The sequence below is a fragment of the Melozone crissalis genome, unplaced genomic scaffold (assembly GCF_028551555.1).
Source record: "Melozone crissalis strain CALT ecotype California unplaced genomic scaffold, PUWL_Pcris_2 ptg000023l_1, whole genome shotgun sequence".
Lineage (NCBI taxonomy): Eukaryota > Metazoa > Chordata > Aves > Passeriformes > Passerellidae > Melozone > Melozone crissalis.
This window is the reverse complement of record NW_026535801.1, coordinates 19242820-19314908: the sequence shown is the minus strand read 5'-3', so window position 1 is coordinate 19314908 and position 72089 is coordinate 19242820. Positions and strand designations below refer to the sequence as shown.

The 72089-nt window shown below is 40.1% G+C and overlaps 2 protein-coding genes across 4 annotated transcripts; one reads left to right on the top strand and one right to left on the bottom strand.

Moving 5' to 3' along the window:
- The first annotated feature begins 14904 nt into the window (after positions 1-14904).
- Positions 14905-26670, top strand: HNRNPA3 (heterogeneous nuclear ribonucleoprotein A3). Of its 2 annotated transcripts, none has more exons than XM_054278517.1 (13): positions 14905-15010; positions 18648-18761; positions 19224-19247; positions 22903-23025; positions 23116-23262; positions 23344-23554; positions 23788-23877; positions 23953-24045; positions 24168-24248; positions 24948-25094; positions 25926-26051; positions 26137-26208; positions 26294-26670. In XM_054278517.1, exons 2-12 carry the CDS (start codon positions 18696-18698, stop codon positions 26187-26189), a joined length of 1161 nt encoding a protein of 386 aa, XP_054134492.1. In that variant the 5' UTR covers positions 14905-15010; positions 18648-18695; the 3' UTR covers positions 26190-26208; positions 26294-26670. The 2 variants fall into 2 exon arrangements, with proteins under 2 accessions (XP_054134492.1, XP_054134491.1); XM_054278516.1 differs by having other exon boundaries at positions 23938-24045.
- A 4588-nt stretch (positions 26671-31258) lies between these two features.
- On the bottom strand, positions 31259-56301 carry NFE2L2 (NFE2 like bZIP transcription factor 2). Of its 2 annotated transcripts, none has more exons than XM_054278514.1 (5): positions 56238-56301; positions 37916-38185; positions 37660-37755; positions 37128-37307; positions 31259-35242 (listed from the first exon to the last, which is right to left on the bottom strand). In XM_054278514.1, exons 1-5 carry the CDS (start codon positions 56265-56267, stop codon positions 34034-34036), a joined length of 1785 nt encoding a protein of 594 aa, XP_054134489.1. In that variant the 5' UTR covers positions 56268-56301; the 3' UTR covers positions 31259-34033. The 2 variants fall into 2 exon arrangements, with proteins under 2 accessions (XP_054134489.1, XP_054134490.1); XM_054278515.1 differs by lacking the exon at positions 56238-56301 and adding an exon at positions 55895-55937.
- Positions 56302-72089: the final 15788 nt, after the last annotated feature.

The window sequence follows — 72089 nt, the reverse complement described above, 5'->3', positions numbered from 1 at the left end:
GCAGCTTTTTTTTTTTAATTACAGTGGAGTTACAATAAAATAAAATAAAAATGATGGTTTCATTATGCACTGATACTATGTTTATAGACACTTGTTTTATTTAAAGCACAAAAAGAGAAAAGTTAGCCTGTAGAATGCCATTTGTTGATCTCAAACCCAAAGTGTGTACCTTATCTGTGACTGTTGCAGCTGGGCAACACACAATATGTTCTTTAAAAAACTAAAACCTTATTTATTGAATCTGAAGTTATGTAAATGTTAAAAGACTATCAATTTGCAGAATAAATTGAACAATTAAAGTAATTAGTTAGGCAACAACATTAAACACATATTATAAAACCCAGAGTTAAGAAATCAATGAAAATTCATATTTGCATTTTAATATTTTAAGGGATATAGGTTTTTTCCCACTGAAATAATCCCTACAGTATTAAATTAAAGCAACTGTGTAGCAACAGCACAGAAGAAAAAGGAGAAAGTACATACGTGTCACAAACACACTGGAAAGGAAAGGGGACTATGTATGATGAAACTATGACAGTATATTTCAAGTTAATATTTTAAGTACCTCTTTTAAATAAATTGCTTCTGTGTCTAACTGAGTTGATTCCATCTCATACAAAAATCATCCAGTTTTCTTCATTCCCTTGGATTAGAAACATCCCTGTATTTTTCCACCAGTGTAGTCTCATGTACTAGAGTGGAAGGAAGACTGTGGCAGCTCTGCTTGCTGCTGGCAGCTGTCACTAACACAGATCTATCTTCACAAATATTATTACAAGTGTGTTCATCTGAGGTGTCCTTATGCACAAGAGCTGACCTTCATGGCTATGTCTGACATTTAAAAAGAAAAGTTCTGCTTTACAACCTTCCGTGTGCCTTCAGGTATAAATTACTTGAAGAGTATTAGTAATAATAATTGATTTTAACAGTAAGTAATAGAGTTATAAACAGCTCCTACTATTTAATGAAAGAAATGCTTCATCTTCTGGTTTTATTTATTAGTATTCAAGAGCCTTCTACAACCTCACCAAGATTGGTTATTGCTTAATTAAACTGGAAAAGATGACCTGTCAATGACTCCTTGTTAGAAAGAAAAATAAGTTATTTTTTACATTTCTCTACAAATGTTCTTAAGGGTAGCTTATTTTTTTTTCTGTTGTGAGCTTAGATGAACAGACAGCTCATAATGAATAATGAATTGTTTGACATTTCCTCTCATGTTAATAAAATAGAGTACTTTTTTTTTTTATCTTAGTAGGGTGTATCAGCTAAATAAATAGAATCAATTAAGAGTTTTGCCCTGCATTGGCCACACTAAAGCTCTCCTTAATTTGCACAAGTGAATCAATTGCAGAAACATTCTAAGCATCTTTCTGCTGCTCACAACTAAAGTCTACGGCATTTTTTAAGAAATTCAGATTTCCAGCAAAGTAAAAGAGCACCTACATGTTCATAATGCAAAAAAAGTGATATTGACACATAAAAAACTAAGGATTAAAACTAAGGCTTCACTGGCAAATGCTCTGATGAATGATATAATTACTGCATCAATAATGGCAGGAAGGTTTCAAATAAACAGTACCCAACTAAATCCAGCTATACAATTATAGCAGTGGCTCATTTTATCTTACATTTTTTTGGTCACAAGGTAACTGACAAATAAAACTTAATGTCACGTTATCATGATGCAAATAAAAATATACCGTACACTTAGATAAATGTTACACTTGAGACACTGTCTATCATCTCTCACCACTAGCTGGCACCATAGCTTTAAAAATGTAGTGATGTATCTGGTTTATATCTTACTAATTAACAAGCCAGCTACCCAATTTTTAACAGAAAACAATTACTCAAAGCAAACAAGAAATATTTGGGGCTATAAACTAAAATGAGTCTGAAAGCAATATTCTCAATGATGACTGGTACGATACATCCTGCAAAGGGAAATGGATAATAGTTAACAGACTCAGGGGGTGTTTTTATTACATGAAAATAAACGGTACTGTGCACAAATGGGAGAGTCTGATATTTTTGCTGCTGGCTGGGAGACCGTAGGGGTCAATATCTTGGGTTATGAAGAGGATGAACCCCAATAAACTGCCTCCCTTACTGGGCTTTTCATCCCAAATTAACTCAGAGGCCACTTCAGGTTCACTCCCAAAGAAGCAGCTTTATTGCACCAGCTAATAAATTTCACAGAGTCTGTCTCCTTCACTGGCTTCCCTTTTCTCATTAGGGTCTGCTGCTTTCATTGTCTGCTGGCTGGATACAGATGCCCTAAGAGGCAGGGCCCTGGTTTCCATTCTCTGACTGCAGTGGTTCTGACATTGCCATCGACTTCACTGCCACGTTCTGCTCCAATTCTTTCACACCAGCTGCTGCGGGCTGACCTGACACATGCACTGCGACATGAACTCACACATCCAGGCCCACACAAAGGTCAGAGCAGGGACTACAAGCCAGTCATCAACCACTCAGCCTCAGAAAAAGCCAAAATAATTTCAGGCAACTGTTCCAAACTGTCTATGAAATTTACATTTATTTACAGGTTGGACTGATAAATGAGAAACTGATAGATGGACACCTAATACAACAGCAATAAGACAGCATTGATAAATTACAAATATATCATTTTTATGGCAAATCTCTCAGCTGTGGTCTGAATAGAAGAAATACTTCCCTAATGTAAGAAAATCTTCCCTAAAAAGACAATTAAGCTTTCTCCACTATGGAACAGGTTCTGTGCAGCTGTTGATCAAATCAAAAGTCACTGTGAAAGTTAGGATATACTGGCAAGTGCATCAGTATCAGTAATGGCAGTCACCTGAAGAGAACCCTGCTATTCAGGCCTTGGCACCATTAAACAGGATAGGTCATAAAGTTACATGTATTCATTTTACAATCCTCCACAGGACCAGAGAGAAAAGAATGTACATTTTGAAGAAAAGCACAATACATGTTACAAATCCTGCAGTCGGTTCAGTAAAATAGCTAGCTGATTGCTCTTTCCCAACAACAACCAGAAAAAAGCTATCACACATTACCTTATACTGTTAGCTAAGTAGGAAAAGCAGCATTCTAATTCTTACTCTAAAAAAGTCTCCTCCTGTGTAATTCTATAATGACATTTTTGTCCTACCTAACAGAGAAATGCAGAACTTAGTCTGCACCTTCATTGCGATCAGATTGTGCCCTGAGCATACTGCAGCAGCACTCTCAGGCCAGTCTGCAGCCCGCTGTAAGCACTGCGCCTCCATGCAGCTGAGAGAGGCAAGAGGCAGCTCCCACCCCAGCGCCTGCACTCGTGTTTCCAGGGTAATCACTGACGTCAGGGCACCGCTGCTGCCTGAAGTGACACAATCAGCTCTAGCAGATTCACTTGGAAGAATATGCAAGGATGGATTTGGGTTAATAAACACAATTATAACATATATTCGAACCGGTATGGCACAAATAATTATCTACCAAATGAAAAACAATCAAACAAAAGACTGAAAAGAAATAGAAGGAATCCACCTATAACAAATTCTTTCTAAATGGCATTTTAAATCTCTTCAAGTAGTTTCATATTTGCTAGTGAATTTCATTCTTCACTGATAGAGATACTTTTTTTTTTGCAAAGACTTACTTCAAAACTAACTTTATCTTGGAAGAAAAAAGAATGTAATCTCATATTTCTGCCTTGGCAAGTTACATTTGCAAAGCTCCTTCTGCAGCCAAACGTTTTGAGTCTTTGTATTGTGTAACAAAAACTGTCAATAAACAACAAATGAGTTCCCCCTATTTTTTTACAAAGTCATTGATGTTGACACCTTTTGACCATATATGCTCCACAGGATAAACACTGCCAACATCAACTAATCATAATGTTAAGAATGTGAGGGGTTTGCCATTTTCCAAAGTTATTTTGAGTTCATTTTGGTAGCCTTGCGAATAGTCCACAGGGCAGCCCCTTGTAAGTGAGTCAATTCCACAGAATTCAGGCCAGGAGGCAATGGGGACAGAGGATCATAAATTGGAGAAAACCTCGTCGTAGTGAATGCAGCAGCAGAGAAGCCTGCAAAGGCCGCAGTATAATAAAGAAGTGTTAGAATTAATCCACTGCTATCTGTCTCTATTTTGCTAACCCAGCCGAGTGGACACCACAGCATTGAGACTGCATTAATCAAAATTTGGAATGACCTGCTTTTCATTGCAAACTGCAGTTATCTTTCTTTACTGATTGGCCTTGACCTGTCAGCTGCATTTGGTACTACTTGGAGAGACCCTGGGGGTTCTCTCCAAGAGCCTGGAGTACTACGAAAGGTTGTCTGACTCTGTTCTTGCTCAGTTTAATTCATATTCTACTCAACATGCCCATTTTATTTCCAGTAGAAATTGTTCATTTAATTGCATTGTAAGTTTTATGGGGTATGCCCTAGGCTGCATTCTTTATGCCAAGCTTCTGAGTATTTATATGTGGAATGGTGGGGGGCGGGGGGAATGACTCACTCACAAAGCTAGACCAGGCTTCATATTAGCAGTAATTTTCACTGCTTTAAATTCTCTACAAAGCTGTTTGGGGAAGAAAACAAAATGTATATGTCATCACCTGAGGTTGCTTCGATAAATGCATTCTTTTTAACTGAATACTTTCAAGACAGGGTCATCCTCCTTTTAGGAATTTAGCAACCTTTCTTAAATGGTAGTTTATATTATTCTGGTAAGAGACCTATCTTACAACTTTGTATCTAACCGACCCCAAAGGTCATTGCATAACAGCCTTAGTACTACAAACCCAAAGAGTTCTTACTCAAGAATTCAGTATTTTTTCAAATAATACTATTTTAGTCATGTCAAATGAATTTAATGCCTTCCCTTGCAAAAGGGGTTCAGGTTTGATATCCCCAATCCTGATTTTTCCTATAGAAATAAAGAAATGGTGTAGTATTGTATATATCTACCTTCCTTGGGGTGTTTGCCAAAACACAAGACTTTAAATCTGATACTGCTTAATCTATTCAATTACTTAATCTATGTATTAAGAAATGGTTTCAAATATTATGCCATACAAAACCCACTGCTGTTATTAGCAAAAGGCAAATTGCACTCTTACAAGTAACATTAAAATTGCCACTCCTCTTGGACGCTGCCAAAATTAAGAGAAATATTATATGACTTAGCAATGTAATATCAAATTAACCACATATGGTAAATTAATTTTTTGTTCATCTTGAATAAAAAGATTACTTCAACAAATAGGATTGAATTTATACTTCAAAATGTTTTAATTTGCTATAGAAAAGATATACTAATCAGTAGCATCATTATTATGAAATTGAACAATTTAGATCCATAATTCAGGAATAATCTGGACACTGGTAATCTAATAACTTTTTAAAAGAATGATTCTTCTCTCCCAAGGACCAACTATAGAGGAATGTTGTGCAAAATTATAATCTTTACTTATTAATATTTAATTTACTTTGTATTATATCAGCCATCTTATTTTAAAACAAAAATAGAGACTGAAGAAAAATACAAATTATAAACATAAAAATAAAATTATCATTAATTTAAATTTTTACAACGTATTTTTTCAGAACATGATTGCAATAAAAATGGAAGATAATCAAAAATAGAAAAACAAAAGGAAGATAAAAAAAGAGCAAGGGTGCAGTTCACCCATGAGTAAAAGCAAGTAAAAGACAATGTCTATCAAGAGATTAGAAAACAAACCTGGAAACAAAACACCTCCAGATGGTGAAAAAATGCAGCTTGGAATTCAAATTTTGTGAACCTGGACATATCACTAGAAAAGTAAATGAAACCCTTGGTGGACATCTTTTAGCCTATAAATATAAATAGATCTGAGCAAATTCTAGATGGACTCTGCTGTTTATTCTGCTCTTCATTGATTTAATTTTTTACTAATTCTAATTTAATTAATATCAATTACTTTATCTGTAAATACAATCACAAAGAAGTCCGTCATCTGAAATTCACCAAGCACTTACAGAGAAAGACAAAGGGGTTTATGTGTTTCCATAACTTGCCCCAATCAAGTTCATCAAGACCCTTCTTTCTGGTATCATTTGCCTCTGCTATATATTGTTTTTAAGAGCAGCAGAAGAATAAAGAAACAAAGTAACATATTCTCCGTGATTAACGAGGAGCCAATGACTTTTTTCCTTGCCACGCCTTACCTTGACTTTCTTTCACTGGACAAATACTGTTGAGCAGTAATTGCCAGGGCAGTATTGCCAAACTAATAAAACAAATTGCATTAATAATATTGAGCTTAACTACAATTGTAGCAGATATATTACAAAAAAGGAAAAAAGTACACACTTTCCACTTTTGATGAATGTCACAAATTACTCATAACAACATGTGGCACCAGAATAGAAATGAGCCAACAGCTGCAGAGATTTAAGTCATTTGCACAATGCCTGTTGTCTGGTACCTCCCCTGCTGGAAGTTACCATCTTCAGAAAACAGTGAGGAGAGGGGAGAGTGGGCCTACACTTCAGCTGCTCCCATTCACAATCCAATATGTTAAATCATGGAGTGTAGGATTCAATTACCATAGAAGGCATAACCAATCTGCCAGTAGTAAAAACAAACAAACAAACCTTCAAAAAACAAAACAAACAAAAACCACCTCCACACCCAAAAAGTATTCAAACTCAGCACTATGAAAGCAGCATTTTGCCAGATTTTATTAGAAACACATAGATTCCAGCCACCAGAAGTAGCAATAAGCCATTATATATTAGTTAAATTTTTCAAAATACTCCTAATTCTGTGTGTATACTGTGTGTATTTATAACCCAATTCCTCCCAGAATGGTTAAAACACAGGTGGTTCTCTTCCTAAGTCATCCCACCTGGACTGTGAACTTACAAGGCTGAAGTCCTACAGCATTATGTAGCAAATTTCCTAGGCAGTCCTCAGTGGGAGCAGGAACATTCACAGAGCTGTCAGAAGAGAAGCTGTGACCAGGAGGCTCTCAGGAAGGTTTGGGACAGTTTTGGCAAGTCTGAGGAGACCTTCAGCTCTGGTGGGTGTCATGCAGTAGTAAATAACTGGGTTCTGGCACACTAATACAATTTCTGTTAGGCAGGCAACAAAGCAGCATGGCCTGCTATGAGGAACCGAGAGTTTCCCAGAGGTTATCAGGCTGAGATAATATTTAGCAGCAAATAGTTGGGACAAGTGGGTCCCAAAAGAGACTCTATTTTATACCAAAATATTTCTTTCTCTTCAATACCTTCCACAGAGAAGTAATTCAACAACAACTGTTTTGGTCCAGTAATCATCTTTCATTAGAGAAAAGAAGCTTGCTACTGCATGTATGTGTAGAAGTCTTTCTAGAACAGACTAAAGTTTATAATTTATTTTTACTGAAATACCACTAAAATAAAACCCTAATAATGGAATGAAACTTGCAAAGATATTTTTCAGCTTACATACTGCCAATTCTCTCAGCATCCTAAGAATAAAATGCATGTAAATCACTTGGAAACGTAGAAACTTGGGACCTCAGATACTGACTTCACAGGGGAAAAGAACAAACAAACAAAAAAACCAAGGAGTTGGGTTAAAAAAACTGGACTGTAGGCAGATTTTAAAATCAATATTGACAAATTTAATCCAAAGGTCAAACAAGGAAAGTCTGCCTCTTGTCATTAAAGAGAACTAAACAGAAAAAGGAAGAGCTTTAGGCTGGTAGTTGATGTTTCAATAGTGCTGCAGTCATGTATAATTTAATACTCTATGACTGGCTAATAATACTCTTCTTTGTGTTCCTATCACAAGTTTTGCAAGAATGGTCAAGATTTGTGGTTTCCAGCAGTCAGCCTGCAATATTGCGTTCCTGCTCGAGGCCTAACAGAGTAGTCCTAATTTTCCACTGGGATGTGCTATATAATTGCATCAGTCTGCTTTCTGAAACTGCTGCAAGGGTGTGAGTGGGAAAAAATAGGCAAGACAGAGGCTTTGTTTGGGACCAGAATGCAGAACAGAAATAAAAATAACTAATTAATTTAATCCCATAGCTAACTTCACAAGATGGAAGAAAAAGCAACAGGTTCTGGAGGGTAAGCACATGTCTGTATGAGGGAATAAAAAAGCAATTAATTCTTGTTCAGATATAATGACAATTTTAGCTTACAGAAATAGCAAGTTGTGTGTTTTCTAGATTTACATGTTATAAGCACCTTTATTTTTAAAGGAAATCCCATATACTGATAGATGTAAAAGTTGGAGAAGTTCTGTGGCACAACTACAGCTGGTGTTCCAAATAGTAGAGCTCTTTAGGTTGACTAGACTTAAAAAGAAACTCTGATGTCACAGAGTCCAGATGATACTTCTTCGAGGTGGCTGCACTGAAGTGAAGCAAACAGACCCACTCACCTGCATGTTTTTACTAATAAACCTTGGAAACGGCACCCAGAAAGAAAACAGAATGAACAATATCTGCAAATTGCTCGTGTCTCCTCAGATTCCAGGCCTCATCCTCAGCAGGAATAAAGTACAGACATCAGACAAGAATCTGATTTCACAATTCTAAAACCTTTTTCCAGAGTTCTTGGTATATATTGCAGACAGTTCTAGATGGTTTATTACATTCCTTGAGAAGCACAGAATCAAACTGCATTTTAACTATATCTGGTAGCAGATATTAATACCAAGTCCTCTGACACCCAGATAATGTAGGCTGATGAAATACACATTAAATGCATATGATAAAACTACAACAATGCTATGGCTGCAAACATTAAAAATGTACTAGTTTTTAGATTACATTTCAGTGAGTGACAGGTCTCTGGGGAAACTGCACAAAAAATATTTTTCTGTCATTTTTCCAAAAGCAAATTACAAACACCTAAAATCTGAATTGTGTTTCCACCTATACAAAGTAACTTGTTTAAAAGTTAAATGTTAATACATTCTTCTGAATTAGATAGTTGTCCTTATGTTAGGATTCTCTTGCATAATCCATCTGCTTACATTATCATCCTCTTATTAACACACAGAAAATGATTAATAATATGGCCAATGAATTCCAACCATGTTTGTCCTGAAGGCAGAAATGTAATCAGGTTATATATTGCCATAAATTATTCCACTATTCAGCACTTTCAAATTGTGCTTATTGCTCGTGACCTGCAATATTTGGTAAACAAGCATGTATAGCCACTTCCCTGGTAAATATGACAGCATTACAGGCATTACAGGGCCTTTTTAAACTAACAACACAATTTTCCATGGAATACATCAGCTCGTACACTTGAGGTCTCTGAATGTACAAATGACTTACTACCAGCTGCAGTTTCCTCACCTTTGGCTATATTCTCTCAGCAGTTTCCATATATTTCTCTTAATTAAGAGATTTAATCAGCCATAATAAGTAGATTGGTTCTTGACATTTTCTGTAGCTTTATTCTACTTGCCCAGCATCTCCATTGGTATTGGTCAGTACAACCATTTTAAAGGTAAGGAGAAAGAAGTGTAAGATACTTGACAGAAACAACTATAATCCTTATGATATGGGTTCAAATGATAACCCCTCATATTTTAGGGCTTAAAATCTTGTATTTTGCAATACCTATTTCTAACTAAATACAAAATTTCCATGTCAGAGGGAAAAAAAGAAAACTTGTAAGGAATTCATTATAAAGACTTGATTTCTTAAAAACAGATATGCCCTAATTCCAAATTCCTAGTTCCTGCTGCAAATGCAAACATTAGCACATGTGGTAGTAGCCTCTGGAATTTTAAATTTATTTTGACAGCTTTTGAAAGGCATAACCTTATTCACATATGTTTCACTCTATATATAAAGAACTGTCCATATGTCTTTATATCACAGTAATCTAAAAATCTCAAGTAATTTTTATAAAAAGTATAATCTGTTTTTCAGCAGCAACAGACCAGAAAATAATCATATAAAAAAATCAATTCAATGCATTTTGAAGCATCTGACTTGCAAGGGAGTGTGATACTTAAAAGTGAAGAACAATTTACAAACAGATAAAGCATACCACGTTATCAAAAAGCATGATCCCAGCAGCTTAGAGCATGGCATGGAGAGTAAGTACAGGAAAAGGATCATCTATGTAGCCGGTTTTGGGGGTTTTTTTGTAATTCGGTTTGTGACAGATGTTGGCAAACTAGCTGTTGGGGTAGCTACAGTGTGTACCAGATAAACAGTTACAACTATGTTTGACATAAATCACCGTCTGTAGAATGTGTGCAAATTCAATTTAGGAGAGGGAAAAGAAGGGGGAAAAAGAAGCGAGAGGTTTTGCTGCTCAGCAGTCAAGAGGCATTGAGAGCCGCACAAACCCAGTGCCAGATGTGGCGCTCGCGATTGGCTGAGCGCTGCCCATGTGCTGGAGCCGTGCGGAAATGGAAACCCCGCCCAGAGCCAGATCTGCATTGCAGTCAGGGGAAGAACAAGATTTATTTCCCATGCTCTGCTCCCTTGCTCACATACGGACACGAGCAGGAAATCCACCTGCAGTTTTCTCGCCTTAATAAAATGTACCAAATAATACTAAATGTTTAGTTAGTTGTACAATTATTTCTAATTACTGTTTTGCAAATCGTAGTAACAAAGAATGAACACTCAAGATCAAACATAATTATATATTATTTTTTACAATTTTGATTTCAAGAATGGGAGATCTAACCTGCTACATCCTCCATTTTTCTTCTTTCGTCTGCATCTCAAGGGGTTTCTTCATTCCTGTGTAGACAAGCGAATCCCAATTAAAATCATTCTAAAAACCTTGCCATTTTTTTCCCACCTTTTCCCCCGCTGTGATGATTTTATTGCACAAATTTTAGAACAGCTGACTCTTCGTGTCCTGGCATCTCAAATATAGCATATTAAACTCCATTTTACCTGGAGTTTTCAACTGTAAATCACATTCTTTTTTCCACTAGCAATACATAAACTCCTTTCTACTTAATCTACATTTAAAGAAAATGTATGTTTGCTAACAAAAAAAAAATCTAGCATAAACAAAGAATATTGCTTTTAAGAAAGCCCTAAATTTACCCTAGAGCCTTTTGTAAATCAAGCAGCCCAGGCTGTTGGGCATATGATTCCTTATTTCAAGTAAGCTCCTTTAATATGATGGCATTTCAACATGTCACCTTACACTTTGTCCACGGCATAATTTTGCCAGTAACAGAATTCCTCCTATCCTAAGACCTAGACAATAAATGTGGAATTCTTGGGAACAAGTTACAGAGCCAGCTCTGTTATAATGGCATCTCAGCAAGCTATTTTCCCCTCACTTCTAGTGGTTTTATTGTTTGGTCATTCCGAGTATCATCGCTAATGCACACTTCTTTCTTTAGTTTTTGTCAGAAGGGTTCAAGAAAATAAAATTTTGAAAATTCAGATAAAACACAGACATAGCAGGTTATGGAATAAAATAGAACGTAATAGGTTGAGATTTAATTAACATACAAAGAAGAGCAGAACAAAAAGAGAAAAGATGTGTGTAGGAAACTATTCCTATTTATAGCAATCCAAAATGCAGCATTATTTTCCATATTACATATCTGGTACAAATATAACACATTGTGAAAAATAAACATTTTAAATAGAGATACAATTTGTAGAAAGAAGCAATTTTGTCACCCTGAATGAACCTGAAATATACAAAGGGAAATATACAAAGTTTTCTAGTATTTCTAATTGAGCTAGCTGCTAAAAATGGTTTGATCTCTCTCATTTCCTGCATTGCAGCTCTCAGACATAGCTCCTGAGGAACAGCAGTCACGGAAAATTGATCTAAGGTTTCTGACAGATGGAGTGGAATGGACACAGTCACAAGAGGTTGGTGCTATTTCCAAAATATTTGCTGGAGATTACTAAACCTGTGCCAGGCTGGTATAAATGTATGTATCTTTTCATTTCAAACTCGCTTATGGACACACTGGTGTATTACTTCAAGCACTCCTTATCAATTATTAAAACACAGGAGAGCACATATTGAAGCAGCTGATGTGTCTGCATGCATTCTGTAACCTCCACGGGAAGGGGCAGACAGAAAGCTTTCTCAAACCCCTGCAACTGAGTCCTGCAGGGACTGCCAGAGTTCTGGGGCACAAGACACTTGGCCGGCACAGCCTGTAGTGGAAAAGGATTTGTTGTTTCTGGTGTGTGTGTATACAAGTATACAGATGTATATGTCTGTGTATATCTATTAAGAGTTATAGCAATTACTGAAATAAAGCAAATGTCATAACATAATCATACTAAAAGTAATCAGTGTATTGGCTCTATGCATTTTTCAATTAATTAAGTAAAGGGTTTTCATGCACCCTGCACTGCATGCAAGAATTGCCAAAATGTTACCAGACCTTAGTGTATTATCCTGTCTCTGTTCAGCAAAGCTCAGCAATTTAAATCAAATTCAGAGATGAAAACAATTGTTTCCAAATGAAGAAGATAGCAGAAGCTGCAGTTGCTTGCACAATTGGCAAGTGTCTCCAGTAACACTTGCCCATGTTTAAATATATCCCATTTCTACGGAATTGAATGTTAAACAGCGTTTTGGCCTGAAGCTCACATGAATTATTTGCTCTGTAGCACTCTGGACTTCTTATCAAAATTGCAGTCTGCATCCTTTTTAAAGTATGAAATGCAAATATGGCCAAGACAACTCCACGTTTAAAACTAGGACAGTACTAACACATAATTAATAACGAGTCCATTTGTTTGTGCAATCTCAGAGTTTTATAGCAAATATATTTAGTTCAGTGAATTGGCTCCATTAACATTACTATTCTGGAGACTAGAGTTCAAGATCAATTTCATATTCACATCTTAAACTTTGTGTAATACTAAAAAATACTTTGGACAGTTTTACCAACAATATTTACCTACTTTAAGATTCACTTCACAAACAAATGCTGTATAAGAGTCAAACAATAAAACCTCCAACAAACCCACAACAACAACAACAAAAAAGACAGTGAAGTGAAACTGACATTCCAACCACATAAATATATAAAAGCTAAAAGCCTTTCCCACTGTTTTTGTTTGTTTGTTTTTTTAAATAGGCACACACTGTTGTTCACTTGGCTTACAAAGAGGAGAGTACATATTTGCAAACATTGCTAGCAAAAAGAAAAGCATGTTAGCCATCTGCAGAGATGACCAATGCTGCATCTGCTACATAATGTGAAAGTTCATCTAATGATGAAACTACATGAGCCAGGACAGATATGAGTGTTTCAAATGCTACGTTTTCACCTAAGGAAATGGGTGACCCAAACCAGGGAGCAATATTTTACTAGACAACCTGAAAGCACTTCACTACCAGAAAACTGTTTGCCTGAAATCAAAATTACAATTTCATCTAAGCCCTCAAACTTGTGTATCATTTTCATCTGCAACAGTGAATCTTTGTAAAATGTGCATCTCCCTCATTTACTGGTTTGTCTTTTATTTCAGTGCAGTAAGCACAGTATTAGAAGATTATTACGTTCTGTACAGTTGATTACACATAGGGGAGGCTGATCATGAACTGAAACTGTTGAATTCAAATGTGATCTGCCTGTGGCTGTGCAACCAAATGAACTGCAAGACAATCAGCCCCCATGAGTAACAGTTAGATGTGAAATGAATGACAATCAAACTAATAAAGGAATTCTTCAAATGTGGTGGGGCAGCTCCTGTGTAAACTACAAAACCTTTGAAACTAAGAGACATATTTAGCTAGTGCCATTGAGAGTCTCTCAGTACTGTCACCTGAGAGTAACAGAAGCAAGAGGACAAATTACAGGAAGAATTTTATTTTAAATATAAATTTTGTGATTTATTTACTTTGCTGAGAAAAGGAAGATGAGGAATTCCTGGCTTTGGCCTCAGTGCAAAGAATAGCTGACGTTTTATGGGATTTTCAGTGAGTTTTTTTTCTGTGTAGACATCTACCTTCTCAAAGATACAGAAATGATGTAAAAACTTGTTTCAATCCTTGTACATGATAGCAGTGAGCATTTCTAGATCTGTTGGGAATTTCTCTATGCAGTAGGGAAATTATGTTTAGTTAATCAAACAGGATGATGATATATTTTTATTTAGAAACATCAGGATAAAATAAAAAAATTAAAGTAACAGCTAATACTAAATTTCCAGTGATTTGGTAAAACCTCATCAACTGTCATACTCCTTTACATAGGATGAAGATATCTTTAAAGGAGTAAGTGCAGACTCCTGTTAAGGTTAGGTCATCATATTAAAATAGGTACTGGTACTTATGAGAGGATAACAAAGACTGAATAAACTTTGATGTGATGGGTTACTTTAATAATAAAATTTTATAACACTGCTTTTTCTGATACCATTGTTCCGGTAAGGAGACATTTTAAATATTTGTGCTTAACTATGCTGCTTCCTGTACGAAATTCTCGCAGAATACCCTTTCTCCTGATGTCTCTTTGCTAGTTTATGATGACAAGCGCCATTCAAAGCTACAGGCAATGCCTCTGAATGGGGAAGTGTGTGAAACTTACTGCTTGGACTTGTTTTGGCATTTATCCGGAAACTGACTAAGCTACGCTCAGTTCTGAGGGTGAGCGCTGAACGAGCTCTGGAGAGCCGATCTTCAGCTGCGTCCTTGCAGCATCTCCGGCGTAAAACAATGTACGGAGACAAATAACTTCTCTTAGAAGGTGCTGTGCACATCGGGCACACCCTGATACTGCTGCAGCTGTGCCCTGTAGGCAGAGCATTTACTCCTTTCCCTCTTTTACTCCTTACAAGCACCCGATGCCGGCCGGGGCAGCCCGGCGCACAGCGCTCCCTCACAGGGCCCCTCGCGCTCGGGGGCGGAGCGGGGGCGGCCCCACTGTGGGGAGGCGGGGCCGCTCCGCGCGCCCTCCGCGGCTGCGCCGGCGCTGCCACCCCCACAGCGGGCGGCGGTTTGTGCGCTGGGCCGGCGGTCTGCGTGGGACCGACGAGGGCGGGAAGGCGCTGTCGCTGAACGCCGGCACGGTGATATTTTCTCTTTCCTCCCCTCCCTACCCTTCCCCGCACATTCCCTCTCCCCACCTTCCCTCGCTCCCGACCCTTTTCTGTCCTTCTGGCGGGGAAGGCGCCGCGCGGGCGGGGGGGGGAGAGGAGAAGGAGGGGGGATGGGCGGTGGGCCCTGAGAAGAAAAGCGGTAACGGCCGCAGCGCGCGCGCCGCCCCGAGCCCGCCTTGCCGCCACGTGACCCCTCCGCGCCCCCCCCCCCCCCCCCTCCTCTCCCGCCCGGCTCCATATTGGCGCTGCGCTGGCCGAGCCCGGGCACAAAATGGAGGTAACTGCGCGCGGGGCGCGGGGCTCGCCGCCATCGGCCGAGGAGGCGGCTCCTACCGCGCGGAGCTGGAACGGCTTTAATTCCGCCTGAGCCCGCGGGCGGGAAAGCGCGGCGGGAAGGGGGTGGTTGGCGGCAATATGTGATGGAGCCCCTTGCAGTTCCCGCGGCCGCCGCCTCGTCGTGGCGTTCCCGCCGCGCTCCAGACCCGCTTTCGCCTGCGACACGCCGCGTTTGTCCGCAATGGCGGCGCGGGCAGGAAGAGACAGAGAGCGGGAGAGGCGGCGCTTCCGCCGCGCGACCCCGCGGGCTGCGGCCGCCATTTCGTAGCGCTCCGGCGCGCGGGTGAGGGCTCGGCCCTCGGTCCGAGGCAGGGCTGGGGGCGGCAGAGCCCTTCGCAGCAATCCGGGGGACACCGAAACACACGGGCCCGTGTCTGGGCTGCAGTAGGGCGAGGGAGCCCTACACGTGCGTGTGTCATTGTTCTGCTCTCCCTGTGTTCCTTTCCCCCTTCCTTCCCCGGCCCACCCCCTTCCAGCGTAAGGTACTCGGAGTAGTGCGGCAGGGGTATTCTTTAACACACTTTCTACACATTCCGTTTTCTCGAAGCAGGTTTTAGAGGCATTAAAATAGTTTGTTGCAGTACGCTGCATTTCGCAGAGGAATGCTGCAACACGTAGCACCTCCCTAGTGTCTCGTACTCTTGCCCAGAGGGAGTTAAAACCTGCCAGGAACCTTTGCTGTCCGGGGAGGTGGGGGAAGGAAAACTACAGAGTTCTCTTCCTTTTCTCCACTCCCTCAACTACACGTGCTGAAGAGCCAGGACATTCGGTGGCATTCTTCCACGATCCTGGTCGGCAGCATGAAGCAGTCTGCACAAACCTAGTGAAATCATCCTCGCCCTACTTTGAGGGAAATCGTAATGATATTCTGCCCTTGCTTTTCTTTCCTCAAAACCTAAGGTTCTTTGTTCAAGTGTTTGAGAGGATGGCAAGCAAAAATAGTGGGGGGGGGGTGTGGTTTAGGTGGTTGTTGTTTTTTTGGGGTTTTTTGCGTGCAATTTTTAATCTTTGCTCCTCTCACTGAGCGCTGAAACCTTAGAAATTAAGATCTGAGAAACCAACAGCTCACACTAGTTTCTGTTCCTGTATTCAAAACAGAAGAAAGTGGATCCCTTAACCAAAGCAGCTAAAAACAACTTTTCATGTAAGCAATTGTTTTAGCTGCTTCGGGGTTTAATAACTGAGAGGGCTGATGCGTTCAAAGCATTGAAGTGGTTCAGTAAAGCTTGGGAACCTATCACATCAGGTATAGAGTGTTCCTATTGGTGTTGGGGGTACACTACGAACACACTTAAAAATGGGAAACAGTTTTTTCCTGCTTTAACTCTTAGGTTTTGTAAAACACCCTTCTGTATGCACTCTAAAACCACCCTCAGCTGCTTGTAGAAAAGACCAGTGCATTTCCTAAGTATTCTCTGATTGGATGGTGAACTTCCATCTTCATAATGTCTGATTTGTCTCTGTTAGCTTCTTTTCTCCTGTAAGAGACAGAGCAGCGTTGTGAGTAATGAGACAAGTCCTGGTGACTTCTTTATCATTATAATTTAAAGCTTTCTTCGGAGACTGCTTTAAATTCTCTAGTTAAATTGCAGTATATGATTGCTCAATCCTAGTTTATTAACTAGCGTTTAATGGTAAAGGTATTCTGAGTAGTCAGAGTTGAATAGAGTATTTTGTTGGTGATAAGAGTTCAGAAATTTGGTGCTGTCAGCCTTAACGTTCAGGACAGCACCCTGAGGACAGGGCTGAGCAGGGCTGTGTTCCACATGAGCTGATGGTGTGCATTTCAAGAAGACAACTCCTTTTTAACCCTTAAGGCCTTCAGAGGCCATTGGGGCAGAGACCATGCCCAGGAGCTTTATGTTGGCCAGTGTGGAGCCTCGCTGGGGATAGCAGCTTCAGAAAGGGATTCATACTTTCCATTACTTTGAAAAAGTACTTGAATAAGCTTATTCCTTTACTCCCTAACAATTCCTAAAGCTTTATTTTGCTGTATAGCTCGTTTGTGGAAATCCCTTGAAGTGTTAAAGTTCTGTTTCATATCTCCCCAACATGACTTTAAAAACTGACGGCTCAGCTGAAGTACTTAATATCCTAATACCTCTTAAATCAAACTGATGTTTGATTTAAAGGATTTCAAGAGGAGCTTTAACATTGTGTAGCAGGAACTGAAGACAATACAAACACTTTGACGTTACTTAATTAAACGATTTAAATTGTTAATGCATTAAATTGTGATACTCCTGATTTCACAGCGGAGTTTAATTTGAAGCTGAATTTTAACATGAAGTTATGTTTAAGAATTTGCACTTAGAATAACAGCGTATATTGCTCATTAGTAGAGACCTGCCTGCCTTTCCACATGCAGGAGCAAAATTTGCAGGAAGAAAACATTAAAAAAAACCCCACAACCCAAACAAACCTATCACAGAAGTGCACCTAATCTTGTAAATATCTATGCTTTTAAATGCAGCACATTTGTAATGTACCTAACATTATTGCATTTTGGCCACTGTAATAAACCTTCAAGAAACATCCAAAGTAGTAATGAATATTGGCCAGAGATAAATGAATACATTAATACTAGAACCAACTGAATGATCCTAGATGTAAACGATTTCTTATTTGTAATGGGACATAGATTACCTAGTACCGGGCAGTAATCAAATATGTAATAGGGAAGCAAAAGTAATGCAGATAGTGAAGAGACTCCTGAGGATAGCAGTTCTTGATGTTGCAGGTTAGCATCAGCAAGGGCTTCTTGCACTACTAGTTGAAGGTAGTTTTTAATACAGGAACTATGTAAGACATCCTATAGTGTTGCACACTGATGGATAGCTGACTACAAGAGGTAGTCATCAGAAAGTTCTAATAAGCAGTGTTTACAAAAGATTACATGTTTTTGGGGATTAAAACTCTAGAGAAGCAGAATTTACGTAGTGGATTTGGATATTGAAGTGGAATTTGCTTGCTGTATCAGTTGTACTCAAAATAGTTTTGTCAGACAGTAATAGACAAAGGTTTGCTACAGATTTTAGCGTTAGTTTGTGTAGTGAGCTTGACTGGGATAGCAGATGTTTCTTTTGCATCTCTTTTCAGTGGTTTGCTGAGTAGCCTGAGGGTTTTTATCCCACCCTTTTAAATACTTTAGAGATTTTTTTTCTACTTCAACCCATTTCTTCCTGCAAAGCTACACCTGTGCACTGCAGCAGAGAGGGCCCTGTGTCACAGGAGCTGGGGTAAGTACTGACTTATCCAACCTGTTTTCTAGGTTTCCTAGATCTAAAAGAAAGGCCGAGTTAGAGAGTACCCTTCCAAAATGGCTGCTATTAAGGAAGAGAGAGAAGTGGAAGACTACAAGAGGAAAGGAAGACGATCCTCACAGGTGAGAGGATGGGTTTTTTTATTCAAAATAAAGTAGTTTTAAGGGGCAAAGGTAAAAAAACCCCCAAGTTAACCGTCCGTTTCTATCTTTTTTTTCTACCTTCTTCATCCCCGTATTAGTGGAGTAACTTTAAATTGCAGTTTATTACATACACTTGTAAGGGGTGGGGTGTTAAGCCTAATGGGGAAATTTTGCTTGTCTAGCTTTCTGTTGTAACAGAATTGATTAAATGTATGTTTCTGATTAAAGCAAGGTGGAATTATTTATGTATCCTCCAAGTATCAGCAGGAACTTGATTACTTCTACCTTCAAAAGTCCTGTTTTTAGTGGGAATGAAGACAGGTTCCTATTTGCTTTTCTTTTTTTTTTCCTTTTTTTTTAAGTAAAAATGGTTGCCTGATAGTCACTGCAAATGAAAGCGAGCTGTACTAAGTAAAAATAACTGTTTTCTTTTGCTTCTAGCAGAAATACCGTAGACTGAATAAGGTGCGTAGTATAGAGAAGATGTTGGGGCTGTTTTTGGGAGGATGGGAGCTAGTTACTTTTGGGGCAGGGTGTGGAAGTGGGAGGGGGGAAGTTCTTAATACCCTTCAGAAAATAATTTTAAGGTCAGCAAAAAGGGTATTAAAAGCGCTTATATAGCTTATAACGGCGGCATTTTATCTTCGTTTATTTGGATTTGTTTGCTTTCTAACATTTTTTCAGGTTGCCTGAATATTTTAGCTAGTTCAAACCAGCTGTTTTCTGGAATGATACACTACTGCAATGTGGGAGGGCCTGTACACTTGAATTCTGAACAAACCTTGTCCCAGTTGCATGTGTCTGGTAGTGTATGGTTATTTTGTATTGAAATACAGTGTGTAAAGTCCTTTTGGAAGGAATGTTGAAACTCTCGCCCTCATTTGGACTTTGAATTGGGTGTAACGGGGTCGATCAGCTGCATACTAAATAACCTCTTGTAGTTCACAAAAGTAGCTTGCCCTGCAACGATCTTAAAAACTTGAGTTTCTAGAGAACAAGTTTCTCAGGGCACGTTGCTGAGGCCCCAGTGGCCTGTAAGCTTTCCCGTTTCAGAAGGCAGTCTGGGATTGTGCTGCCTGCTGAGGGTGGCCTTGGTGACCGGCATTTTGTGGGCATTTGCTGCTGCTCAGAGGTAGAATGCATGGGAAAGCTCCACCCGAAAAGTGCCTTCAGAGAGAAATACTGCAATCCAAAAGGCTGATCATCCAAAACCCCTGCCATAGGAAATTCCACTTGCTGGCAACCACAGCATAAAAGCAGTGTGTATGTGCAGTAGCTTTGTCTCAAAAGGTGTCAGGATTTCTGCAAAGAGGAGGATTTTTGCAGGAATCCCAGCGGGTTCTAGCTGCCGTCTTTCCCCCCGCCTTAGGCGAGAGGTGCAGTTACAGTGCGCGGGGTGTCGGGGTCTCGGTAGGGCCTGGAGGCGCGCTGCGGTTCGGCGGGCGGCGAGCGGAGGGGCCCGCGGCTCCCGCAGCGCCGGCCCCGCCCTGGGCCCCGCGGGCCGGGCCCCGCCCATGGCGCCACTGCGGCGCCGGCCGCGCGCCCCGCCCTCGCCTCCATATTGGCGCCGCGGCCGCTGCTGAGCACAAAATGGAGGCGGCCGGGCCCGCGCCGCGGTCGGGCTTTGGGGCAGGGAAGGCCGCAGTCGGGGCAGACGGAAAGTTTTCCGCCTCCGCAGAGCCGTGTAACGTGTCTGGAAGCCCCTTTGACAGCTATGGGGGAGAAACCGTGTCTTGCCGACTAAAGGCAGGCTGGACCGTCTTGCAGCTGCTCTCCCCACTCCTGCCAGAGGAGTGCTGCAAAATGGCGTGCTCTCCTGGCGTGTCAGCTGAGCAGGAGGCAGCCTGGTTCTGATAGAGCAGGGTGGAGAGATGTGCTTTGCAGGATTTTCTGTGCAGGAAAGACTGCTGTTAGAAATAACTTTAAACAGAACAACTGAGAAAGAGTCTTGTCTGAAAATCCCAGTGACAACAAACTGCCTAAAAAACTGATTACCTCATTCTTTCAAGAAAATACTGCCTTCTATTTTTTGCACATAATTCCTGTTACATGTATGTGTCCTAAGGATAATTTTTATCAAGTAGAACAGAGAAGCTGTAACAGCGGGTGTTCTTCCTGCTGTATGAGAGCAGCAGTTCTCATGCACGTAACAATAAGTAGGAAAGAGCTTCACTTCTCCTTACCTGAACAAATCTGTGGTTATTCTTTTAAGGTAAAAGCACTCTGAATTATTAGCTGGAAACTCTCATAGCCTTGAATAATATCAGAGAACTGTAAATAGTCTGACAGTTTTTCCTTGCATATGTTTCTGATTTTGAAGGAATCTAATCTTCATAGCTTCACATAATAAATGTCTTTCAGTACCTGTACAAGAGTTTTGAAATGCTTAGTGTCCCCAGCTTTAACATAACCCAACAAAAAATTGTCAGTAGATTTTGAAAACTAGAATTAGCAAGAGATGACACTTGGCCTAAAGCAATTTCTATATGCGGTAGGTGTGTAATCCTATAAAATTTAAAGTTTCAATGTAGTGAGAAGGGAGTTTGTTTTTTTTTAATGCCTTTGTAGTCTGGACTACTTGTAAGAGGCTAGAAGCTTTACTTTGTAGTTATGGGACCATTGACTGTTACTGATTTATATGATGATCATGAAGTAACAAAGCTTTAAAGAGTAAGCTGTAATCAAAAACACTGGGTTTCTGTCTAACAAAATTCAGCAGGTGTAAGGGCAGAGATTTAACTCCCAGACAGCTTTTCATAATCTTAGTTACTGTTTGCTGTAGTACAACCTAAGTATTATAAGCCAATGGTTTGCTGAAGCACTGTATCATACAAAAACACACTAAGGGGCTTAAGCTTTCCTGGCCAGCCCCAACGCTGTGACAGAGGTTAAAGCACTTCAGATTTGAAGCAGAATGTCTACAGATAGAAGTCTGTGGCTGTTTTTATGTAGTTCACATCAGGATAATGCTGCATCTACTCTGGTTTAATGGACTGCCGCAGTGAAGCCTGTTAACTGATGCTGCAGAACTGAAGTCATACACAGCATAGCTGGCCAGCCCTTTGTGGAGTGTCTTACATGCACAGAAGTACCCACTTGCTAAATGAGATTTTAATCTGGTTGCTTTTAAACAGAGAAGTCCGGTAAGACTTCTCTGACAATGGCAGTTCTGAAACAATTTTTTGTGAACTCCTCGTCAAATGTATGGGGGAATTCCCTGTCTAGTAAAAAAGTGCAGCACTGAAACAGAGCAGAAACACAATTGTACTCTCAAACCCATTTCAGTCATTTAACAGAAGACTGGGATTTGCAAATTTGCACCTTTTAAAATGTGGCTGGTTGTATATAGGCAGTGTTACCAAGAGCTGTTAAACTTGCTTGTTCTGTGATGTTTGCCAAGTTACCAATCTTACTCTGGTACTTGTACCCACTGCTGGTCATTGATGAGTTGTTAGGGCATTTTCTTGTCTGTAAGACATAGGTTGTCTCACATTTGAGAGGTATTTCCCATAACACTAAAATCCACATACATATTTACACTATCTTGCTTGCATGTGCTCCAGTAATAGAATTATCAAAGTACAGAATTTATATTTAAAGGAACTGAGTATTGATATGTTCCATAAAAATGTATAAAGGTAGCCTTTCAAAATGGACATCCTCAAAGAGTAGACACTCAGCCCGAGCCTTTTTTCCTTGTGTACTGCATCCTTAAATTTTTTGTAGATCTGCATATTTATGCTTCATAAAGTGTTAGAACTTCCCTTTATCCAGCAGTGCTTCATCCCCAGTCCCTGCAGTGTGAGCTGCAGCTCAAAGATAGCTACAGAATGAATGCATTTTTGGGTGGTGGGGAGCAATTAAATTACCTAATATGTTAAAATTCCTTTACTGTTTGCATTTTAGCGCTCTTTAAGTTGTTAGTGTTTTAATTAAAATCACACCTCATTAAGTGTTTACTATTCTGCTGTCTAAACCCATTAGAAGTCATTGTTTTTATGTAAATGTATTTCACCTATTTGTAGTTATAATGTGTACAAATAATTTCTAATAATTCAGTGAAATTTTAATTCTGTAATTTGTATTCAATGTATGTTTTTGATTTTTTTTCATTTTGTAGGGCCATGAGCCAAAGGAGCCAGAGCAGTTGAGAAAGCTGTTCATTGGAGGTCTGAGCTTTGAAACAACAGATGATAGCTTGAGAGAGCACTTCGAGAAATGGGGCACACTCACCGACTGTGTGGTAAAGGCTCTGTTATTAGTTTGTCCCTTTGAAAGGGTTTGGTAGTTAAAGTGGCACAGAAATACAGAGTGCCTCCTTGTGTGTTTGCAGGTGATGAGAGACCCCCAAACAAAACGTTCCAGAGGCTTTGGCTTTGTGACTTACTCCTGTGTGGAGGAGGTGGATGCTGCCATGAGCGCTCGACCACATAAGGTTGATGGACGCGTGGTTGAACCAAAGAGAGCAGTTTCCAGGGAGGTGAGCTAGTGTTCCAGTTAACCACATGTTCTGATCTTTACCTACTGCTTTAAGCACTGAATTTCATTTTTGGCATTGCAGGATTCTGTAAAGCCTGGGGCACACCTCACCGTAAAGAAAATATTTGTTGGTGGAATTAAAGAAGATACAGAAGAATATAATTTGAGGGAGTACTTTGAAAAATATGGAAAGATTGAAACCATAGAGGTCATGGAAGACAGGCAGAGTGGAAAGAAGAGAGGCTTCGCTTTTGTTACTTTTGATGATCATGATACAGTTGATAAAATTGTTGGTATGTAAGCTCTTCAGTGACAAATGACTTGGCGGATAAAGTGTTAAGATTTCAGAAAAGCACTGTGTGCTATGAGATGGTTGCATAATCAGCTGCTTTACTATTGTGAAGGATGGGGTTGATTTTATGTTACTTTTCAGTGTGCATATGCCATATAGTAACTTTCTGTGAGAGTTTTACAGCATATTGCAATGATGTGATTTCTAACTTTAATTTTTCGCTATTTTATGTAGTTCAGAAATACCATACTATAAATGGACACAACTGTGAAGTGAAAAAGGCGCTCTCAAAACAGGAGATGCAGACTGCTAGCTCTCAGAGAGGTGAGTTGTAGTTGTGCATAGCTATTTTGTGTAACAGGTTTTCAATTAATGTAATTCAAGTGAAATATTTTGTAGGTCGTGGGGGTGGCTCAGGCAACTTCATGGGCCGTGGAAACTTCGGAGGCGGTGGAGGGAATTTTGGCCGAGGAGGAAACTTTGGTGGGAGAGGTAAATGGCTGGAATATTATTATAAAATGATTTACATTTTGGTTTTGGTTTTATTTTCTCTGTCAGTTGGCTTAAACAGTTAACATGTTCAGGAAAACATTCTCATCTGTTTTGTGTTCTAGGAGGCTATGGGGGTGGTGGTGGCGGTGGTGGGAGCAGAGGAAGCTTTGGGGGTGGTGACGGATACAATGGATTTGGTGATGGTAAGTGTATTGTTCACTTCTTTTACCCCAATGTTAGAACCAGCTGTAAGTCTTGCCTTCACCTTGGAAGCAAAGTTTGTTTTGGTGATAATGTGATAATATCAGTAATGAAAATGAAATGTCTGCATTGTAGAGCTGTGAAGAGTTAACTTTTTTTTCTTCTCCCCACAAAATGATGGGTGGAAAAAATACTAGTCTGTATTTGCCCTTTAAAAATTCATCATAAGGTTGTGAGGGAGCTACTTATTATTGAGAGCTCAGTGAAGATTCTTAGTCAGTTGGGATGACTGAAACTGCATAAAGCCGTAAACAACTGTTTTCAGTAAGCTTTTAAGACTTCTTGTGGTTCAGTGGTATCTTTTTTGTGATGCAGTTAGGATGAGTATCTATCCAAAATGCATCTGAAGAGAAATACTGCAATTACCAAAAGGCTAAAAAATGCAATTATCAGAATGCAAAAAGGGATGAGGGAAGTAGCATGAAATGAATTACTTAGGTCCTGATTTTATAAGCATGGGTTTTTTCTCAATTAAGTAGTTTAGATAAATCATGCAGCCACAATGAATATAATAAAGGAAAAGTGCTGTGGGATATCTTTATTATACAAGTGTGTTGGTTTGGGGTTTTTTTGTTAAATGCATCTTTCCTTACCAGTGTTTAGCTTTGGTGTGCTAAGTTTGACATTTCTTTTATCCAAAGGTGGCAACTATGGCGGTGGCCCTGGCTATGGCAGCAGAGGAGGTTATGGGGGTGGTGGAGGACCAGGATATGGAAACCCAGGTGGTGGATATGGAGGAGGAGGAGGAGGATATGATGGCTACAATGAAGGAGGAAATTTTGGTGGTGGTAAGATTCCAGCTTTAATTTGACATCAGTGGTTCTTAGGTTTCATTTCACAATGCCTGAAATATGGTAATTTGTAAAATGAGTTGTATGTCTGGATTTTAATGTAGAAGGCCATGTTGCTTAAGGGAAGTTCTTTTTCATGGGGATCAGCTTTGATAAACTACAACATTGTTTTGCCAGGGATGTATTTTTCAAAAGGCTTTGGCTATAAATCTGTGTGTGGAGGCAGAGTATAGGAATTTCAGTGGTTTTAAGCATTTCAAGTATGTTGTCCTTGGATACCAGTTCACAACACGTAGATCACATCCTCCTTTGTGAGAACTACAAACACAAACTTAAGCTTTTTTATTTTTTGCCCCAAATTTGAAGAGTTAAGCTGCAAAAACTGCTGTATATCTTACTATACTTTCTGATTTTGTATGCAGCATGTCCATTACAATTCTGTCTCTTTTTTTGTGTGAATAAATTGTAATTTTCATTATTGTCATCCATCCCTGCAGAGTTGTACAGTAGAAGAATAATGGTGAAACTCATGGTTTTCTGATTTTGGGGACTTTAATTTGGCCTGTCGGATTCACATCAAATTGCCTACTCAAACGTGCTTATAATGGGATGTGTTTCATCTCCAATAGAATAACAGTTTCTAATGGTAAAAATACTAAGGGTCTTCTGTTACCTGTGCATTTGCATAGAGGTAGCATCAAAATACATGAATTTAATTTTAAATTGTTCTAAACTACTACAATTTATTTTTACATTGGGTATTGGAATTTGGTGAGTTTTGTGTCCTAAGTGTTAAACAAACAAGGCTTTATAAATTACTTGTTTTAGGTAATTATGGTGGAAGTGGAAACTACAATGATTTTGGCAATTACAGTGGACAACAGCAGTCTAACTATGGTCCCATGAAAGGTGGTGGCAGCTTTGGTGGCAGAAGTTCAGGCAGTCCCTATGGTGGTAAGTATGATTTTGTACAGAAAATATTTTTGAGTTAAAATCCATTGTTGATCATGTACTTAAATATACACACTGGTTTTTTTAGGTGGTTATGGATCTGGAAGTGGAAGTGGGGGCTATGGTGGTAGAAGATTCTAAAAATGCTACCAGAAAAAGGGTAGGTGTACTGCATATTTATAATGATGATGAATAATGTACAATGTTCACTGAGAGTAATAATTTTCTTATCCTGTATTCAACAGGCTACAGTTCTTAGCAGGAGAGAGAGCGAGGAGTTGTCAGGAAAGCTGCAGGTTACTTTGAGACAGTCGTCCCAAATGAATTAGAGGAACTGTAAAATCTGCCACAGAAGGAACGATGATCCATAGTCAGAAAAGTTACTGCAGCTTAAACAGGAAACCCTTCTTGATCAGGACTGTCATAGCCACAGTTTGCAAAAAGTGCAGCTATTGATTCATGCAATGTAGTGTCGATTAGATGTACATTCCTGAGGTCTTTCTCTGTTGTAGCTTTGTCTTTCTTTTTTCTTTTTATTTTCCCATTACATCAGGTATATTGCCCTGTAAATTGTGGTAGTGGTACCAGGAATAAACAAATCAATGAATTTTTAACTTTTCAATATTTGTGTAGTTCAGTTTTTCCACATTTAGTACAGAGAACTCTATAACAGAACTGAAATGTAGTTTAGGGTGTTTCCTTGTTAGTTAATAGAGAAGATAAATGCATTTCTCAATTACTATTTTGTATTAATTTAAAGTTAACAATAGAAACACCTATTGATTTGCAGTCTTAAGGGTCTAGTCTCAGTGTATATACGTAACTGTCATTGACATGAGTTACATAGGCATACAGAGGGAAAACATCTGTATGTTGCATTATAGTTTGTTTAGATGTATAACTAGGATTTGAGTTACTCAAATTAGTGTTTGTGAATCATAGAACTAAGCTTTATCTTAATGAAAACTTCAAATTACTTTTTGGTTTGTGCATATTTTTTTAATTTGTAGTTCTGTATTAGTACTAGCGCTTCAAGAAAATAAGGCATGATAAATATTTTAACAAGACCAACTTTAGACACACGAAAGCTGTCTCCCGTCTCATTTGAGATGCATAAGGGATAACTGAAGTTGTTTAAGTCTTGGGTGGAAAGAAAAAGAAATTTGCTTTTTACCTTTATATTTATTGTAATTTCCGAGAAGTTAAGGTGGGGGGAATCAAGTGCCTGTTTCCTTGGGATATACAATGATTCTGTTTCAATAAAACTATACTTTGGGGAGGGTGGCTTGGAATTTTCATCCCCTTTGTCCCCATTTCCTTCTCCCTTGCACCAGACTGCACTGTTTCAATTAAATGAGGTATCGTAGTGAGAGTAATAGGTATGTTCCTCAATAATTTAATGGCTATATACTTTCTTGCATGCACCCAAGGCAATTTTCTGGACACATGCTTCTGACTGGGAGCCAAGGGTAGCACAGGTGTAATCACTGACAGTCCCAGGTAATGTGCTCCAAAAGCCCATTCCCCGTGGGCTCTTTAATAGTAGAGTCCTTGAGCTGTTTGCCAGCAGACATGTGTCTGATGAAACACGATCTAGTTGTATTTTACTGACTAGAAGCACTCCCAGAACGTAGAGGGCTACAGTCCCCAGTTCCCACAGGTAGAATGGTAGTGTGCTACAACTGGATTTGGTGCAGTGGAGTAGAAAATCAGACCAGTACATGTGGCTAGAAATTGTACTTCATTCTCACTTCTGACCTCCAAATTAAGGCACTGCAGTCTGTGCTGTCCTCATCTGATGTGAATTCTCTTGACTATTGCCAGGCCAGTGCTTGCTGTCAATTCAGACTCAGAAGAGTAGGGACCCAGTCAATAAAAGAAATACTCAGACACTTGGCAATATGTATTGGAATTACACCTGTTTCACTTCTGGGTCAATGTGCAGTATAAGGTAAATGCAATTCCAGTGTAGGAATGAATCTGCAAAGATGTATGAAATGGCTTAAGGCATAATCAGTCATATTAATGAATTATAATTTTTAAGAAGTGGTAGAAAAATAAGTGTGTTGTTTGAAAAAAATTAAACATGTTATTTAAACGCTGTTATTGGAGTGTATTTAGACTGCAGTACGCTAAAACAAGGAACCAGTGTCAAGATGGTAGCCTCAAAAATGGATTTCAAAGTCTGCTTATTCTTGTCTGTGGAGCTCTGAAAGATCTCAAAAGTTAAAGCAAGAATTGGTGGTTTAGTGAATGCTTCTGTTGTTGTACCTGTTCATTTGGGCTTGGGGTGGGGGGGGAGGCTGTACTTCAATAAAGGCATTTTTTAAACAACCCCTTTGGAGTTTGAAAACATGGGAAACTAAACCATACCTCACTAGGGAGTGAGACACCTGACCTCTGACTTGCTTTGTACGTTACTATGCTAGAAGATGCGTAGACTTGCACCCGGGGCCTGCATCTGATTGCAGGGACAACTGGAGGATGGGGTTGATGTCCCTTCTGACAATTGATCTGGTATTTCTAAATTTTTTAGAATGTATTGACAGTGTTCTTTTTAACAGGGCCTCTTGTAGCTGTACTGTGACTACAATGTTAACTTTGAAAAATAGTGTCATAATAAACTTTATGAACAAGATCTGTATGCAACCTTTTAAGAGATGGATGTAAGTGACCGCTTTGTAGGTGGGTGGGGTAGCTTAGCTGTTGTTTGTGACGTGGAAAAGTGTAAGCCATGAGGACAGTGATCCGCCAGCTTTACAGAACCTAGGATGTACCTCTTTGATCCATACATTGCTAAGGAGACTCGTAAGACAGGACTTCAGCAGCCTATTGAGTATGGAGAAGTCAGCCTAATTAAAGAATGACAAGGCAGCAGGAGCAACAGCTTCAACTTCCAGAAAAGTGAAGGAATAAGATACTGTGCTGATAGTGAGCAGCTTTCCCAAGGCTAGTTAAATCTGCTTATCACAGCTGAAATATCGAAGAAAGTCTAGCAAGAGTTCTTCACCTTTTGGAGCCTCCTTGAGTGATAGCTACTTGAGTTGACTCAAAATCAATAGGTCTAGCATTTAGACCTGAAAGGAAGGGCAATGAGCATAGGTAAGGTTTGCCTTTAAAATTTTTCATGAATTATAAAGAGTGGTGGGAGGTTTTTTAACAAGGTAAGAGTAATTTCTTTAATTTTCAGGTTGAATGAGAAGCTGCTGCTTGACAAAATGGGGAATGTTTTGCACATCCTCTTCAAATGAAGGTTTCTGACTGGGTAAGATTTGTAGTGTATAGTAAAATGTCTTTAACCCCTATTTCCTTATAGGCTTTCCTTTTGACGGTCTCTTAATATCAAGGGAAGCCATAAGTACTAAGTAGCAAATATTCCAGCATATGTCATCCAGTGTTTCCCGTTCTGGATGAATGCTGCTTGCTGGCACACTTCCTGTTCAAGAATCTTCTGTTCCTGGCAGATAAAAAATTGCTTCGTGTCTGAGGTCAACGGGACAAGTTGATGTTTTGAAATAATGTGTTATGGTTACTGGGGAGTGTGCTGGGGTGGGGGAAATTGTTCTGTGCCTTGTCATGGAAAGGGGTGCTGCAGAGAAGCCCAGGAAGGCAGTGACCCTGAAGTGGTTCTACGGTTCTCAGCAGCTGTGACCTGCTGCTTGCCACCTGTTCTGGGAGGGAGCTTGGTATTGGTGCAAGCTGGGATTTCCCTCCTAGCTAGTGGATCCTGGCTTACCAGGTGATGTACAAATCCAAGAGCTCCCTTTCAGATTCTGGGGGCTTTCAGGCAGGATAATTGAGGCTAATACTGTCATGATACCCAGCTGAAATCACAATGGCATTTGTACAGGCAAATGGAATGGCAATAAAAACTTCTCATGCTGTCTTGATTTTACACAGACTGGAACGTGTATTAAGTCTTGGAAATGTATTATTTCCTTTTCTGCATCTTTGATTGTTACAGGTTCTTTTATAAAGTGCTTCAGCATCTGTTTAAACTTCCCAATATATTTCTGAGCCTGTGCATTCTTAGGAAGACAATTTCTATTTTAGTGTTGGTTATACTTCAGTTGCTCTGAAAGTAGTCAAATGGAACCTGCCTTATCAGAAGCAGAGGCATGTTCACAAACTGCTTCAAGTACTTAGACTTTCTGTCTGCTGCCTGTACACTCCCAGAAAGTAATTCCTGACTTTGTAATACAGAGTTAACTAATTTGGAAGTAACATACAGAGACTTCAATAAAATCAGAAGCTACTTAATTGAAAATCTCACGATAACTGCATGTACTTGTAAAAAAAACATAGAGACAAGTTTGTGCTTAGCTAAGGTTGAGCCTAAGTCTGAAACTGCCGTACAATCATGTTGCCTTAGTGTAATGTGCCAGCTTGTTGCTGAGGTGATGAACTTCCTTTCTTAAGCCTAAAAGTGGGAAAGGTGTGCTCTGTTTGGCAGAGCTCCCTCAGGCATCTGTGCAGCAACAGGTAATGGGGAACAGCACTGCCCCTCAGGTACGAATGCTCTTGCACCTGCAGTGCTCTTTGGATATTTTAATCCAAAGAGCACTGCAGGTGCAAGAGCATTTTGCAAATGTAACAAAATTAATTTTTAACAAAAACTTTGTAGTTTGCCTTGGTACTAGGCCTGTGTATAGAGTAAAGCTCTACTTTTCTTTAATATGAGAGGATTCCACATTGCTGCAGACTTGTGTGCTCTGGGTGGGTCTTTTTGCACCACATACAGAAACAGATAATCACTGTTAGAATTGTTTAGTTTGATTTATAACACTCTTGTGAAGATTCATTTGCGTAAATTCAGTTATTTATAGCCAAATCTGTTCAGAAATAACTTTTACCAAAATAAACACTATCTTAAGGGAGTACTAGGTTAATTGTATCTCTGTCCAAGAGGCACTTTTAGGAGTTAAGAACTTTATTTCATGGCCATCTGGCTTCTGTTGAAAATAGCAGCTTTAAATGGAGATGGGGATGTAAAGATGCAAAACTAACAAAGCATTGGTCCCTTAGCTATAGTTGTACAGAAGTTTACTTGATAAGATAAATGATATTTCCAGGTAGAGAAGGGAGTTCCCCCAAAACCCAGATTGACGGAGGTAACTATGTTATTACAAAACACCAAAATTAAACATGGCATTGTAATTTTTATATCTTTTCAATACTTTAAGATACTTTATATCTTTTAATACTTCAAGCATGATTTGTGTGATGTTCTGATGTGCTGTCTTTGGTTCCTTGTTTAAGACATTAACGTGATTTTCGTGTATTGTCCACACTGAGGTGGAATATTCTTAAATCAGTCTGTGGTCTCTGACAAGTGTGTGTATCTTAAAATTGTGTGGAGCATGTAAAATCTTGAGTATCACTGAAATTCACATATCTGACGGATGATTCTTTTTCTGCTGTGGGTGCTACAGGTTGACATCTCTATTAGCTTTTCCTGAACTAAAGTAATCCAAGTATCTCCACAGAAGAAAAAATGGCCTTCATGTAGAAGATAATATCGCAAGATTGGAAACAGAATAAAATGGTATAACTGGCAAAGACTGCAAGAGCAATGGTGCTAGTGTGCTGACATCTTGAAACTTGTGGTTAAACAAGTTAAAATAGCATGGAAATTTAAAATTTCAGTATAGTCCATAATGGATTAAAATTTGTTAAAATAATTCAATTTTGTATCAGAATAAAGTGTATATTGTCAAATGACTTACAATCTAAAATGCGTTGGCATCACCTTTTTTTAGTGCTGTGAAGAACACTTAAGTGGTCTAGAATTACTGCAACACATTTTCTTACAGGATCATCTTTCCAACTTGGGACTGCAAGCCAAAAACCCTTGGTTCGGGCCAGCTTTTCAGCTTTATTCCTAATAGTTTTAAAATGGGATGTTTTGATCAAGAAACAAATGGCCTCCATGTGGCAGCTTGTCAGTGTATGAGGTCAGCAGCGTGAGGCTTTTGACTTGGCAATGTCACTAGTCACTCAGATTTGGGAGCATGCTCTGTACCTCAGTAATAACAGTAACAAAATGAAGGTTATAATTTGCAATCTGATGTTTTCATGTATATGAGTAATGAGTAATTTTTTTCCTCAGTGATAGTGGGGGGGTTCAATGGGAGAGCAGCATGCACTGTGGTGATGATGTGAAGAACACTGGTTTAAACTGAATGCAAGTTGTCACAGACCAAGTTACTTTAGACTGATTCTTCACCTGATGAAATTCAAACAAGGCTGCTGCATTAACTGCAGGTTTTTTGCTGTTGAGCTTTTGTTTTGGTAATGGAAGAAGTATCTTTGTATTGTTTTAGACAAACGGATGGTACAAATAAAGCAGTGCCTGCAAAGGCTGTAAGGAATGCTGTTTGCCTTTGGCTTTCACATTAGTGAAATTAAGGAACAAATGGGAGTGCAGGGCAGGAGTTTACTGAGATGTCTGTTTTACAGCCAATTTGTAATTAAAGGTATTTATAGTGCAGCTGTGGAGAGAATTTTCTGTGACAGACATTTGATAGCGTAGTTAATGGCAAAGGGAACCCAGGAGTGTTTTAGGTGCTCTGTGCTTTGCCATCGGCCTCTGCCTGTGTTTAAGAGTTGCTGTGTATCAGTGTTGACTGTCTGGAGCCATGGCTGGGTGTGCTTCTTGATGCCTATGCTCCAAAATTGCCATCTTCAAATAGAGATTAGTCCTCTTGCTTTAAGTGGCAGCAGTGTCTTGCATTCCCACAGTGCCCACCCATCAATGGCAAGAAAAAAATCAAATCAAGCATGCCTTTTAGAACTTGCACAGGGATGAAGAGAGTTTTTAATGTTCAGATCAACATGTCTTACAAATTATACATTTTATGTATTGAAAAAATTCAAAACAATCAAGTGCAATGAGTTCTTTTGAATAGTAAACAAAACCATGCTATTTATTTGCCCATTTTTGACTCTTTTATAAATCATAATTTGAACTCCACAAAGCATTTCAATTCACTGAGCAGAGATTTCAAACAGGGCAGGTGGATGGCCGCTAGTATGCAGTTTTCCATAAGCACCAAAGTACCAGCAGGGAGAGGTGATGCTCATTGACTGAAGTCAGAGGCACAGTAGTGTATTTCTAGGAGAATTGCTCAAAAGCCTGCAGAAATTTTAGGTCAAAAAAGGCATAATGATGGCAATGTTCTAACAGATTTTAAATGCCTTTGGAAAAAAGATTTCATGAATTTACATAGTGTTCAAGGAGGAAAACAAAAACTGTGAGCTTAGCATAGACTTGAAACTTTGTGTTACATGGTCTTTCCAAAGGTTATTAAAACAAAGCTGAATGAAGCATTGGTAAATGCAGACACTGGTGTGTGATTGATAATTATGCTACAGGAAGACTTAGCCTTGGAAAACTAGCAAGGATTTCTCTCCTTTAAGGAAATAAATGTGTATGAAGTAGAGTTAAAAAAGTTTAATGAGCTGATAAGGCAAAATCAAACACTGAGTGTCAACTTTTATACTAAATTAATATATTAAATATAAAGCAAGTATAAATGTGTAAGAAAAATTGGGAACACTACTGCATATTTATAAAAAAATATAAGAAGCCATCCTGGTTGTCTTGCAAGAAATTATATTCAGAAGGCTAAAATCATTTTTTATTATATATATCAAATCTATGAATATAACAATAGATAGGAACAGTATATAAATATGGTATATTTAAATATTTACATATATATGGAAACTAGTCAAAAGTGGTGCTATAAGAAGGAAATGTCTGTTATTAAGTCGGATTAAAAATTTTGTATACGCCCATCTGCATTATCTGATTAATCTTCAACTTGCATTTTCCATAAACTAATCAACAACTTGAAAATTATCATTGCATAGACTTACTTGACAAATATTACTTAATTCTGCATTCCACCTCACAGTAAAAACTACCATGATAATGATACAAAACTAGTAACTCAGAGAACTGGAACCAGCTGTACTGCCCTTCAAAGTTTAGTCCCCGACTGCCTGCTCTTAGGAACAAGAAAGACATTGCCATCTCTAGTTTGCTGCAGTGAATATTCACTGGGAGAGTAAGGCTTTCCATCTTCATCGCGCAGCATGCTGAAGACCTCGAGGTACAAGGTGGTGAATTGCTTTTTCATTTGATGAAGGCTCCTGTCATGCTCTCCTTTTTCCTTAAGCAATTTTTCTTTCTCATCTTTTAGGTTACTCAAATCATGCTCCAGTTCTACTATATTTTCCAGTTTTCTTTTACGGCAATTTTGAGCAGCCACTTTGTTCTTGCCTCTCCTGCGTATATCTCGAATAAGCGTAAGCTGGGCTTCGCTGAACTGCTCCTTAGACATCATTTCACTGAAGTCTGCAACAGGGAGATTGATGATTTTTTCAACAGGAAAAGGGATCTGCAGAGCTCTGGCTCTTTGCTCATCTCTTGTGAGATGAGCATCAAGGCGGCCTGGAGGTTTATCTTTTGTGAAGGGAACTCTGGGTTGGCCAGGAGCAGGAGGGGGTTCTGTCTTTGGTGTGGCTGTATGTGGCAAACTTGATGTTTGTGTGCTTGGCCCTAAGGAAGAAAACACCTGATCCTGGAGGTGCAAAGAGTACAGACCAGCACTGCTCTGCAGCATACTTCCAGAAGCACTATCTGTGTCTTCCATTTCAGAATCGCTGCAACCCAAAGTCTTATCTGCATAGGCAGATGATTCCACAGAGTGCTCTGGCGACGCCACGCTGGAGCTTGCATTCAGTGAAATACCAGAGTCAGAATCATTACATTCTGCTCTGGTCCCTGAGTGGTTGCCATTAAAAGCTTTACACAGTGCAAAGTCAGAAAGATCAATAGGTTCACTTAGAATCTCTGCCAGGGACTGACTGATAGTGTTCGTTGCTGCTGCATCACCGTTCACCTTTGTATCAATAAACGTGGTGTAGAAATCCTCACAGAAATCAGGGTTTGAAGGGGATGTGTCATTTAAAGAGTTCACACTCAGCTGGCTGGTGTCTTCTGGTGGTAAAATGCCCGAGAAGGGGCCCTCCATACCATCCAGGAAATCTGGACTGCAGTTAACATCTTTCTTCAGCATGGGTAATGAGCTGCAGTAACTGTAGCTGTTGTGCATCTCTGCTGGCTTGGTCTCAGGGCTCGTCACTGTGCTCACCTCAGCCAGGTTATCATTTTCAATGTTCAGGCACTAGATGGGCAATGCAAGGGAGAAGTTGAGCAACACATCTGCAATTGATAAAATCCTTTTCTACAACCCAAAAGCATTAAATAGCAACCAACATGGACATAAGGGGTTTTGTTAACACTGTTGTAGTCTAGATGCAGCACCCTTGTGCTATGAAGAGGCAATCAAAGAAGATGACAGATACCAAAGCAAAAGCACAACACAACTTTGTTCTGGACAAAGCATTTTAGAGTAAGAGAGCAGAGCCTCTCAGGCTCAGAGCAAGATGCTGAAGACACCCATTCCAATGAGTTATAGAAACTGCAATTGCTAGTTGCTACCAGGTCTGAACTTCTCACAAGCACCACTGCTAAGAATGGATGAGTACAGAAATGTAAAATTCCTGAATGAAACTTAATGAGCATGTACAGCAAACAATGACTTCTAGAACTATTAGTTCACAGTTCCTCAAAGCCAAGATTCTTCTAGGATTTACTGAATGAAGGAGCTTTCAGCACAGAGCAATGCACTGTTGGTGAAGTAAGAAGAGTGCTAACATGGAGCCAGGCAAACACATTAGTTCAGCTGGCTAACACCAGTGTGAGCGTCAGACTGCACCACTGACGGGCTTTCACTGGCTACAAGAACAACTTTATAATGAGCTGGCAGTTGCCTAACTGAAGCTGAAATAAACAGGCCTGCTATCCCCCAGGAATTACTTAACTAGAGGTTGTTCAATGCTTAAGCTAAGACTTTCAATGTGAGAGCTCTATTTTTCCATTTCTCTAAACATAATTTGTACAAGGCAGTGCCCTTATTTTAATTATCTTTTTTTTCCAAGAAAATTATTCAGTTACTATTCATAATTACTGCAATATATTACTTTGGTTTGGTTTCTTAATGTTTGGTTTCTTATTTTCACCATCACTGCTGCCTCTTCACAGCCAATTGCCCTTGTTACTTATGTGGGCTCTTTAAGCCTAACACAGTAATCAGGTTAGAAAACTAGAAGAACATAAAAAATACAAAAAGATGAAGGGAAGAGGGAGAGTGGCAGGAAAAAGCTAAATCAGCTTTGCAAATTTTCATTTTAGTTTTTTGAAATATGATTCAGATTTATGGGCACTCCACCAAGCAATCATCTCTTGTATTAATAGCATAAAGTAGAGTAGCAGCATGCTGGAAAGCATGATGACATTCTACAGTAATATATTTGAAAATAAATTTATTCAATTTTATAATCAAATATAAGGAAAACAGAAATATAAACATAGGATAAAAATCCCTACATACTGTCTGCATTAGCAAAGTGACTCTTTTGTTCCTTTGAAATATCCAGTTCCCATACATTACACAAGTTCTTCTTACTGAGTATGTATGAACAGCATTCATATAAATATACCTGACTCTTCTGTGTACCTAAATATATATTCTATTATCAGCTTTAAAAAACCTTTTCCTTAGACAAAACTTGAATGCAAGAGTGATCATATTCACACAACTGGACAGTTCCAAAAAGCCCCCAACATTTACAGTAACACTTGTGAAAACAATTCCTGTTGCAGATCCCTGACTCAGAACTGTCCATTTCTGAGCAGCTGCATTTTATTGGTGGTCACGCTGTATCACACAGAGGCAAACAGTGACTTGCCAAAACATGAGGAAGTTCTGACTGACAAGTGTTTTGTTAAGGTTTATCCATAAACAACTCATTTCATGCTTTCTACATGTTTTTCAATATATTCTTTTTGAAAAAAATTAAAGCTTATATTGACGTATAAACATCCTACAGGTGTAGAAACCAAGTCGCAGCCAGCATCTCTTCAGATGCTATTGTACTGCCTTCTCCAAAGTACTATAGTCCTCCAAAAAGAACATGTTTTGTTCTTCAGGTACTTGTTATACTAACCTGTAACTCTGAAAGGGACAGTAATTCTTCCCAAACTTGCTCTATGTTCTGCATATTCTCTGCATCAGTGGGTTGTACTAGATCAGGGGATTCAGGTGGCTGAGTTTGATCAGAAGAAACAAAGGCTGGGTTGCTATTGACCTGAGCAGGAACCAGTGACTGAAATGCAGCTGAAGAAGCCTGAAGGGTTTAAACAAATAATTAAAAACCTGAACAAAACAATGTTAACTAAAAAAAAACACTCAAAAAACCAGATGTACATTTTCCAAAGCAAAAACCTAGTTTTTGGAGTTCTGCATCATTTCTGCAGAACAAATAGGTGTTTCTTAAGGAAAGCATTTTTTTTAATATAATGGAGTATTATAAAAATAGGCTCAAGCCTACTCAGTGCTTTATGTCAGCTGAAGCCAGCTTGAGGAGAAAACTCAGATCACAAATTAGTCTTATGGTGAAGACAAATCTTAGTCAGAGAAGACATGAGACTGACCCTGTGGAAAAGCACCCATGAAACCACTGAACTGTGCATTCTTACCTCATGCTCATCTATAAAAGGGAATGCTTCTGCCAAGAGCTGCATGCAGTCATCAAAGGACAAGGCCTCTGCTTCTGGTTTTGAAGGCTCTGTTGTCTAAATAGGAAAGTTATGAAAAAAGGTTAGTGCATGTTTGAGTAACAGAAGATATTCCATTACAGCAACACATGCAAATTCACTTTAGGCAGCCACTAGCATTATGCCTTCCTGTGAATGGACACAAAGGGTTAAACACACTCACACCACTGGAGTTTACCTGTGAGAAAGCAACGGGTGGCTCAGTATTTTCTGGCTGAATGCACTGAGCTGGCTGCACAGGAATGAATTCACCTGTCTCTTCGTCTAACTCCAGCTGAGCCAGCAAGGCTTCCTCCTGCTCTTTTTGGAGCTGCTCTTGTCTTTCCTTTTCAAGTTTCTTCTGCTTCTCGAGTTCATACTCCTTCTGCCGCTGCCTGGAATCAAACACTTCACGTCTCGCCCCAAGGTCTATATCTTGCCTCCAAAGGATGTCAATCAGGTTCATGTCCTGCAACAGAAATGCTTTTTTTAAGCAAGATCCTTCCAGGAAGAACTGGTTTAGAACAATAGCAAAGCTTTAAATCTCTGTGTCAAATGGGTAGACTCATGTAACTGAAGCTTATTCTCTTAACCCTACAAAATTACCAAAATAAAACTTGGCTCTCTATGACCTTTCTGAAGTGTGTGATCTGGTGGCTTGTCTTCTGTGGCCCACACAGAGGCTCACAGAAACCAAGAATTTATTACAACTGGTAAGGTAATACAGGAACTGGCCAGAGGATAAATATATTCTTCTTTTTTGACTTGTCTCATAGAAAACATGAAGATACAGAATGAATTTGTCACAAAGGAAGTAATTTTTAGGAGAAAAGAGAGAAATTGAGAAGTTTGACCATGTAAATTTTTTTTCACGTGTTCTTGTAAAACTGCAAAAGCTGCCTAAAAACATGATGGAGGCTTCCTGAAGTAACTATAATAGCCATGCAGAATGTATTTTGGATTAGTAATGTTCCATTCTGGTATTACTCTTAAAGATCAGCAGAACAGAGCTTCAGAGCTGCAGGAGAATCTGGTTTCAAAGACCCCAAGTGACATAACATCACTAGCACTAAAGACAATTATTAAGACTATTAGTAAGAAATTGTAATTGAAAGCTTAGTCTGTGCTGATGTTCTAAATGTGGCTGGTTTGGAGCAGCTGAATATAAACAGTGCTTGCAGGGTCTCAAATACTGTTAATGAGTTGGCCCCTGGCTCATCACAGAGTCCAAATGGAATTCTGCTATTTAGGAAAGAGCAATTGCTTAATACATATTATGGCCTACAATTACTTTTAATTTATTGCATCAAGGCTTTTTATGGGGGGGGGGGGGGGGCAAGGGGCTTAATAGATTCTTCTGTTTTAGTTTTTTACTGTTCAAATAGTCAATATTCTCAGGGCTGAAGTCTAGAGTATTTTCTTCTATGAAGAAAACACTCTAACACTCTAAATGTATTAATTTGTATGCCTGCTGATACAGAATTTTAACATTTGCTAGCCACATTTCTCAGATGGGTAAATGCCAACCATTTAGCTGGTGCCTGGAAATTTGTGATTTTATTATGCTTAAAATTACCCTTCAGGGCAGCATGTGAAAATAATGTTCAGTGTTGGGCATCCTCATCAGATTAACACTGTACAAGTAATACACCAAACACTGCATTTCATTTAAACAGAACCTTCCTGATTCACTCAGCAGCTCTACACCCAAGACAGAATTTTTTGCCACCATATCAAATTAAAACATTCCCTTCCCTCTAGAGGTTATTTTCAAATAGAGAAGCAAAGTAACCTGAATGCCAGCTCATGCTGCCATTCAAAATGATCATGTCTGTACAACAGCTATGGCAAAAAGCTTCAGGCCAAATCCACATCTGAACAAACCAATTCAGTGTCCTCATTCCATATGGCATGAACGACTTCTACTAATAACTAAAAAAATATATTTTTACTAAAATTGGGTAATTACGTAAAATATCTTTGTGTAACACAACACAGGCACTTCCAAATCTAAAACATATTTAATATACCTTGCTGGGAGAGACCAAACTTGGCTTTAATGGCCAGCAATGAAGAAACTGAAATTATTACAGTGGCTGCCCAAGACAATGTTTGGTCTTTCCAGATTGGCAGGGTAAAATGAACTAATTAAGTTCTGCAGTAATTGCAGATACTGCAATATGGTATAGCTTCATTAAGGGCCAGTAGTTTACCAGCTGCTCAGTGTCTCCTCCTGCAGCAGATCCAAAAGTGTTTCCTAGTCTCTGAGCATTTGCAACATGTTCTGGATAAAACTGCAGGATCTGGATTTTAGGGCTCACTTCTGAATTATTCATTTACAAAGCACCATTAAAAATGAGACTCAAAAGATTTTTTTTGTGCATGTGTGTGTATAATGCACAAAAATATCAGAACTGGTGCTCAGTTTCAGGTTAAATAATGAAAAACAAAAATTTTTCTTTCTGTAGCTACAGAAGGCAAAACAAATTTTCCTTAAGAAGAAAATCCATGTAGCCTTGGTACAAAAACTTAAGACCCAGCTATTACCTTTTTCAGCCATTCTAACGACAACATTCACTATCCAAGTAAGTAGCTTTGGGTGCTGCCTCCTCTGTGGGATGAGATGTCTCCAAAGACACCAGCTGACCAAAGAAAATGCTGTGCCTGTGCACCACTTTGTGTGTGCAGCAGCCAGTTCAGGATTCTTTTTTGAATGAATATGCTTGCATACTTACCAAGATTGTCAGGATCTGAGCTGTTGTCTGACAAATATGACAGCACTGATTGGCTCCTGTCACTATTTTTAAAGTGACCATATTTAGGTCAGTGTCTTATCTCTAGCAGACAGTTGAGCTTGGCCAAACAGTGTCATGCTCTACCCTGGAGGGCATTGCTTGTCAGGAGCACTTTTAAATTTTATTTAGTTGTGCTAGTGACACTTAAAACCAAAAGGATGGGTTGTTTTGTTTTTTGTTACCAGCATGTAACTGAAAAAGAGCCCTCCTATTTTCAGTCTGAAAAGCTGTACATAAATACAGCAATATTAGTCTTAACTTTGAATAACAATTCAACTAATTACTCTTCACATAAATGGGCTATATGGAGGAAGTGTTCTTCTGGTCAATATGCTGATATGTAGTATCTAACAGCACACTGATTTAAATATTAACCTGCCATTTAACACTTATCTATAATTTCAACCATTGCTTTTAGTAATACTTCCCTTTTCAAGAAAAAAAAGTATTGTGGTGATTAGTCCAAAGCCTCAGGTTAAAGTTAAGGGAGTCAACACTGACAAGTGATTCACTGAGGAATGAATCACAACCACAAGCACGCGGTAATGGCAAAGAACTCTTAAAAAACCCCTTGCAGTCTAAAGCAAACATTTTGCAATTTTGTTCCTTTAGCCTCCCCACAGTCTTCCTCTTTATTTCCCTGCCCTGTCCAACACCAGCACACACATACACAGAGGTACCCACACAGGCAGGCATTCTACCTCAGGTTCACCACTGAAGCAATTTTCCTCTTCTGCTGTGAAAGTATCCCAGGAGTAACTGTGTACTCGATGCCCGGAGTGTAAAACTAAAGCTATTAAAACGTGCCCTCCTCCCCTGTGCAAGGGCAACCTGCTGGTTTTTAGGTGCCTCAACATGATGTGCTGGTCTCAGACAGACTCATTTGGAAAGACAAGTGAGCACAGAGTGGCCTCTAAACGGCAACACGTGCACTGAGAGTCCTGTGAAAGATTCATCTGACCCAGAGCTGGCTGCTGCCCTTCAGAGCCAGGCTGACCACTTCCCTGAATATCAGACACATTTACAGCAAAGGCACAGCCTCATGTGACAGCCTCCACAAGCACCCACTTGTTCTTTCCTCAGTTGTGCAACTTCTTGGATTGCATCAGAGGAAATGCTGGGCTTGGCAGAGCCAAGGGGCCGCAGGAAGAGCCCGGGCTGTGCCCAGGAGGGATTGCAGCAGAGCTTCCCCCTCGCCTGCAGCAAAGCTCCTTCCCTCTGAGCACCAACACCTTGGCCAGGGCAAGTGCACTATGGGGTTCAACCTGGGGATTACTGCCATCCAACATTCCTAACTTTGGAGAAAATGGTACGAGTTTAATACTTTTCCCAAGCAGACAAACAGTGATTTGATTTTGGTTGATTTTGGTTTGATTTTCTCCACAATTTTGAAGACAGAGAAACAACTTCTCTCAACAGAGGACATCTTTGCTTTCCCATGATCCATGTAGGCAGGAGGTGCCTTGTACTGATGGTTTGATTTTTCTGTTCATTTAGTGATATGCTCTTCCAACCACATTGATAGCTTAGTTTGGACATATAAAGGCACTTTTAATAAGATAAACATAAATGTTAAACAATTCACATTAAGCCACCATCTGGCCCTCAATGGAAATTTTCATGTTTTAGATTTACATATCAGCATTTGCCATCTGGGCAGAGTCTGTTATACATTTTATGAGAAAATCTCTGACTACATTGTAAAGTTTGACAATTAACTCTTATTGCTCCTAAGCAAATGTTTGCAGAAGGGTAAACAAAGGAAAGAGACCCTGTTTTCATGTTACTTTCATGGACTGACTTCCATGCTTTAAACAAAATGCTAATCTTTTGTTTCATCCCTGTCTGGTTTATCTGACTGGTTTTGGTGCTGTTTGGAATATGAGCCATTTACAGGTAGCCTTGCTAGAATGGAAACATCCAGCAGCTCAAGTGTAAGCAGATAAACAATCTCAGCACCTTCAACCCATTGTAAGCTATTCCCTGGATACAGAGCACATTGTGAGGTTTGTGCATTTACTTCTCCAGTCATGCCTTTTGCACCATAAATTGAGACAACACGAGCAGAATCTCCCACCAAACCAGGATTTGTTTTCCTTTCCCATGATGTGTTAGCACCTAACCCCACAAACACAGATGGTTTCCCATGCCAGCAGGAGTCAGCAGAAGAGCAACAGAATCAGTGGCTACTGCATCCAGCAGGGAGCTCAGGCCAGCACTGCACGAGGAGCAGGAAAGCATTCCTACAGCTACCCACAGAAACAGACACGGCAAAGTATCCCTCACTTCTCTTATCACTTAGGTTTTCCAGAAAGTGAAGGGAATGAAAAAAAAAAGCACCTTACATTTCTGCTTTAATTAAAAAAAAAAAAAAAAAAACCACGTGTTGGAAGTGAGACAGGCTCAAGGACCTGAGACACTTCAAGGCAAGAATGAAAGGAGGCCATCAAGTAATACTGGCAGCATCTTATCACTTAAGAAAAGCTCAGTGGAAGCAACAGCTGAAGGTTTTCACCTCATTGTTCTCTAGAGGAACTGATTTTGTTCAAATAATTTTTAAGAATTGTTTATAAATAATTTAATATTTTCAGATAATTTCTGGCATCTCCATAACTACTGTTTTGTTTTCTAAATATTTTTCAAGCTAAGTTTCTTAATTACAGCTTACAATTACAGAAGAAAATTCTGGACACATAAGCCTTATGTTTAAGGGAGCAGAGAAAGCAGATAAAGTTAGCCCAAACTTCTAACTTTTTAAAAACAATCAAGAAGAATGGGGGAAAGGGAATGACAGAAGTTGCTTACACTGGTGGGCAGAGGGGTACAACAGCAATTTCAGATGTCTGAATTCAGGGTTTGGAAGTGTGACAGAACAGATAGCTGTCAAACAAAGCCACATGACAGCAACCTGAGATTTGTGAACACACGAGGTCAAATCCCTGGCTGCCCTGCTGTCTGCTGTCCCACCAAGACCTGAGGAATCTGGAAGGAAACAAGGTGCTTGGATGGATGGAAGGGGATGAGGTTTTTTTGTCTTTCATACCTGTGCCACTTAACACTGGTGTGACTGTACTGACACTAAACCAGTATGTTTTGACACTACACCAGCCTGCTTCTCTTTCTTTATCCCCATTTCCTCTTAGTGGTCCTGAAGTCTTTGGATGCCTGAGCCACAAAACACTCTTAAAGCTCTGGCAGGCCAACTTACCTATGAAAGGACTCAAAATGGGTTGAAAACCCCTAGCTTTAAAGAAGTGATATTGCAAGAGAATTTTCACCTCCTGTCTGTATAAATAAACCTGTTAAATGCTGTCCATGCACATTGTGAGGTTTGTGCATTTAGTTCTCCAGTCTTGCCTTCTGCACCATAAATTCATTCTTCAACATTCATCAACACACATTCTTCTGCCCCAACAGAGCCACGTAAGATCAGCTCCTGAAATGTTAAGTCTATGTGTGCAAATTTCTATTTTCTCCTAACACACATATCACAGTCCAGACTGTACCTCCCACTGTATTACAGCAAGCTATCTTACTAAATTTCTAGTTGTCAGGATCTACACTTATAAATTAGATTAGTCAAAAATTTCTTGGCTGGATTGTCCAGCATTCTTAAGCTTCACGTCAAGCCTCGTCTAAGGGCATTACTCTGACAAAGACTGGGAGAAGTTCTGCCTGGCTGGAAGTACAATTCTGGATATTACTCACCCATTCTCCCAACTCTCACTCCAGAAACAACTCCTCTGAGATGTGAATTCTTTATGTATTTTACCTGAAATGTCATCTTCCAGGAATGGTATCAACAAAGGCTAAGCCTATATATACAGTTCTCAATATGATGGTTTTCTTGAAGGCATTCCATGGCAAGCAAGCTTTCCAAACTGCCAGGGAGAAAATACACCTTGTATATGCCTTGTAAAAAACAAAGTGTATATAGATATATATGTCTTTTCACCCTGTGTAGTGAAAGGATAAGTTTCTTTAAGCCTGAAGAATGTAAAATGAGCAAGAAGGTAACTGCAATAAAAAACAGCTGTTGAAGGCTGTTTAGGGTCATCAATGCACCAGCTTTATTTCAATTCCAAAACCTGCAAATTCTAAACCTAACAGTAAAGCAAGACCAAAGCAGCTAAAGGAAAACACCTACATCAGAAACACAGCAAAGAAGAGGAAAGGGAAGGGCACACACAGCTTACTTCTTCACTCTGGCAAGTCTTCTCTTATTCTGCAAAATCAATCAGTCCCCACCTCCCTGACACTCCTTAAAACACTGGGCATGTGCAAGTGCCTCCCAGCACTCCCAGCCTGGGCACAGCAGCAGGAGCACCACTCTCATCACCAACAGGCCAAAACACAAATCTATGGCCTTTTCCCACCACTTCTGCTCTGCTCTGAGGTGACCATTTATGGTACAACAGATCAGGGGACTCTTCAGTGCTGCCAATCTTTCTGCAGAAGACTGTTTCATGATCTATATCAGACACTCCAGAAGCAGCTGTGCTTTTCTAAATTGTTTGATCAATACATATTTGAGATGATGGGTTTAAAACAGTAGTTTAGTAGAAGTTTATTACAGAGTGTTGGTTTCCAGAGGCTGAATGGGATCTGGACTGATCTCACCTCAACGTACTTTAAAAAAAAATTGAAACCCCAAATCCACAGTCTCATTTGCATGACTTACAGAAAGCAAAATCTTTAGTTTGACATTGGTACATATTTTCTTTGTCCAGTACCTGATTTTTCCAAAGTTATCCTCTAGAACTGAGGACCAGATCTATCATGCATTATTATCTGCTCCAAATTCCCTTATTTCTGCCTTAGTCATAAAGAAAAGACAGAGTAAGGTCTAACATGGTGAACTGATTACAATTAATTTTTCTTGAATAAACTGAATTATGCCCATATTTACAAGTGCTACCATGGCTGCTCAGAACAAGCTAAAAATGGCCATGGTTGTCATCCCACTTCTTCAAACTTAGTCCTAAAACTCTTGACATCCCAGAGTGCTTTCTGAAGCATTTGTATCTAAAGCAGTGAGCCATACATGTTTTCAGAGCTTTGCTGTTTTAGTTAAATGAGTTCTGCTTTTCCCTTTTCAGTCTTGATTATATTGTATTAATCCAATTTTCCCTTTTCCACAGTTTATTTGGCTAGTAGTGTTGCAGACCCTTACACTCCAATTCTGAATCCCTCTTTCAGCCTGACAGAGTTATTGACTTACTATTTCTTTATCTTGCATCAGCAGCATTACAAAATTCAGTCAATAAGCACAAAAAAGTTAATATGTATTCAAGTTACAATCTATTACACAAGTTGCATCATGAACTTGGGAGGCCGGCAAAAATACGGGATTGTTTACCAAGAGTGGCTTAGTCTGTCTGTTTGATTTTGCTTGATACATCAACAGAATTCTGCTGTGCTGCCCCACAAGTAGAGAGAGCAATCCTGCTGTGGCTGACTTTCTAGCTGCTGTCTAATCACCATGTACTGCACCACATAAATCCATTTTTAAATGTATTCACACAGCAGCCATCTCAGACAGACCAGCTCTTCCTGAAACAAAATACGACTTTAATGCCTTTATTTGTGTTTGGAAGGTTTTTTTCCTTCCCAAGTTAAAACAGCACCATAATGAAACAGGCATTTATTGAATTTTGTAATTTATACAACAACAACAAAACCTTATATGTAAACAAATAATATGAGAAAAATACTGCTGATCTTTGAACCACAGGAATTCAAAAGCCTTTGCATCCCACTTTAATTTAACAGGTAACTGTTTTTCAAATACTGTAGGTTCAATATAGAAAATATTATCTTTAAGCTATTCTGCTATACCCAGCCAAACATGTACTCTGCAGACATTGCCACAGGATACTCACTAGTTTATACACAAGAGGATTTGTTTACAATAATGGCTCAGTCATCTGGGAAACATGATCCAGTCAAATTATAGAACATTCTTTTGTCCAATCAAACAAATCAGGAAGCAAAATGAACATTGGAACAGAGACAAGAACCTAAAAACTCCAAACAACATTAGGTTGTATAAATCTAGTGTTGTAACCTATTAGCCACTATTGTGATTTCACACCTTTTGGAAAAGCAAGTTTCAAACCAAACATGAAAACTGTGTGTTTGAGGGTCCATATATTCTCCAGGATTATGTCTTTCTTGTACTACACGTTTTCACTGCCTTGGCATCTCAGTGTAAAATCCCCATTTCCAGCTGTCGTTTTGCTGATGGCTGGGCAGGTCACAGGGACAGCCCCAGCTGGGCCATTGCAGCTGCAGCACGGCCGGGATGGGGACACTGCACACTCCAACACCACGGGAGGCACATCTTGTCAACCTCCACCCCACTCATCTCACAAGCAACTTCCTTTGTTCTTGCTGTTTGTGCACCCGACTACAGTGGCAAGCAACTGGAGTGCCTGGTGAGTTAGAAAGCAGTGAGGTTCACCCAGTGTCCGGGCAGCACACACCCAGCAGCCCTCCTTCAGAAACACAGCTGCTGTGGCTGCACCAAGGAAACTCCACACAAACACCTCATCAGCCAGGAGTACTATCTTAAGACTAAAAGCTTAAGAATAGGGTTAAACTGCAGGGAACAGTGTTTGCTCCAGATGTGCCTATATCTGCCAAGTACACAGGTACACAGTCCCCACTGAAGTCTGTGGGGCACAGGTGTTAAATAGTGAGTCAGTCCTGCAATTAACATGCCCTTTTCACATAGATAATCCATACAGACAGTGCTGGGAATTCAGTCAGTGCACAGTTCTCACTAAACAAGCAGGGTGGGAGTTTTTTGAGTGTTCAACCTCTAACTTCTTATTTAGTTTCTGCAAGGGGAAAAGAAACCAAACCCAGAAAAGAGGCCAAAAATACATTGCTATTCAACTGCTTACCACTGGGCAGTAGAGAATCATAACAGATTTGAGAAAGGGATACCCAGAGGGGCACATTTTAGCTGTGCTGGCAATATTTTTCCAAAAGAGTAATTCATGGTTAAATGGCACTGTGAACTTAATTTGACACTGTGAACAGAATTATTAGTGACATACTTCAGTCAAGAATAATACCATTCAACCCTGCACTGTTGACCAAGAAGACTCTGCCTCAATTTACACAAAGCATCATAGAAATCATTATTTAATTTGCATGAAAAGAGTTCATACAGCTTTCCCCTTTTCTCTAGCCACACCAAGATACTTGAGTTATCCTTCTGTCCATAGAATGAAGTCAGAGTAGATTTTACTCATTTTCTTAAGCACTTGTAATCCACACATTTATCTGCAAAAAGCAAGCCTCCAGAAATCATCAGCCCCCACAAAGGCTTCAGCAATCTCTTTCACATGAAGGTCCTGCAAAGTTAAACAACTGAATCAGAAAGCTCAGTAAGGGCCAACAAGTCAGGCATCTACATGTCAATTTATCATTTCTTTCCACAGTGACAGCTTTTGCTTAAGAAAGGTAAACCCACTGAGGAAGTGAACAATAACTGGGCAGAAAACAAAAGCTCTGTCTGTGTGCTGCATTCCAACCCTCACTTTTCAATTTATAAATCCTGAAAGCAAAAGGATCTAATTCATCTTCCAAGGCATAAACCAGAGTAGGTAAATGGTTTTACAGCTCTTGCCAAAGTAATGCTCAATATCTTCAAAAGAGCAACAAAACTGCAAAACTCAGTCATAATTAACTGTCCTTCTGTCTAAATCAAGAGCCTCCACCACCCACCATTTTCCTTGGGGCTTTTTCCATGTCTGTTCCCTTGGAGTATACAGGAGAACTCATAGTCCATTTCATCAAAAACTCTCATCCCAAGCTTCATTTTGAATTTAAGATAATTCTGTGGGTCTGACCTTAGTGACAGTTTCAGAATAATCCAAAACACTCCATTAACAGTTTTATTATTTAAGTGGCTCCCATTCTTCACTTTGCTGACAAAAATACACTTTGAGAGATGAAAGATGTCTAGAGATTTATGCACTAGCTGTCAGCTGAGCAGTCTCCCAAGAGTGGTCAGCACAGACTACATTCCTGAAGTGATCGATGATAAAGGATTACAAATCAAGCCAGAAAAGATTCCACGGCACTACAACATTTCACTGAGTCACAGCAATTCATACTAGTTGAAGAACTAACCTGGTAACATTCTAGTTCAAATACTAAAACCAAAATAGAAAGCACAGTATCAGAAGTCATTGTGCTGTAATTCTCTGTGACAACCTGTTACAGCTGTTACACAGCTATAAGGCACATTAATACAATGTGCATTTCCATAGCCAAATAATTAAATTTAAATAATTTGGAAGACCAGCTATCAGAAATCATAATTTAAATTCAAATATAAGTTCTGGTTTTCATATTATGCTATTTTACTAGCACCATTTTTTGTTAGAGACTTACTTTTATTTTCATCCTTTGGCATCTTAAATCGTACTTGTTTCAAAAGTTTACTCCGGTTTGTTTGATTTCTTTTACAAATATCAGTGGGACTATCTTCCAGAAATTCCTCGGATGACACAGATCTCAAGACCCATCTACAGTAGAAACACAGCCAAGTGTGAATATAATTCTGTGTCATAAACCAGAAAACATGTCCATGCATCTCATGTCAGGTAATTCACAGTACAATGCACCAGGGTCTACAGTACGCTTGTACCAAGGACGTGACTACATTATCTGCACTGGTGCAGACACATCAGTGACTCCTCCTGTGACAGTGGTAAAGTCAAGCATTAGTGTCACAAAATGGGGTGGAATGCCCTACTGACAGGTCTTGGATGACCTCTGCTGCTACAGTGCCCATGTTCTCCTTCCAGCCATGAAGCATCCAAAATTCTTACCCTTCTGAGCTGAGCTGCACCAGCCTTCAGAGCCACCCACTCATCCCTGTCATCCTCTCTTGTCCATTGTTCTGCTACCCAGATGACTGTGGAATACGTCATCTGGCCACATAACTGCACGCAATCCAACTGGAAATACCCTGATTTAGAACAAAATTCAGTCTTCTTACCCAAGAGCATGTAACTCAAGCAAGCAGCTCCTGAAGGCAGCAGGAAGAAATGATGAGGTGTCCCCACCCTGGCTGGCTGCAGAGCAGACATTAAACTGGCCCTCTCTCACAGGGGGAGCAGGCAGCATTCCCAGGGGCACACCTGCACCAACCACATGTTGCCTGGGAATTCTGAATGGGCATCTCCCAGTGGGGAGCGCACACAGCACAGGAAGCTTTCCACTCTAATTACAGAAATAAGTAATAAGAAATGAACCTTTTACCACAAGGTTTCAAACAAACAAAAACCCCCATAATCTTATTATCATAGCTCCTTACAGCAAAACGGTGGTGATGACCTGAGCAGGAAGCAAACCCAAGTCACAGCAACTTTTCACATAACTCAGCTGTTGAAAAGTCACTGCTTTAACAATTTGTAGGTATTAATTTTCAAACACAGCAAATAGACACACCCTTAATCATAAAACAAACCTCCTCTTACAGGCACATATCAACCAAGCTCCTTCTGAGTCAATTTCCCAAGTATGCAAACTTTGTTTCGCAAGCCGACTCCAGGAGTGGAATTTTTGTTATACTTACAAGAGACAGCATGTAAAATCAATACAGCAAACAGCAATAAAACTTTGAAACTGCAAGACAGAAGTGGGGGCATGGAGGGAAAAGGTGATATCTTTACATTTCATAGCAATACAGAGGACACTTCCTTAAAAGGTTTCAAAGAGATGGTTTCCAACTGATCTTACATAACTTTGTTACTGCAACTTCAATCTTAAAGGAACTTTCTTTCCCTTTCTCTTCTCTTTTTTAACCAGATTGCTAATAATAATACTGCAGAAGTCAGGCTAAAAGTCTAACTGCAAGACATGTACAACATTGAGTGGTTTCAACTCCCTCAGTACTGCAACAGCATCCACAACTATGACATACCTTATGAAATGGTTTAGGTTTAGTTTACATTTAAAGATAGAAAACATTAATAATCATTTACATCATTTACAGTACCTTCCAAATAACTTTGATAAACAAACATTGTTTTATATTCCTTCTTCTCAGTATAAAAACTGCAGCTGACCAGGCCAAAATTACAAATCTGAACTGACATAATAAAAAACTTCAGCTGTACCTGTAGTGCATAAATTGCAGCCACATAAGTATTATTTCTAAGCTATACCCATTCTACTAGAGCTGTGCCAATTAGTACATGTGCTAGGGTTTAATAATATATTACTGAACAGCAGTTATACTCTGCTGGTAGGACAATGCTAATTTAACTTTGAGTTATTAACACTCTGATTCTTTCCTAATAGCTTTCCAAGATCTCCAGAACAATATGTCAAAAATCTAAGTATTTCAAAGTGAATATTAAAGTGAATATTAACATATAAATTAAGAGGCAAATACAAAACCAATGTATTGACATGTAATATTGAAAAATCAATGTGTCACTGAAAGAAAACAGAAAATATTTCACCAAGAATTCAAACCAGCAAAAGACAGAAAACAGAAGATCCTTCATAAGACAAATGCTCCTCTTCAAAGCAGTCGAATAATTAAACACTTCTATCTGTACTAGATGTTGCTACAGATTGCTTGGTTACCCAAATTAATATTTAATTTAAATGTATGGTGCCAAATTAATACTTAATTTAAATGTATGTTTCTGAGAGACTTTGCTTCCATTTGAAATGACCACTGTTGGTATACCCATGTCAAAGTAAAAGTAAAGGAATATTAAAACAAGATAATATAATGGGGAATATATTTTTTAATTTCCTTATTTTAAATAATAAAGAAAAATTAAGAAATATGTATCTAGAAATCACAGATACATAAAAATAGGTGTTGCTGCTCTGATTGCTTCACTACGGTGCTGCACAGAGTATTATCATTAAACTTTTCTAAAGTAAAAGAGTAAAGTACTATAAGATAATTAAATTCTTGTTACTGCCAATTAATACATGACTGTCACTAGCTTTGCTTTTCCTATAGAGAAAGCAGTTACTGGGTAGGAAAGCTGAAAGTACACAATGCCTATCTTAAATTGAAGGCATTTTCCAGTATCTGTTCCAGATAAGCCTTCCACTGTTTTCAGCAGTTTTATACACCACAGACAGCACTGCTGCCTTCAGTTCTTACTGCTGGTTTAATTGTTTACCTTAATGAAACAAATATGCCATAAAAGAATTGCAGTTGAGCAACCCTGAGCGGCACTGTGGTTCACTGTATATCAGTCATCCTTGGATAACACAAATTCAAAGTCATGACTTCCAGCTCCTCCTTCCTCCATGATTTCTCATTGGTCATACTGAAATACTTGCAGAGGTAGCAAAGGAAGTGTTTTCAAAACCAATTAAACCAGTATACTGCTGAGAAAGGACTAAGCCGACCAAGGTGTCATATTCTTTCCCCTTCACCTAAAGCGGCATTCTGTGGCACAAAGTCCAACTTTGGTATAATAAACTGGATCAGAAAACTGAACAGACTTCAAACCCTTTCAAGTTTTCTAGGAATGTGCTACATTAAAATAATAGGTTACTTAGAGTTGGAATGAGATGGAGGCCAAAGCAAACTTTAACCAGGTGATTAACCCGGAGACTTTGCAGGACTTCTTGCTGGCTGCAACTCAATCAGCAGGGGATTAATATTTAATTCATGCCAGTGGGTTACTGCCTGAACTTGTACTGCACTGGCTTCAGCCAAGACAATCATTGCAAATACACCACACTTGCACAAACTGGCCTAAATTTAGTGAATGCTTTAGTAATTTTAAAGCTTATCTTTATAAATGCAAAGAGAAAAAAAAAGAAAGGAGTGCTCAAGATACAAAAATCAACTAATTTCTTCTTCACAGTGAGTCACACACCCAGTGTTACAGGTTGGGCACATGTGGCATCATTTGCTGGCATCTTCATCTGGACTTTCCATATTTTCTCCTTCTCCCTCAAGTTCACTCTTTTCTGAGGCTGCAATTGACTCTCATCATTCTCCTTATAAAGTCTGCTGCATTCCAAAAACTTTCAGTGACAAACTCCAACAGCTTTCAGCATTTTGAATTTTCTTAATTCTACTGAAGGAGCAAATACAACAAAATTTTACAACCATGTTTGAAAAACTCTAGAAAGGAATAGCATGAATTGATTTTACTCAGAACAAATACTTCACTTGGGTCCTTCCACTTCTAGTGATCCTCAACATCACCTCACAAAGCCCAGCATACTCCACAAAGGTATCTGACATTTTTTTAACAAAATAAATTCAAGATGCTATTGCTACATTCATTTCAGCCAGGATCACGGAAGTAGCAGTACCAATCAAACAGGTATTTTTCTGCTTTGCAAACTGAAGAGGTAAAGAAAGCAAAAGAAATCAATCCAGTATTCAAGTGCACAACAGACACGATAATAATTTCCAACCATTTCCTTGTCTTTCAAGGTTATACATCACCTACAGCATTCTTATCCAGGATGAGTAACGTCTCTATTTTTTCAATTAAAAAAGAAAAAGAATAAAGTAAGAGACAGAAAGCAAAAATTATTCTTGCCCATGAACATTAGCAGGAAGTGAACACAAACCTTCCTAACCACCCACACAGTCCTATAAAAACATGTCAGCTTCTTTAAAGCACACAAGAACAGCCAGCTGCCTTCTGCTTACAATGGATGTTCTTTTTTATTCCAGTTTGGTCTCTTTCAAACATTTCCCAGTAAATTTTTATAGCCAATCTCTTCTCTAACTTTGAGTGCTAAATATTAATTTCTTCAAGTCAGACAGTCAGGTTTTCTGAGACCATGAACTTGCACTTCCCCCAGTTTCCAATACAACTCTAATTTCTTGGCACATTTTAAAGACATGCTACAGAACAGGATTAATATGATGGATATTTACTACACTCATAACAATATCCATTAGCTGGTCTCCTGAATGGATTGACAAGATCAGCTCCTGCTAGGCTACATTCATTTCAGCCAAATATGCTACACTGCATTATATCTAACGCTGGCTTCACTGAAAGATATTCTTTCCTAAGTTTTGAAGGAAAGAAACCTCTACCAATACAGCTAAATAGCAAGGTGAGCACAGAACTAGTGGAAATGTCAAAATAAATGCATTTTTACTTAAGGAAGTGCTTGTGATACTCTCTCATGTACTTCCTCCAAACTTGTCCTACATTTTAGTAGATAACAATATATTTAGAAATATGGGCATTTCTGATTTTCATCCATTAATAGGTGTACATTAATAGGTGTATCTACAGATACATTGAGTAGATATTCCTATTCAATAATGTCATTAAATCTCATTATCAAGAAACTAAAAAAAAAAAAAAAAAACCAAAAACCAACAAGCCAAAAAGCAAAGACTTGCTGCCAGCCCTGAGCGGGGTACCTGTTCAACTTTCCCACAAAATGTACCCTCGTGGAAATGAGAGGCTATCAGAGAATAAAAACAAACCCACTCACTTGACAAATTAATGCAGCAGGTCAAAAAAATAGAAAAGTATGTGTAATTCCTCATTAAAGCCCTCTGTACTGAAGAGATCATACTGATTGAGCTGGAGACTCTTCAGGACAGCTTTCTAGGCAGGAAAACCCTAACAGACACATTTGCATTCACACTCAATTATTTGTCCCCTTGGCTTTGCCAATTGTTGCAATTAGTCTTATTTCCAATCTAGTGCAACTCATGGTTTCATTGTGTTGGAAAGGGAATTCTTTTTGCCCTCTTATCGTGAGGCTCAAAATTTAATAACTAAGTGGCTTGTTTTTACAAGGTTACAGAAAACCGTTTCAAAAACTTCACATTTACTGAAAAGTTACTAAGTCCTGCCTTCTCAAGTGTTATTTGAAACATCCAGACCACTTGTTCCACTGCAATCTTTTTTCTTGGATGGTTTGAGGTCCATGTAGGCAACATTCCATTTCACCTCTGTGCACAGAAGTGCATCCTCCTTCCAGGCAGAAAGGTACAACAAGGGAATACTTTTTACAGGAATATTGCAGGCAATAGTTCTGCTGAGTCCCCCAGAAGTACATAGCTGAAAGTGGAGGTTTTGTATTCTGGTTAAGGAGTTTGATCAATCCCTACACACTTACCTTCACTGCTAGGTACACAGACACTACGAACATCCTTCCCATCTGCTGGCTTGCAAAATCTGAGGGGCTAAATGCAGATTGCATCTCCCCTTGTTAATTTTGAGTGAGCATTTTATGGTACAGGGAATTTTCCATTCAATGTATACACTTAGGACTATATATGTCAAAGATGATGATAAGTTGCTATCTAAAAAACACAGTGCCTTTTCAGGCCAGGTCTGCAAGAGAAGCAATCAGCAGCTGCCGAGCTCAGATAGGAAATGTGCAACAGGTGGCTTAGTAAAGAGGGTTTGACAAAAGCAAATGAGTAACAAAAGTGAGGTTTCTGGAGGAGAAGTCACAGTGGATTGGGGAAGAAGGTACAGAATCATATATTCAGGAATTGGTCTGTTAAGAGTACTTCAGGAATGAGGCAGAAAGTGCCTGGATAATAGAAGTAAAATCAAATTCACACGGTGCTTACGTAGCACCGGCCAAGACAGTGATTTCTGTTGGAGTATTTGCCAACAAACGGAGGAGGCAAGGTAGAGGTCATGGCTGTGCTACCCAGGGCTAGAGAAACAGATGGCCAAGCAGTGTTACAAGCAGCCCACGACTCAAAAGGAACTATCCAACGAACAGAAAAAGGTACATCCAATACTGCTGAAGTCATATTACCTGTAGGAAGTACCCACTTACATATCCTAAAGCATGGACAACGTTAGAAGAAACTACTGCATAGCATATGCATAGCAACACACACTAGAGGAGCATCACAACACTTGAGACCTAATTTTGCGATATGAAAAGAATTAAAGCAGCTCCAGAACAATTTTTAATTATTACTTCTTTAAACCTAGCATTTTGTTAATAAGGATATGCTTCTATTTCAAACGCCCAAGAAAAGCACAATTACATAAATTTATAATGTCGTTCAATTATGTTTTCAGCTATTCACACCGCTCTAGTGCAACTAGTTTGTAACACAACAGCACTGAACTCCGGCAGGCTTCCAGAGAAGAGGCTCCACAGCACACGAGTACGAACCACAAACGCCTCTGAGCCCCAGGACAGAGCCCTGGCAGAGGCCGCTCCGGCTGCGCCTGCCCCGTGCCCAAAGCCCCGCCGGGGCTTTCCGCAGGCGGAGGTGCCGGGGCTCCCCCGGGCCGGGCTCCGCGGGCTGCGTGTGCCAGGCTGACCCGGAGCCCAAGGCGAAGCCGGGACAGCCCGCGGTTGTGCAACAGCCCGGGAGCGGGCCCGGGCCGCAGCAGCGGGAAGCGGCGGTAACTCACCCGAGTGCGAAGCCGGAGCGCTCGGGCCCGCCGGGGGCAGCGACTCGAGGCTGTACCCGGCTCGGGCAGCCCCTGCGGCGCCGGCGCTTCCCCAGCCGCTCCCTCGGGGGCGGCCCCGGCCCCTGGCCCTGCCCGCGCTGCCGAGGCTGCGGGCGGCGGCTGCGGGCGGCCCTCGCTGACCCCGGCCCGGCCCGGCCCCCGCGGGCAGCGCGGCCCCGCCCCTACCGTGACTCAGCACGTTCCGGGGGGCGGGCCCGCGCCACGTGCTCCGCCGGCTCGTGACGGCCGCCCCGCCCCTCGCCCTCACCGGCCGGCCCCGCCGGGGCCGCGGTGCCGCTCTCACCTGTGCGGCGGCGGCCGCCTCAATCTCCATGGCGCGGGGCCGGCTCAGCGAGGGCCCGCACAGCGCGGCGGCTGCTGCTGGCCCGGCACCTCCCGCCGCTCCTTTCAGCGCTGTTTGGGGACGGGGCTGCGCCGGGACGGCGGCCGCCCCCGCGCTCCGCCCCGGCCCGGCCGGGCAGCCACTCAGCGGCCGCGGGACCCGCGGAGGCGGCGGCTTTCCCGGCAGCGGCGGCGGCCGTGCCGGGCATCTCATCCGTGCTCACCGCTCCCGCGGCCCAGTGGCCGAGCCCTGCAGCCCCGCGCCCCCTGGGCAGCCCCTGCTCCGGGCGAGGCCGGTGAGTTCGGCAGTGGAGCACTGCCGGCAACCCGGCGGGCAGCCCCGGGAACAGCCCCGTGTGCGCCGGCTGCCGCTGCCGGGCAGGGGATCCCGAAGGAGCCATCGAGCCAGCCGAAACAGAAACAGGGAGACTCGGGGTTGGCGCGCACCAAGTATTTGGAATTGGTAGCTCCAGGCGAGGTTCCCCTCGGAGCGGCAATGGTACTCGTCCTGATACCATTTTATCAACCTCTTCCGGCTATTTAATATGCAACACAAATTAAAACATCACATCACAGCCCCCAACACATCTGCTTCTCAGGGGTAACAAAGCACGTACCAGAGCGTGCCTAAAAGTAAAGGGGGATGCTTAGAGCAGACTGGCCGCAGGCTGCCATCCTTACACGTGTCAGAGATGCCAAATTATTGCAGCGTCTTCGCTTAAAGCACCTGTCGTTATATGGTAAATTACATTACTCAGAGAGCAAAGTGAACTCCCCTTGAAAGTCAAACAGTTCATCAATTCAGCGCCCTGAGCACCACTTTGAAAAGGGTCTGCTGCCGTTGTGTGTGTAGCCTGGCTGATGGTATGTGACAGTATGTACCTTTCACATGATCCTTTGATCACTCCTTGAGCCCATTTCCGAGGCTACCTGCAATGAGTAATTGAATCAAATAGTGTGGAATTAGGACACTCTTACTAAACCTATAAATCTCCCTATTCCCTTGCAGGTGTTTAGTTTCTGTGCTTTGCAGCCAGAGCGCTGTGCTGAGTTTCTCTCAGACCCTGCTTTGGGTATGCACAGCTGCTGGGTTGTTGGTGCCATTTAAACAGAGCTAGGGTGAAAATCTCATTTTCAGGTTTGCCCTTCAAGGTACAAGACTGTGACTTTACAACTTAAAAAACAGCTCAAGTGTATAAATTCAATACATCTGTAGTAATTTAAAAGTTCTTTGCACCTTCATGTTGCAGCTGTGTGTCTACTCAAAGATACTGCTTGCTGTAATTATATGAAATTTATATATCCCTTGGAAGGAAGAACCTGCAATTTAAGTAGATTTCTTAGATGTATATTTGAAAACTGTACAAGATGTAGTGGAAGCACTTCCCTTACAATGGAAGTTTAGTTAAAGCACGTCCATGGAGCCACTGAACACATTGTGGAGGTTAAGCAGGAGATGAATGAATTAGGTACATTGAAGCAGCTCTTATGATGATATGGCTTTGATTCCATGGAGGTAGAATGCAAGGTGACAATGAATCACTTGTAATGGAAAACAAAAAGCTAAATTTAAAGTATATTCCTGCATATGATTTTTGTAGTGCCACTTTATTCTGAGGTCTGAAAGTGAACCCAAGTGAATCCAACAAGAAGGGCTCTTGTTGAAGATTCTGGAGAAACTGAAGCAGGCTGTTGTAAGTTAAAAAATATTTTGAATGCAGCTGCTGCCAGATCCTTGCAAATTATATTTTATTAAGTACCAGCTTTTGGCTTTTTCAGTATTATAAAAGAAACAGTAAGCAAACCAAAAGGAGCAATACACAATGTCAGTTCATGAAAAAAATGCTGTGAGGCTATAAAAGTGTCTCTTCTGCATGCTTTATTTAATAGAAAACAAAATAAAATAAAGTGTGAATCTTAGGCATTGGCATAGGTTGTATCATACTGCAGAAATAGTATGCAGAGCCAAGCAGCTTGCTTGGAGTCTGGGGTGAAAAAAAATTGGCAAGGATGCTTCCTGGTCAGGCAGATAAAAGAGCATTGACTATATATTTCATTTGTGTTCCTTACCTAATTTCTTTTCTCCTTTCCTTATCTTCACACCTTGTGCTCAGGCAGACCAGCACTTCATTTCTAATGAGAAGGCAGTCATCCAAAGCCCATCTTAATGAAAATGCTGCCTTGCACTGGATTATTCCTGCTGTACACTGCTGAGGAATGAGGTGTATGGCTTTGGGAGCTTCTGAAACAAAGTACCTGCAGTGCTTTTGTGATACTGCTAATTTGTGTCATCAGACAATCTGGAATACCTGGAAACACAGATTTGTTTGTGAGTTGCCCTTTACTGATTTTTATATAGTAAGGTTTTGAAGAAAATGTTTTCAATTAACATTTTATCTTTTTAATCCTGGAGTTTATTTGGGATATAATAACCCCTTATAGTATACATGAAGGAATCTGGCCCTACATGTACTGCTCTAGTCTCTGCTTGCTAAGTGTAAACTTTTCACCACAAAAGAAAAATCCAAATGCTTTTTGCATTTGCCATATTCCTGTTCGTATACATTAATTTACCTTATTAAAAGTACATAGCTTATTCTAGATGTATTGACACTCACTATTGCAGTATTACATTTTATATGCAAGTGAGATACATCTAATTTCTGGGAAATTCAAAGAAGCTGAAGTAGTATATTCAAGATCAACTCAAGGTGGTACTTTACAAAGAGGATAGAGAACTTTCTATGTCACATATTTTAAAAGTTACATGTTGCCTGTTTTGATATTAGACATTCTCATTCCTATTCTTGCATTAGATTTTTTCTCAATTGTAATATTTAGAAAAATATTTATTTTATTATCAGATATTTTCATGTTCTTTTTAAAATAATTTATCTGCATAGAATTTTATATCAATTTATATTACAATATTTGGGAAACTTGATAGTGCCACCTACTGCTGAAAAACAAACTTTTTAAAAACTTGCTTGCTAGTTTGGGTACCTTCAGATTAAAGGGCAATGTAAGAAAATATCTGTTAAAATAGCAACTTTTAAACTTCTGAAAAATGTTGGAAACAAGTCCTGACTTGCCAAGTCAGCTTCAGTCACTGAATTTCTGACCTTTCAACCAGTTAGTATTTTGACCGAAACTGTAATGAGAAGTGACTCTGAGGATCTGAGATTTTGAGGTTTTTTGATGTTACATTTTTAATAAAGAATTTTAATTTAAAATCAGTCCCTGTGATATCCCTAAAAAAACACTGATGAAAGGAATCAGGGAAGCAACATCTATTTTTCACTCAGTGGTAGGAAGACATCATCTGTTTTACGAGGTCTCTGCGTGAAATGTAAACCAAAGAGCCTGGAATTAGCATCACATGTGACACAAGTTCTGTTCCCTTCTTACATCACAGAGTCATGAGGTGGACCATAGATCCCTGCTTGCTAATTGGCAAAAGATGGCTGGAATTCATCCTCCCTCCTTCTAAAAGCTAGATGAAGTTAACATACAATCTGAAGTGCAGTACTGGTTCTTTCATGTCTTCATGGAGAAGACCCTGTCTCTAGGACTAGTGAAATAGTTACTATCTGCCCACAACCTTTGCCCACATCTCAGACATTAAGTGCTGGTTATGATTTTGTTCCCAGGAACTGTGGAAATACAGGAAGTGGTAAGACTTTGTACATGAATATGAGTAAGTAGAATATACACCCTTAATCTTCCTGAGGAAAGTTCAGCTTTAAATTTGACTCAGAGGAGTCAGGAGCAGTTGATCTTCTGCTGGTACTTGTCTCATCCTGTAGAATAAGCTGGCATTGATATGGTTTGAATGCGTGATTGTCAGAGTTGCTGTCTTGTTACAGCTTGATGAATTAACCTTAGAAATCAACTTCCTTTCAATTTGAAACATTTGTGAGAACATGGTATTAAAAGAGATAAAAGATAACACAGGGATGTTTTAGCAGTTGCTGAGCAGTGCTTGCACAGTGGCAGGGCCTTCTCTGTTTTTTGGCTGCTCCAACTGGAGCTGACTGGGGGTGCCCAAGGAGCTGGCAGGGGACACAGCTGAGACACTGACCCCAGCTGCCCACAGGAATATTCCAGACCATATGAGGTTGTGCTCAGCATGTAAAGCTGGGAGAAAAAGGAAGGAAAGGGTGATGTTTGGACTGGGGGTGTTTCTCTTCCCATGCCACCAATACCTGTAGTGAAGCCCTGCTTTCCTGGTGATGGCTGAATGCCTGCCTGTTGATAGGAAGTGAATAAATTCTTTCTTCTGCTTTGTTTGTGTGCATGGCTTTTGCTTTTCCTATTAAACTGTCTTTATCTCAGCCCAAAAATTTTCCCACTTTTACCATTCTAATTATCCCCCCCATCCCACTGGGGTAAGTGAGCATGTGGCTGTGTGGGGCTGAGCTGCCCTCTGGGGTTAAACCATGACAGTCCTGTTTTGGTGACCAACTTGAGGCTCAAATGCTTTGAGGTAATGACAGGTTTGGTCAGAGTTTCCTAGACTGAATTTATAGCTTCTAGTGCTATTTAGCTATTAATTGGCAGGTGCTGTGCTTGCCATAGGTCTTGCTTGCCCTGCTGCACATTAGTCTAAGCTTGTTAGTGGCTTCTTTTCACTCTGGCAGTTTGCTGTAGGGCTTATCATCCTACCCAGCTGTGCCTGAGAGCATTTTGATAACAGCCCTGGCAGTGTGCCTGGGCTGGCCCATGGCCTGGGTGTCGCTGCTGGCCCAGACAGGCTGCAGCTCCAGAGTCAGCTTGAATTGAAGGGACCTGACCTGTGGATAAGTCCCTGCAGGAGAGGACAACCTGAAGTGTCTGTGCCTGTGGATAAGACTTTGTTGGAGCAGCAGCATCTGTGGCCATGGATATGTCCATAGCACAGCAGGTACACCCCTGGAGGAACTGTGGCCCTTGGATAAGGCTGTGCTGGAGGAGGTGCCCCTCAAAGTGACTGTGGCTGTGCCTAAGGCCAGGCCACATCATCTGTACCCTGCAGGGACTGTGGCCTATGAGTACACACATTGGAGCAGGTCCACCCCTAAGGGACTGGAGTCTCTGGATAAGTCCACACTACAGCAGAGGCAGGGGAAGGAGTCCAAAGAGAGACGGAAACTGTAATGGATGCACCTTTAAATTGTTGTAAACTATGATCTGAGTTGCATGTTATAGGATTGCTGTAGCAGGAACCACTGCCAGGGGAGAACACGTAGTGCAGGAAGTGGGGCACGTGCAGCAGTGACCCAGCATGAGCTGGCTTTGGTGCCCAATAACCCCACACAACACAGCAGCTCTCTGGTCCTGAGTGACCACCAGGACAGAGAGAGCCTAATGTCCTGGACTAAATGAATTCAATGGACATTCACAGCTGTTTTATGGATACTTCACAGGGAATGAGACCTGTGAAGATAGGTAGGGATGGGAAAGAGGAAGGTGGCTAATGAGGATCAGTTGGATAATATGGGACCTGAGCATATATATAAATAGTAGGGAATAAGGTGTGGTGATTGTACTGGCTATGACTGGGATAGAGTTAATTTTCTTCATAGTGCCTTGTATGGTGCTATGCTTTGGATTTGTGATGAAAACAGTGTTGATAAAACACTAATGTTTGTGCTTCTCATGTGACACAGGGAACACCTGCACTGTGACCAGGGAGGAAGGATGAGCACTCTCACCCTTGGAGAGGTATTTTCCTTATATGCAAAGTGCACGAGTTACAAGTTAATGAATTGCATGTTATGAATTAGAGAACTTGTTAGTTAGAAACCTCATGACTGACGTGATGAATTAGTGAATTCATGAGCTAGACTAGTTTGTACAAACGGGATTGAGCCCTTCTTCATCATGTTTGCTTTCTTTCCTAATGAGCTGATAAAATAAAGTTTAATTTGCAAAGTACATTATCCTGTTAATTTGAGAGATCCAAACAGACCATGACAGATTGAGCGGTCTGTGGCCCTTCTCCCTATTGCCTGTCCAAATATTTTAAAACAGAGACAAACAGGCAATGACTAGGGATCCTCCTCTGAAAGGAGTAGGGGAAATCCTTCATAACACTTAAGTTCTGTGTGCCTTGTCTATCCCACATTTTGTTTTCCTTTAAGGGCTTTGCCAAAGACTTCTGGTGGCTGCTTTTATTTTTCAGGGAAGTTACAGTCCACCCAGTTCTTCCCTCTTGTTTCACTCACTATGGACTATGGACTTTTAGTGTTAATGTGTGTCAGCCAAAACAATTAAAAGGAATGCACACTGTAGCCCAGAAAACTAGAAAGGTTTGCAAACGTGCTTCTTCTGTCACAGAGAAATATGCAAACTCAGATCACAGTCAGCAAGAAAATGAATAAGCTATTCGATAATACCATATGCAACAAAGCAGCATCATAAAAATGAAATTATTTAAAGTAGCATTCAAATCACGCAGTCATCATTGATTTAGTTTCCAATTATACAAAGGTAATTGTATTTACAAACTGCCTTATTCAGTTTGGTGGGAAAACAATTGAAAGTTTTAGTGTCCTGGCGTCAGCAAATAATAAATGATATGATCTGTGCACCCAATCCAACTAGAATCCTAATGCTTTTTTTACCCAGGGCATACTACAGTATCAATATGCCACAGCAGCAGGACAGAAGGGGGCAGAAGACATGACAGAACTGCAGATGTGACTGGCAGAAGACTGGTGTCAAATGGTGCCAACATGACCCACCCAAATGATTGCATTCCTCATTTTTGATTCAGCGGCAGGGCTGGTAACGCTGCCACTGTTAGGAGCTAATTGTGCTCACAGGAGTTGCCCTGTTTGTTCCTGGAAAGCCCTGGAGCAGTGGCACTGCTTCTGCAGCCCCTGCATTACACGAGGGCAGCTGTAAGGAGCCTGCAATGTACCTGCACTGCAGCACCAGCACTGAGCTGGGCAGTCAGCGCCTGTGCTCAGGGCACGGCTGTCCTTGGCAACTCACAGCTGGCACAGCAAAGCCAGCTGGAATTCATCTTTCAACTCAGATCTTTACAAAATATTAATTCATACCTTTTTTAAAAATCTGCTACATTGCATATGCTGCCTTCAGCCATTCCTTTTATAAATCTGTCTGAACAAAGTTTACACAGAGTTTACACTCAAGTTTATGCAGGACAAATTTTTTATAAGACCATAGTATTTTTAGACTGTGGCACTAGAACTTTCCAGATGTTGAGCAATCACACTGCAATTTTTCTAGTAATACTCACTAGGAACAGAAATTATGCCTAGGAGAGACTGATGCCAAGTACCACTCCTTTTCCTTGTGAAAAGTGATGAGATGTTTTGTTAATAGATGTTTCTCAGCTTTCCACATCTATTGTGGTGATAATTTATGTTGTAATTGCAATAAGTGTATCCTGTGCTCCAAATACTATAGCAGATGCAGCTACTATCCCAATGCAGCAAACAAAGGATTGCCTGTATTCATTTGCAGTTTCTTAATCAATTGATTAAGAATCTGATTTTCCATCAAGCTCTCTGTTGCAAGGTCACAAATGCTGCTTTTCTTAGCGTGCAGTGTGTGTTACATTAGCTCACAGACTGTTTTCAAGTGCAACAAGAGCTGGAGGTGTGTTGCTTGATGAAAACAAGTCCACTGACTGTGTATGTTTTTCTTAGGTAAGCTGATAATACCAAGCAAAAAAAGTAGGCCTGGAGTAGCCTTCATGCTATAATTCAATATATTCAGGACCTCTTTAAGTCTTATTAGGTTACCATGCAAACAATGAAAATGAGAACTTCTTGGAATGAGATTTTGCTGCAGTTCACACAGGTAACTTTTTCTCTGCTAATATAGACACTAAGTTGGCTGTATTAGTTGACTAGTTTTGATAAACTTAATCGCTGTGACTCTGCCTGATTTTCTTGCAAAATATGAAGCTGTTTTTGAAGAGATTTGGTGAGAAAACACAGCACAGTGAATTTCACTAACTTCAGCTGGCTTGTAATGGAAAGGCCTGTCCTTAGGCAAGAACTTGATTACATGAAGAATAAAAAATACAAAATAAATCACATGCTTTAATTCTAAATTACATTATTTGATGTAATAAGAACTTCCATACCAGATAAAATCTAAATTAGTTGTCTGCCAATAGTAATTCCCAGATGTCTCTGAGGAAATTGGCCTATTCTTCAACCTCCTTTCCCCCTCAGCAAGTATAATTGATAATTATGTAACAGCCTGACTCTAGGGGAAGTTATTTTCTAACCTCAGGCTGGTGGCTGATTTATGCCCTGAACTGTGAACATTTATATCCATTATGAATTTTTATCAGGTCCAATCTAATTCCCCGCACAAATGTATGAATATGTATGTATAACCTTTTACTGAATCCTGCTAAGCACTTGGCCTCAATGATATCATTTGCCACCATGTTTCACAGGCATATTACTTTGGACTTTAAATATAATGCCTTTTACTTACATTATCACATCAATATTTGCTTGGGGAATGTATCAGTGGTAGTGATAACCCCCAATATCCTTTTCCCCCAGTAACTGCCTGCTCTGAACAGCTTTCAAGCTCAGCTGGATCCTGTGTGCCTGTGCTGGACCAGAAGGTAACAATCTCCAACCTGCCAACATTTCCTGCTCCATCGCTCTTAGTCCACACTTCACCTTTTACATTATGGGTTGACGACAGGGAGAAGGATGATGCTTGCAGTAAATGAAAAGGTTAAAGTGTCTTTAGGACTACAATCACTCTGCTGCACCATGACTTCCTGAATTTGCAGGGGTCATTTCCTTTTAATGTCAAGAGGAGAGTTTATTTTGGGGAGAAGTTGTTTTGGACCATGGGAAAGACATTAGTTTTGATTTGTGTTGGGTCAGGTCAAAGAGGTGCTTTTGTAAAATACTGGGGAGGGAGGACTTAATCTTGGGGTGGGCTATTACAGCTACATCTTATCACAGGGAAAGGGTTGATTATGTTTGATTTGGAGGAAATTGGTTATACCTAGCAAAGAGGGTTTGATTAGGAATGATTCTGAATAGAAAAGTAAGAACTGTTTTACCTAAAGACAGAATTTCACTGAATGTCTACATGAGCTGACTAATGCCATGATAAGAATAGTTGGGTTTTGACTAGAGGCAAAAGAAGGTGAGACAGACTGTAGGGATGATCATGCAGAAGCAGCAAGAAAAAACAGTGTTTTCCTTTTTCCTCTCAGTCCTGAGACATTATTGGTGGCACCTGCAATGAAAAGAAGACAATGAGGCCTAGTTCAATGGTCTATGCATGAAAAAATATGAGTTTGTGAATCCTCATAACACACTCTCAATGAGGAACTATTATTGAGCTGGAAAAGTTCATTTATGAAGAACAGGGATATATGCAAAGCCAAAAGGGACATGTGGGGTGGTTACAACAGACAGTTGGCAGTAACTCCATGCAGTGATCACAGTCAGTGTCAAGCATCTGTGGACTTGACCACAAAACTTCAATATTGGTGTAAATTCTTTAGCTTGGGAGTGAGTGCTGAGATCTGGTCTCTTGTTGGTTCACTTAATTATATAATCAACAGCTCTGAAGTTTTTATTTGGATTAAAATTTCCCTGGAACTCAAGTAATTTAGATCTGAGGTTTTGGCTCTAGTCCCTTCCCAGCTTGTACTCAATATAAATTACTCTCCTAGAACCATGACATGTTCAATTTATCCTCCATTTCAGATGGTTGAAAAGTGCATGCATAATTCTGTGCATGCCACACTTTCTGTAATCTCCTGTGACGAACAGACCAAATGACTGAAACTGCTAGGTAATACACTTTATTTTAGTCATGAATCCACACCCAGCCGTAGTTAAAATACCAGGCATTTGAATTATTTGATTTGAATCAATGCCAAATTCAATCTTATGCAAACCAGAAAGGGAGAGGGAGAAGAAGTCCTGGTATTAACCCAGTGATTTATGCGTGGGAACATAAGGCCATACCAAGCAGCAATCGGCCAATTGTAACAAAAGGAGTGGACCACCATGAAAAATCTGACAACTTTTCATTGGAGCTGCTGTGATTGAGGGGTTGGGAACATCTGGGGGTCATTATCTAGGGGTTTGATACCTAAATAATGACCACAAGAAAAGTAGACTCAGGGACCAGGATTCCCTCAATTCCACCTTCTGTCAAAAACACTGGTCAAGCTCAGTTCACCATCTCTACTCGCATTGGGAGGATTTCCATGGTGCCGTAGAACAGAGGATAACAAATATTCCCATTCTGGAGAGAAAACCAGAAAATAGTTATATCACACTTGTCTGAGAGAAGTATATATTTTTTCATTATCTAATTCCTGATAACTATGTCAAATTAAGAGCTGTATCCAGAAATAATGAACCTTGGTTGTTGAGTTTGCATCTCCTGGGTCATTCTGACTTGCCCATTAGGGTCACAAGTTTAGGTACAGGGAGGTAAAGTCACCTGAGCATTCCCCAGGAGAAAGGAGGAGTGCCTAGAATTTTGTCAGCATAAGAAATCCCACAGGGATTTCTTTGAGGATGACTTTGAGGATTATTTTATACTCTGAAATATTACTGTTTTCCAAGAGCTCTTTTTACTTTGTAGCAAGGCCATGTTTGCATAACTAAATGATAGGAAAGGCGGCCAAAACAACTTTTTAGCTACACCTACTAATTCCAGTATTCAACTCAACCCAACCAAAGAGGTTTCTGGGTAGTGGCCTTGAAAGCTCATTACTGCAGTTCTCTTTACCCACTGGTGCCCAGAGAGGCTCTGAATGAACTTCCTCTGAAGTTACACATGGAAAGGTCCAACTCCTTGTAGCTCTTTAAGCAATTTTCTCCTCAGCCAGAGACCTATCCCCTAATTTGATGCCTCTCAGTGAAAATGTTTTTTCTCTCAATTGTCATGCCAAACAGTTGTCTGCTTTGTTCGTTTTTTCACAGAAAGGCACCTGTTCAATTTTAGATACTGTTCAGCCTGTTCCACTTCAGTGGTCTGCACTACTCCTCCGAGAGCCCTGAGCTCTGCACATATTTCAGGCTGCCAGCTCTCTTATGTGCTTTTCCCTAGCAGCCAATTTTGCTCAGAAGCTCTTATGACTGAGCCAGCTTCCATTCCTTCATAAAGGGATACCCTCTTGTTATTGCAATTGAGGAGTTCCATAAGAGGCTTTTAATGTCTCCAGAGTGTTGTTGTGTACAATAACATCCTGAATTAAGCTTTACCTAACACTTGTTCATGCAATACTGATTTATTGGCAAATTGCATTTGTTTCTGCTGTTGACAAATACTTTTAGGTTTATTTCTAATACCACAATTCCATTATCAGATTAATATAGGCTTAAATAAAATGTTATATGCTTCGTTTGAATAGCAGGACCATTTCCAAGCCTGAATCACTAATATGTACACTGCCATCTTGTGTCCTGAAATTCTAGGTAATATAAAAATGCACAACATAAATAGAGCTTTTCACAAAATAGGAGATAGCTATATGAGTGGAATCAGCAAGGTTATCAAAGGATCTTTACTGCAATTTCCTTCTCTTTCTTGTGAAATGTAAAATAGTCATTAAAATAGCAAGTCTGATTGATAACTCTAAATCCATCTGTTCTAAGGATCTATTCCTTTTAATTAGTGATGTGTGGGTAACCCAGTGGAAGAAAAAAAAAGGCTACAGAGAAAATTCTGCTACAGCCAAGCCCACTCTCTTTTCCAGCAATAAGGTCCAATACGGACTTCAAGGTGTGGCTCTGTTGCAAGGCAACCTCTGAGCTGGTGTGGGGTTCCCAGAGCAGTTCTATGCCAAATGCTTCTCTTCTGCCAAAGGGGGTATGATAGAAAAGAGTGAAGACATGTATTTTTAGCTGGAATCTCTCCCTTTGGAGCAACCATGGTCCAAACACAACATGGATCATCGCTGAGTCTGCTCCAGTGCTCACCACAGGACTGGGCAACTGGTTGCACGAGGACCTAAAGTGACATGTATTTACAAAATGAAGAAAGTGAATTTCTGCCCCACGGTGTTTATTCAAAACTAGATTCAAAACACAAAACCAATGACATTTTAGTGGATGAAATAAGTACTGCATGCTCTTTCTCTAAAAATAATCATTCCTTCATAACATGCTAATCAAAGAAGCATTTTCATACAATCATATTCCAATTGCTTTCACTGTATATAACATTTAGCTCTGCCTTTCTGTTATGTTTTTATTAATTTTAGCTTCTGTCTTCTGTTGTTTATTGTTGCAGATGTGTAGGAGCAGTCTCAAACAGTTTTCCACAAAGGCTCTATAAAACCCCAAAGATTGACTCCGTGCAGTTATTGTTGCCTGAAACAAGCATAGGGAGCAAGATAGGAAAAAAGGTGCAAAATCAAATACTAAACTTAGAGACACCTGGGGCAGGGCAGAAAATAGTGAAAGCCTATCAAGGTAATAGATGCCAAGGTAAAAGGGCAGAGAACATTAGCAGGGGACAGAAGCACTCTCGGCCTTACCCGCTCGGACATTTGCCTCAGTTAATGGCTTTCCATGCCAAAAATTTTCTTTCCACCTGTTTGGAATTTCTTAGCCAAGTGTGTACACACATTTGTGTACGTGAACTTAGAGTATTATTTGCCACCTCTGAAAGGCAAACACTTTGAGGCACCCATTGTTGTCTGAAGCAGGCAGGGCTTCTGTCTCCCAAGGTCATTTTTTTATGCCTTACATGCGTAATATACAATGACACAGAGTTTAAAGAACCTCCCTTTCTTGTGACATGAGCAGTTACAATAACTTGAAAGAGCTTTTGCTTCTGTAACAATACTTTTATAATACCTTACTGCTTTATGAACTTGTCTTCAAAAAGCAACGTGTGTCTTGCGGCCTGGTTGCATAACCTCCTGCTCAGTAACAGCAGAACATTAAAACTGTTTGCACAACACAGTGTTTAAGTAACATAAAAGCTTATTGAAAAGGGCTTTGCAATTTCAAAATCTGGAATGCTTTGCTAAGATTGTTAATGCTATTTTATTTACTTTATCTGCCCATAAGATTCCTGCCAGTTTTCTTTGTTTTCCAGTGGAGAGTCATACTTCCTTACTTTATATCCTTTGCTGTGTTATTATCCAAGAAATTTTCAGATAGAAAAAGCTAATTGGCTACATATGAGGAATGATAAAACAGTAACTCCAATACTGCTAGAAGTTACATAAAATTAAGCAGGAAACTGTTTTATTCTACTGTAACCTTTGATGTGGTGTGAATTTACCTCCCTGGTGACTGAACAGCACTGGCTGTAATAGTTATGGGAAAAGCAGAAGAGGGAAAACTACTGCAAACAGAGCAGGTCTGGGAGGAGAACTGATGTCTTTTGTGTCCTCCTTCCTGGAGATGTTGGCTGACACAGCCTGTGACTGGTCAGTCCAAGCCTCTCAAGCACGCCATGCTCCAGCTTTTGAGTGTCTGCCAGCAGATGCCATACCGTGTTAGACTGCATAATGTCTTAGCAATAGATGCAAGTTTGTTGTTTCCATTTTGCTTTCCATTAGCTGGTTCATTTTGTCACTGTCAGACTTTCACTGATTGTAGAACATGCCTGTCCATCAGCTGGCCTATTTTGGTACTACCTACCAGCAGAAGTGGATGGTGGGAGACAAAATATTAGGGATAATTCTAAATATGTGAATTGAACCTACCCCCTCTGGATGAGTTACTGCATGCTGCAGTACCATGAGTAAGCTGCTGGTGGAATCCTAAATGTGAACTTTGGAGAAAATACTAGCTCAAGTTTAGATTTTCACATTCCCATCTCAGAGTGCCCTCTGACCACCCAAAGTCACAAGCATTAGGCAAAATTGCAAACACTGTGTGCAGCTGGGTCCAGCTAAACCAACAGTGTCCTTTAAAGATCAAAGAACACTCAGAGAAAGAACAGCATCAGGGAAAGGCAGATAGAGCTGCACTGAACAAAACTTCAAAGCATTTGCTTATATTTTATCCTGTAATTAAGCTTAAGATTTCTAAGCTTTTCCAGGGGTACAAAGCCTATCATGTCTGTAATTGCAGTCTTGGCTCTCCTGATAGAAGTAAACTACCCCACATCCCTAGAGCACACACTACATTTCCCAGAGGCTGTGCAGGTACTTTATTACTCAAGCATACTTGTCTGAAGAAAAAGGAACTGAGCATAAAATAACAAGTCTTGAATTTAAAGTTTCATAGGTTTTTGTTTTATGTTTTAACAAAGCTGCCTTTCCTTTAAAGTGTCCATCTGCAGGGCTATAAACATTAGTGAGAAAGCCTGTGCCTAGGTTTATTTCTGTTAGCAAGAGCAGCTGGCCATCTGCCGGGCAAAAGGAAGGCTGGGCTTTGGTGGATTTGGAAGCAAAGGTCACAAACAGCACATCCCAGTCCTTTGCCAATGACACATTTAGGCTGTGACAGATCAGAAAATGCTTTGTTAATACACCCTGCTCAACTTTCCAGATCTCCTTAGATCAGAACTCTGTATCATGGAATCTCAAATGGCCTTCACACAGAGATGGTGTCTGTGTAAGATAATTGTTGTCCCCAAATGTGGTAGGTCAAATGAAAAGATGTCACCAGGTCCCAGGGTCCAGCTTCAGTCTCTGTGTTTCAGGTTGTGAGATGGGGATATCTGTGGATGCTGGGGACTCCAGGACCCACTGCTGGCTCTCTCCTGGGACCTGCTGCAGGGATTTGCAGGGCTGAGGATGTAACTCACCACAGAGGCACTGATTAAAATCAGCTCATTACAGGCCAGCACTCCAGAAGTCTGAGGGATGCTTGTGCAGCTGGCTCTGGAGTCTCATTCCAACACTTGGTACATTCTGAAGAGTCCTGGAAGCAACGTACAAAGTAAGATAGAGTGAGAAATAAAGAGTTGACTGGGGGAAAAAAACCCCAAACTTGGAAGTATTTTCTTTTAAACCCACTCAAAACATAAGTGACTCAAATCTCAAGTAAGATTGACAAGGCATAAGTTTGCCTGTTTCAACACAGCCAATAATGCCATACAAGTCAAATAAGAGCCATGGAAGGCAGGAACACTTGGCAGTCCTAGGATACACAGTATCACCCTGGAAAATAAATCTGAGGCAAATAATTCTTCCTTTTTAATTTTTATGGCTTTTAGAAACTGCTTAGAAGCTACAGTAAAATGTACTTAGATACTATAACAAAAGTGTTAAGAAGATACTTTGCTGATATATAAACACACAATTCAGTTGATTACAAACTAATTGCTAAAAAGCTTTCTGTAAAAGCCCCTGAAGATTCAAAAGCAGTGCTTTCTGCTCTGAGAGTTGGAGAATTTGAATGATGTACTTAGCACTGAATGACGAATTTAAACATCTTACTGGAGGCATAAGACAGAAATTATTTCTAGCTATTTAAGGAGAAATTCAAACAGAAGAAACTCAAATTAGGGGCTCAAGAAGAGTCACTTTAGCTCTGTCTTGCTTTCCTGTGTACCAGGAGTCACACTCTCCATTCCAGATGAAACTTGCTATTTTAATTGGAGTAAGGTAGTTTTAATGCTCTTGGCCCAAGAGTATTTGCTTTGTACCAAGATGTCCAAGCAAGTGCTACCATTGTCACAGCAAGATAATTGTTCTGATAAATGTCTTCATTTTCTAACTCTCCCTCTCTTGAATTTATTATCATGGTTTTATTCTTCCTTCAGTCACAAGGTTGTACTATTTTCCTTAACTGCCCTCTTAAAACTAGTGCATCCATAGGCCAGGAGGGAGTGCTCTAGCTTGGGAGCCAACACTATTATTCCAGAGTCCTGATGTTCCAGCAAGCTT

Bases quoted from the DNA above. Each gene is read 5' to 3' on its own strand.
- HNRNPA3 (XM_054278516.1), top strand. From the start codon at position 18,696: ATGGCTGCTATTAAGGAAGAGAGAGAAGTGGAAGACTACAAGAGGAAA. The intron at 19,248-22,902 runs GTGCGTAGTATA...TTCATTTTGTAG, and splicing joins AATACCGTAGACTGAATAAG to GGCCATGAGCCAAAGGAGCC. The intron at 23,555-23,787 runs GTATGTAAGCTC...TATTTTATGTAG, and splicing joins TACAGTTGATAAAATTGTTG to TTCAGAAATACCATACTATA.
- NFE2L2 (XM_054278514.1), bottom strand. From the start codon at position 56,267: ATGGAGATTGAGGCGGCCGCCGCCGCACAG. The intron at 37,308-37,659 runs GTAAGAATGCAC...TAAACCCTTCAG, and splicing joins CTTTTATAGATGAGCATGAG to GCTTCTTCAGCTGCATTTCA. The intron at 35,243-37,127 runs GTTAGTATAACA...TTGCCCATCTAG, and splicing joins TGTCCCTTTCAGAGTTACAG to TGCCTGAACATTGAAAATGA.